Genomic DNA, 64356 nt, shown 5'->3' on the forward strand with positions numbered 1-64356 from the left:
TTCTGCTCTGAGCCCACAAGACTCAGATAGTGAATACTCCAACCAGGAATAGAGGGTCTCTGTCTCTGGCCAGGTAGAGAAAATGGGCAACCAGGTTTACTGGACAGTTTGAATTTGACAGCCTGGCACATGCAATCCACAGAAGTAGAAGGCTTTGGTGGACATTGATGCACAATACACCCTAACATCATCAGATTCCAAGGGAGCAGAACTTATCTGGATTTCTGGAGTGATCTAGACTGGGAATGTCAGGGTGAGTTATCTGTAGCTTGGTGAGTCTATCAGGACATCTAGGGAAAGTTGCAACACATAGACGGACTCAAGATCAAGGGACGAATCTGACCACAGGAGCTATGGCACAGGTGGTAAATGGCAGTTCAATGAAGGGCAGACAGAGTAATTCAGAAAGATGGACAAGAGGAGCATCAGGCAACTCAGCACCGAAGCCTTCTTTCCCTAACTAATTTCCACGCTAGAATTTTATTTCCTTCATCTGCACACAGAATCTACAGATTGAGATTTCAGAAGCATGAGATGTTGATAGAGGATTTCGGCTTCTCAGTACTACAGGATTACAAAGAACAAGTAATAGCTTCTGCTAATACAAGACAGCATGGTTCCATTGACTGCAGCCACCTCATTGACTCAGACAAGTCTTAATCAAATACATCACACATTTTATTTCAGTCTTCTATTTTTCCTTCCCACTGGGGTCTCAATGTTATTCAAGACTCTGACAAGGATGAAAATCAATATAATGTCAACCACAGCTTCAAAGTCAGTGTGTCCACAGCCCATATTCCATCTAAATTTAATTTTGTAAGATTTATCTGGGCCTGATGTAAACAAATTAATCATGCAGAGCACTGACCTATCCTACCCCAGGCTCCTGTGCCCCACCTTGCATGTTTATTTGAAAGGTAATCTAATTTGCTCCAAATGTACTTATCTAGCTGGAAAGCAAACTATGATGGGTACCTCAGAAGGAAGAAAGGTTTCCAGAATGCATGGCTCAGTGAATCCCTTTGTCTAAGGAATATAGAATCTATTTTATTATTGTTGTTGATCTGCACTGGAATTGTTCGCCGGCTCCCCGCTCTTTGTCTCAATATATTTCTGGAGCACAGTTAAGCTCCTAAGCTCCAGTCTGTTTAAAACTGAGTAGAATGCACCAACCCTTTTCCTCAGGGTTTTCCATAAAGACCTTAAGCAACTATGGAGACCTGCTGGTAACAACCCACTGCCTGCAAGGTACCTTTGGCAAATGAGAGTGAAATCCTGACAGATGTTTGCTAGCATAGTGCTGAAGTACAACAGCCCACTGAGCAGCCAGCAGTGGTATAGCCCAGCTTCGTAACACAGAAGAGTCAGAGCATGACACATTACCCTGAGTAGCAATAGGAGAAGAGACACTGTGGAGGTCTCATGTTCCTAAATATATACAATCCCAACCAGTGCTGAAATTATTAGAGAACAATCCTATGATTAATAGCAACTTTCTTCTAGACATCAGCTGTCTTCTGTCCCACTCCAGGCTGTTGGGCCTTGCTCACCTTTGCCTCCCAAGCCGTATCTTGCATTTTGGCTTTGTTTCAGCAATGTGGTGAGGGAAGGATCAGAGCCACTTCTGCTTCCCATGCAACACTCCCCTCTTATTCCATGAGGTGTAGGAGAATAGGGCTGAGATCAGGTGTGTGCAGGTGTACATTGGGGCAGGGACGGCAGATGGATGGTCCCAACCAGGCAGAGGATGAGCTGGAAAAGGATGAGGGACTTGTGCTGAACTCAAGAGATGTGGCCTCTTTGTATCATGGCAAATTCCACAGGTCAGGTCCCAGCAGAGATTTTACAATGGATGAAGGCAATCTTCTTCAAAGTTCCCATCTGGCCTCATTCACCCAAGGCTCAGTGGTGCTGCAAGACTTGGTGGTGGCATGATGTTTCCTTTTTCCAGTTTCAGGACTGGAGTGGAGTCCTGAAGGACTCATGGACACAAGCATCACCAATCACGGCTACCAAAGCTCCCTGTCTCCTTGACTAACCCTTTCCATGCTGGCACATTTAGTAGTTGGACTGTTACAAAGCTACTGAAATGACCAGAAAGAGTGCCAGAGGCACTGTCTATGAAAACACAATACTGGAACTATGTTTTAGCAGAGAATGTGATGCCTCCAGAATTCAACAAAAGCTGTGTGACCAGTATCTGACCACCAGGGACTGATAAAATGCTGACAGCAGAGAATGGGCTGACAAGGGCTGGATTCTGCCTGACATCCATGGAAATAAAACTATATGAGGCCTCTGTCCATTAGCCCCAGCTTTGACAGGGGCACAACTTAAGGCATGTAAACAACCACCTGGACACTTCTACCATTTTAAACTTCTTCTTCTCCTATACTCTGTTCTGTTTGTAGAGATTAAATAGTATCTTGCTTTGCTATAGCTGTCTGTACTGTGTTTGACACAGGTCACAGACCCCAGAAAAGGTTTGCACGGGCTGAATTCAGGGTCCTGTGCTCACTAACATGGCCAGTATAGAGGTTGCCATAGCCCTGGCCTCTTCTAGGGTGGGAGCCTCAGAAACATGCAGAAACAAGACACCAGACAGAAAGGGAATTCAGTACTCAACATCCCTGAAAATCCAGCAGCAGATTACATTTTTAAATGTAGTTCAGAGGATACCTAGCTTTGATTATCTTTGGCTCACTTACAGTCAAGAAAGGAACTTGCTAGTGATTCAGTGGGAAAATCAGCCCTCGGCTGGGAAAGATCTCAAAGAAAACAGGGAGAAAACAGGAGGTATGTGTGCTCATTGTTTGCAGAAGGAGTGGACTCTAAGATACACAGCCCTTTCCAGCCCCATATTCCAATGACTGGATAGCTCCATCACCATCGACAATACTAAAATTTTGGTCTGTATCCTGAAGTCAGCAGGGACCTCCCATGAAGGATGCCAGAAAGTCAATAATATGTTCTGCATGAAAAACAGGGACAGAAGGTTGAAAAATCAGTCATATTGTCTCATTATTTTCCCTCTTTCCAACCACCTCATGGGTTTCAACACTGTCAAAAATTGGAGATTGTAAGGTAAAACATACGCAGGTATTCTTCCCAAGAATGCCAAGGCAGTGGAAGGATTAAAAAAAAAGGTTTATTTTAGATGCAAGGACCACTTTTTTACAGTGCAGCTCATCGGACCTTCAGGGGCAAAAGGCAATACCCCTCCTCCTCTAAGGCTTTTTGTATCTTCTCTCTCTCCTTCCCCACTCTCTCTGGCCCAAGAAGGCCTTGTACACATCTGCAAATATGTTATCTCTCTGCATACCAGAGAGCAAGGCTGAAAACTTCTCTTGCTATACAGAGGTGGGAGGAAAGCATTGAAACTGCCTTTGAGAAGGAGCCACTACCTCAGAAGAAAGGTTTCCTAGCAAATGAGTTCTAACTTTCCGTTATATATTCTTCCAGAAGTATATCTATTCCTACAGGGATCTACATCCACTTGCTGTCCCTGTTTTCACCTGCTTGAGAGGAGGTCTTCTACCATACAGCATCTTTGCAGAGTATGACTACATGAAATAATCCCTGCTGCAGCCCTCATCCAGACACCTGGACTGACAATATAGACATGTGTGACTTGTGTGCATGCTAAAGCTGCAGGATGGCCGGCTGAGGGCATAGCAATAGCTATCCTCCACCGTGTTTGTACAAATGACAATAAATAAAACAGAGAGGAAGGGTGAGCTGATCAAAACAGACAGTCCTATCCTCCGCCCGTCTGGCTGTAGGCTGCTGCCCTCCTACGGCAAGCTGGGGCAGTCATTCTGAACTCCAGATCAGCTCTCTGTATTACTAAAATGGACCGAGCTCAGCGGTTGGTTCCGGCTGACAGAAATTGCAGCTTCCAAACACCCAGTTTGCCATTTTGTTGTCTGTCTGAAGTAGAAAATCAGCACCCTGGGGCACTCAACCTCTCTGTCCTGCCAGGGAAGCCTTTGTGGAGGGAAAGGACTGTGGGCTGCTCAAGAAGCAATTGCCATCCTGAGCCTGCGTGTGCCACTGTTGGTGTTGAACAATATGTCCCTGCAGAGAGGGTGCAGATCTGCGGCTCTTCTCCCTTAGCGACACCTTTTGGTTGCTATCGTTGGGTTTTTTTCTAGTATCTGTATCTTGGCAACACAGCAGCTGCTGACTCATGGGCCCACGAGATCTTCATGAAGTTCAACGAGTCCAAGTACAAGGTGCTGCACCTGGGTGGGAACAATCCCAGGCACGAGTACAGAGTGGGAGAGGAACTCAACGAGAGCAGCCGTATGGTGAAGGACTTGGGGGTTCTCATGGATAAAAAGCTGGACATGACCCAGCAACATGCGCTCAGCCCAGGCAGCCAACTGGGCTGCAACAAGAGCAGCATGGGCAGCAGGTCAAGGGAGGGGATTCTGCCCCTCTACGCTGCTCTCACCTGGAGTGCTGCATCCAGCTTTGGGGGCCTTGGAAACACATGGACCTGCTGGAGCAAGTCAAGAGGAGGGCACAAAGATGGTGAGAGGACTGGAGCATCTCTGCTATGGAGACAAACTGGGAGAGTTGGGGGCATTCCACCTGGAGAAGGGGTAGGGGGAACCTCACTGCAGCCCTACAGCACCTTAAGGTCGCCTATAAAAAGGAAGGAGAAGGACATTTTATACCAGCATATAGTGACAATACAAAAGGCAATGGTTCTAAACTGAAAGAAGGTAGGTTTAGATGAGATATTAGGAAGAAATTCTTCATTGTGAGTGTGGTAAGGCACTGACACAGGTTGCCCAGAGAAGCTGTGCATGCCCCATCCCTGGAATTGCTCAAGGCCAGGTTGGATGGGGCTTTCAGCAACTTGGTCTATTGGAAGATGTCCCTTCCCATGGCAAAAGGAGGTGGAACCAGATGATCTTTAAGGTCACCCCCCCGCGCACCCAACATGCCCGCGCGGTGACGCCACCTGAGGGCGGACACGGCGGCGCCGCTCCTCCCGCCCGCGTGGGGGCGCTGCCGCGCGGCTGTGGACTACAGTGCCCAGCATGCCCCGCGGCCTGGCCGGAAGTGGCGGCGGAAGCGGTGGGTGGGGGCGCCATGAGGGGTGGCGGGAATGGTGCCGCGATCCGCGCCTTGGCCGGCCTGCTCCACGTCCCCGTCCCGATCCCGATCCCAGCACGGCTGCCCCCAGCTCCTCGCAGAGGTGAGAGGCGCCGCAGCGCCGTGCTCGGCCCGCTGGCAGCCCCCACGCACGGGGGCAGCCCCCGCGCTCTGTGAAAAAGAATGCTTGGAATTGTTTTTCATTATTTGTAGTATTCAGTGCATCTTAACTCTAAATACAGACATTAATTCGGGTGCTGTGGCTGGTTTAGTTAGAGCCAGTTCTTTAGAGCGCACGTAAGGTAGCGCATGACTTGATTTATCTGGTAGTGGCACAATGTAACTTCCCTGTTGTTTAAGTGGTATAAAGCTTTTCAGTAGATAAGGTTCAGAACAAAGTTTTGTTCAAGGCAGGCAGCGAGCAGTGTGTAAGGTTCGAATAAGCATGGATTTAGAAGTAAAAGGGCTGCTTAGAGAACAAAGAATCTATTAGAATACAATCTGTAATATTCAAACCCCACAAAGATAAGGTGCAGAGAAAGATATGCTTGAAATAGAAATAGAAGTGGTGAAACATTTTCTGGGAAGGCACTCACATAATAAATAGAGAGGATCTTTAATATCCATTTGTAAGATATTAGGTGCAGGGATCATATAGCTTTGTTGCCTAGTTACTTTCCTGATGAACCAATAGACCCATTCTGAAAGTTACACCTGCAGAGATTTCTAAAAAATAAAAAAATCTGTAGCTTTATCTTCACATCCTCGCTGGAAAGGATAGTGATAGAAGAAAATGTAAAAAGAAAGCGATTGAGGAATTCTTTGAAAATGAGAGATTTAGATTGGATATTAGGAAGAAATTCTTTGCTGTGAGGGTGGTGAGACGCTGGCACAGGTTGCCTAGAGAAAGTTGTGGATGCCCCATCCCTGGAAGTGTTCAAGGCCAGGTTGGATGGGGCTCTGAGCAACCTGGTCTAGTGGAAGGTGTCTCTGCCCATGGCAGGGGGTTGGAATTAGATGGTCTTTAAGGCCCCTTCCAACCCAAGCCATTCCATGATAAAATAAAAATCTGTTGAAATTAAGGCTCAGCAGTTTAAATAAAATAGCAATGAATGCCTAATTGCATTAACTTACTGAATGTTTTAAAAATAAGAAAATTATTTAAGGGATGTTTCCCAAATATTGTAAAACAGTTGGCTGTGGTGGGTTCATTTCTGTTGTCTCAGGATGCTTGTCCATTGCACAGTTACACGGACACACTTATCATTGATATACGAGTCCTAGTTGGTATAGATTTCCTGTGGAAAAGGGACTGATGGTTTCTGGTGTGTGCTGTAACCCAGCCTTTTGTTGCAACATCCATGCAGCTTTTCCATGATGAAATAAGTTAAAATTAGTGTATTGCATGATAAACCAATCAAGTTAAGTTTTAGACATGTTTTGTTACTTCCAGGTTTTGCTGCCACGTTCATTAGGAAGTCGTATGATGTCAGAAGAGTTGATATCACTCCCCTGGAGCAGAGGAAGGTAACTTTTGATACCCATGCTTTAGTGCAGGATCTGGAAAGCCATGGTAAGTGATATCTGATTAGTAATTCAAAGGAAAACTTTTAGTTTTAAATACTGTAACTTTGAGTGCTATCAGTTTCCCCAGAGTACCGGTACTCAGTGGTATAAAATATTTGGCAGCCTGTCTAGGAGACTGGTGAAGGAGAAGCTCACCTGAGGATCTGATACATTACATTCACCTCATTACATTTGCCTCGTTAGGCAAGTTTATATGGTGTCTTCCAGCTGAGGAACATAATTCAGTTAACAAATGTAAAGTAAATAACAGTTAAAGACTGTTTTAGAGCAAAAAGGAAGCTTTAATAGCAGTTCCTGCTATGTGCCTGCTAATAGTAATTTAAGGGTTTTTTTCTAACTAGAAATATTCTCAGCAGCATAGTGCTGTGATACATTCTTAATGCCTGCGCTTTCATGTGGTGAGTGTGACTGGCTGAAGTTAGGTGAAAGGTCTGTCTAGCCCTGGGTTCTCTCTCCTGACAGCAGCTGAGAGTCAGTGCCTGCAGAGAAGTGTTAAAACAGGGTAGATATCTGTGACACATCCCCTTTTACTTTCTAAGCCTCCAGTTGCTGTCACCCTGGAATTTGGGTCAGGTGTGAGTTTTAGTAACCTTTGCTGGAAGTCTTCTCACAAGCTTATTCAGTCCCTGAGCCACTGTAAACTGATTAGTACCCAAAACATTCTTTCTCATGGAATTTCAGGCATCCACTCCTTTTGTTTATGCAGAATCTGGCTTCTGTGAGGTGAATTTGCTGCCCACTCAGCTCTTTTGTGGGAAAAGGAAGTGAACATTTGATTTTCCATGTCACTCATGATTATGCAAACTTCTGTCATATTCCCCCATCGTTCTTTTTCAAACAGAAGAATCCTAGCTTATTGCATTTTTCCTTGAGCAATAGCTTTTCCATATTTTTGATCATTCTCAATGTCCTTAACATTAATAATTTTGACTTCTATCACATTTCATTTCACAGGGGAGGGAACGGAGCTGCTGGCATTACTTGACAATTGAATGTCCTGTAGATTTGAACAGTGATGTAAAGTTGCATCTGTTTTATTCTCTGTTCCTTTTCTTAGTAATTCATAAGAGTTTGGTTTGCTTTATTGGTCCTTACTAAGCCTTGAGCTGGTGTCTTCATCAGACTAGCAACCATCTTTTAAAATCCTAAGTGACAGTAGCAACTTAATACAATTGGAGGTTGGAACTTCATACAATTGGAGGTTGGGATTTTTTTCCATTATTTGGGTCTAATAATAATATGCGTTAATAGTTAAAAGACTAATAATAGTCCACTGTTTATTTTTTTCATGCCTGTCAGACTTGACAGCCTGCAGTTCCCTACATCTCCCTAGAACTGCTTTTAAAAACTGGCATTGTTATTTCCCAGTCCATGGGTAACCAAGGTAGGCTAGGAAATATCCTCCTCCCAGGACTGTTTCAGCTACTTCTTCATCACGTTCCTATGGGACTTGTGGGGTGAGGTCTATCTGGTGCTGGTTGTTACTCAGTTTAATTTGTTCCATAACTTTACAAATATTTTAGTACCACAGTGGCAGAGCTCTATAGGTGAAACCCGTACACACCACAAAAGCAAGAAAGCATTTTAGTTTTTCCCAAGGTTGCTGCAGACAGTTTTCAGGCTCCATTCTCTTGCTTATAGGAATTTTTCCACATTTTCTAAACATCCATGCAACACGAACAGTTCCTGCTATAGAGGAAGAGTGAAATAAGGAATTGGCAAAAGCCTAAGTAACCCTGAAGATTCAGAGGAACTGAAGCAATACTATCACGCCTCTTAGTGGAAGGAAGCTGTCATAAAGCATGCATAGCTTCTTTAGTCATGTAAACCAATGGTGCAGCTTGACAGTACCAGTGTTTTAGAAGGGAGCAGTGGTATAGTTCTCTAAATAATTTGCCTTGAAAGTCTTTTTCAACAAAATGTTAATTGAACCCATTTTTTAAAATGGGCCAGTTGAAACACATCAGTGAGATTGCTGGAAATAAATCTTCAGGGCAAAAGCTCTCAGCACTTGACCAGATGAGAGCAATTTTTTTATTTATTCTTTTTTTACTGTTCACATCATACAGTACTTCAAAATTGCACCAAGCTATGGACAAAGTGTAATTTTTATCATCAGAAAGCAAAAGTCCCGGTTTGAGTTCATTGTACAAGTGATGGATGCAGCAGTTTTAAAATCAGTTTTGCTTGTCTTCATATCTGTGCAGAACAATTCCAATACATGCAGAATTACCTGTTATTACTCTGTAGGATGCATGCTTTGTAGCTCAAGGTAAATTTGGCTTTAACAGAATCTGTGGCAGTTCATTATGAAGTAAAGTTTTGCTGAATTATTTTTACAATGCATGAACAGTTAAACCTTTAACAGATATTTGATCTTTCTGTCAGCTGCATCTATAGACTTTTAGTATATTAAAAGTTAACATGCTTCAGATTTTTGCAGTCTGTGTTTTTTCTAGTTAAAAGTCACAGGGACCGGCTCCTGGCTGTCAGTTTTCAGGAACTGTGTGAATTCCCATGTGCCACTGTAGTTAGGTATGGCATTTGAGTGTCCCAGGTTGTCGTGTAGCTCTTGCTCTTCATCCAGATTTTTGATAGCACCTTAACTTGTCACACTTCTGTTGTCCTCTAGGCTTTGGGAAGGAGCAGGCGGAGACCATCGTGTCGGCACTAATAACCCTGTCAAACGTTAGCTTGGACACTGTCTATAAGGACATGGTCACGCAGGCTCAGCAGGTGAAAACCAATCTGTGGTGTGGAGCTGTAATGGCTCATACTTGCATCTTTAAAGCACAAGTGAGCAGCTCTTGTTAGTACTATAAAGACCTCACTGTGCCAGGTTTTCCTAATTTTCACTTGGGATTTTAAATGATAGTTAAATGCCCTGACCTAGCTTCTGCTGAAGTCTGGCTGCTTTGTTGAACACAATGTTGGTTTTACAATTCCTGGGAAAACTTCAGTTGCATTTACACCGAGGAGCCTCATCCCATCTTGAAGTATTCAGTCTCAACACTGACTACACTGTTAAAATCAGTGTTTCTGCCTGACACAATTCCATGCAAATTATATCTGGGTTACTGACTTTCTTTTCATATAATAGGATTTCCAAAAAGAAAGGTTTCCATTTTGAAGGAAAAAAAAATAAAGAGAAATTCTTGTCTTCTGAGATTTAGAGGAAGAAAAAAATTTAAACAACTTTTATTAGAAATAAATGCCAGTAAGATAAAAATCTGTTGGAAGAAAGGCTCAGCAGTTTAAATAAAATAGCAGTGAATGCCTAATTGCATTAAGTAATTGAAGAAGAATGGCACATGATTTCAGCTTGCACAGCCTTCCCGAGTAAATATTAACGCCATCACTGTGCATCAGAGCTTTGTTATCCCACACAGATGTCTACCCTACAAGAAAAACTAAGTTCTTTTTATTTTGTCAGTTTGCTAAAGCAAAACTTCACCACCTCTACTGTCAGCAGGAAAGCCAGCCATGCTACTTAACTGACCTGCTGCCTCCAGGTATGTCCACAGACATGGACTTGAATACCTCAGTGAAGGAAACACCCCAGTGCTTTGCTGGAATGCAGACCAAGGTGCTGACCTGGCCAGCACAAATAAAACAGGCCAGCACAGGTTTATACCAACAGCTGAGTCACGCAGAGCCCACCCGCTGTCCCCAAGGGCACGTGACACAGCACAGACTACATCCAGGTGGCTAAAACCTCTGCCTCCTAAATCAAGGTGGCTCTGTCCCCCCCATCTGGTGGGACAGTCCTGGCCCTGTAAACTGTGCCTAGGTCAGGGAGGCAGAGCTGCCACAGGTCAAAACCAAACCACACTCCAGTGGCTGTGGCCAACCATGCTGCTGAAGTTTTCCCAGGAGTTGGAACAATTTCATTGTGTTCAATGAAGTAGTCAGACTTCAGTGGAAGTTTGGTCAGGGCATATTTTAATGAATTTAGTTCTATGTAAGCTATGAGAAATACTGTTGGCTTGTAGTCTGAGTGAGAGCTTTTTATTTTGCTGGCTCTCAGCTTTAAAAGACGAATCCCACAGTGATATGTCATTGTCATTATGACATTTCCATAAATAATAGGGTAACTTCCTTATGGTGACTGAAGGAGTATTATTGCTTTCAAGATTCTAAAGTACTGCATTTCTTCCTTTATTTTCTGGAGGTTTTTTTCCTCTATAGTTTATAAATAGCAGTTGATTTCTGAACTTGTTAGGTCAAACCTCACAAAGACTTTTTTCAGTGCTTTTTTAGCAGTGTTTTTACCTGTGTCTGACTTTACTGCTGAGAGGATGGTGTGATACTTGTATCAGTAAGACCTGGGCTTTTGATCAGTTTGTGGGCAAGCAGTTGAAGTGCTTCTTAGGAACAGCATTAAAACCAAAAATTAATATTTCTGAGGCTACTGAACATTCACTGAAAATGGAAGAGACTGAAGGACTAACTTGTAGTTTCAGGTATATTTCATTTCATAACTACTTGGACTAATACTTCGGGCCTTTTTTCTTAAATTCAAAGTTGGTGCATTAAAGCAACAGAAAGAGAACAAAATGTAAACCTCTTGAGTCTTCCAAACAAATTGCAACTATAAAATTCTGTTTCTGTCGCTTCCTTGTTGGAGAGACTCCCCACTTTTGTGCTTTGGAGTAACTAATTTCATAATTTCAGACCTAAAAATCTTTCCTTTACTTGCCAGAAAGTGTGCAACATAATCAGTGGCATATTTTATTGTTCCAAAGGAAATAACTTTACAGCAGATAATGGCACATTTGGACTCCATTCGAAAAGATATGGTCATCCTGGAGAAAAGTGAATTTGCAAACTTGAGAGCCGAGAATGAGGTACTAATATATATTTTTCATTCAGCAGTTTAATTCCAATATACATTGGGGCTTGCATGTTGTACATTTTTGTGGAACAAAGTATGAATGTAAAAATAATTCTAGGTACTTCCATCAGAGTTGAAAAGTTTATAGATTACAACTTCTGAGATCACATAAAAATATATTTCACATAAGACTTGCTCAGGTTTTCTGTAAAGAAAAAATTCGACAGATCTTACAATCATCTTCTGTAATTTTATTTAAAGGTAATTCTGGTAGTTTGTGGCCATGAAACATATACTGCAGGGAGAGGAGTCAGCCGTTTCTTTGCAACAATTTAATTAAGCTGGTAATTGAGATACGTTTTGCTTTTACTTGATGGCATGTTCGTATTTTTCTGCTGTCTTTAGTCTCTGAATAACAAGATCATCATTTTTAGAAAATGATCTCTTTATTTTGAGGAAAATTGCCAGCAGATGATATGTGGCTGTACAATTGAACACCTTATTGAGGATATTTAATCAAGAAAAAATTGCCCCATTGGGAGAAAAATTAGGGAAGAATAATTGCATGCATGCAGTGGTAACACTTACACGACTGATTAATTTGGTTAGCAGCTTCCTGAATTTGTAAAATCTTTCTTTTTTTCTCTCCTCTGCACTTAGAAAATGAAAATTGAATTAGATCAAGTTAAACAGCAGCTAATGGTAAGTAAATAGCAAGTACCTACATGCCCCTATTAGGGAAAGTAAATAGTTATTTTCATACTCTTTATTTTTTTAAAGAATGAAACTGGTAAAATCCGAGCTGACAGCAAGCTAGACATAAACCTGGAGAGGAGCAGGGTGACAGATATGGTAAGCTGGTCTGTGAAGATGCCCTTATCAGTTCTGTGTCATGTTTCTGTTACTACAGTTATAATTTACCTTTCATCCACAGTTTACAGATCAGGAGAGGAAACTGATGGAAGCAACTACAGAGTTTCATAAAAAAGTAAGTACTGAGTAAAGCTGATTTATAGTCAGCAGGATACAGTTACACATTGCATTTTATGTACAAACTTTCGTGGAAGTTAATAGATTTTTGGATGTGGTTAAAGAAGGGGCTGGACTGTATCACTCACGGCTGTTGCAGATGTTTTTTGCCTTAGAGATGAACACCAGTCAGCAGAGGGAGGCATGCAAGCCTTTTCCCTTGCTTCCCAAGTCCCTTGTTGCTGGCTGTTACAAGTGGGATGTGTGCTGTCATGCTGCCCTTCCCAGTGTTAACTGATGAGCTGTACAAGAGGGATGGTCCAGGTGCCTGCAGCCAAGCATTTCAAGGGCTGGAAGTCCTCAAAAGCTGCTAGATGGCACCAAAGTCTAAGAGGCTGAAGAGGGACTTGTCCCATCTTCAGCATCTCCTTCCTTTTTGGGATATGGCTTGTGAATGCTTAAACCTTTGTTTTTCAGAAATGTAGGAATAATGTTCTGTGTGCTGTAGAATGTCTCCTTTAGGATGCACTGGCATATCAGACAAAAGTCTGTATCATGAGGGTGGTGAGGCACTGGCAGAGGTTGCCCAGAGAGGTTGTGGATGCCCCATCCCTGGAGGCATTCAAGGCCAGGCTGGATGGGGCTCTGAGCAACCTTGGTCCAGTGGAAAGTGTCCCTGCCCATGGCAGGGGAGTTGGAACTAGATGGTCTTTAAGGCCCCTTCCAACCCAAATCATTCTGTGATTCTGCGATCATCAGAGTTTTCTTGCTTTCTGTCACTTCAGTATTCTTCCTGGATTGTATTAAATGGTTTTCTGAGTCTTCTAAGGTCTCTTAGTAGTTAGTAATGTTTTACTTCAGTGATAGGCTGGAAATTAATTTCTTGTTTCTAGTAGCATAGTATTTTAGTGCAGCTTTGCAAAGCTGAAAGGGTTAAACACCATTGTCATTATATGCTATCTTTTAATGTTTCAGGATTCAAGTACCAATAGCGTTATCTCAGAAATCAGTAATAAAATTGACACTGAAATAGCTTCCTTAAAAACACTCATGGAATCGAATAAACTTGATACGATACGTTATCTGGCAGGTACGTGATAGGCAAGGAGGTGAGTGCCGGCACTGTATCTTGGATGTAAAACATTTTATTCAGGAGTATATGCTGAAAGAAGTCAGCAGTAGGAGCAGACAGCTGGGATTGCAGGGGGAGATTTCCCCCCAGCTGGATAAAGTGTGACACAGAACACAGAAGAGGTGGGAGCATGCCACACTAGGACTAGGATTGTGCCCAGAACTGGGATTAGGAGGAATACGGACATGATCTAAAAAAAAATAAAAAAAAAAAAGGCTTAAATACCTTATCCATCTGACAGTACCTCAGCTTGCTGCAGCAGCCACTGACATGGCAGAGTTGCTACAGAAGTTCTCCTGAGGTCATTTGGGTTACCCTGAAAGTTTGCTGTCATTCGGGACTGCTCTGAGAGTGACCAGTTCTGCTTCCCATTCAGTCTCCACAGACATACAGCTCAGTGTGACAGCACTTGTACTTTCCCCTGCCAAGCAGAACAAATCTCAGTCTGATTTGAGATTGTCTTCTCAATATATACATAAAACCAGTGAAGTTTTTATTGTGTTGGAGCTGGATAAAAAGAGAGTAATGCAGTATATTTGGAAGCAAGAATAAATTCAAAGGGAAATGTAATTAGCTTTATTCTAACACTAATTGAAACAGCAGCATAACAAATCCAAAAGACAGCTTGTCAGGGGTGCTGCCAGGATATCCTGGTGTTGTGTCAGATACCTGTATCGTCAGTTCACTGTCGTTTGGTTCAGTGGCAAATCATTATAACCACATCTAATGCAAGACCTGATACAGCATCTCCTGTAATACAGCTTCCAGTAGTAAAAGTTCCTGTAGCCTGTGGTGCACCAAGTATCCAGTATAGCTGTTCGGATGTGTCCCTGAAAACATGCTTCCTTAGGCTGCTGAATTCAGCCCCCATCTCACCACCACAGTGCTGCTGTGCAGGGTATGACATCTAAGGCAAGCCACTGTCTTCTCAAATTGCTCTGTCACACCTGCAGCAATTCATGGAGTTTAAGAGGCTCTGCTCTAGTGTTGCTACCATTTTCTTCCATCTGTTTGCAACTAATTTCCTGTATGTATAAAGTGATACACTTCAGCATTCAGCTAATTATTTCCTTTCTTTGGGTTTGTTTTTTTTTAACAGCTTCAGTGTTCACTTGCCTGGCAATAGCACTGGGATTTTACAGGTTCTGGAAGTAGATCTGAATGGAATGACTGCATCTAATACAGACAGAGAAAAGGCCACCCAGGCCAACAGTAGTTCGATGATCATGTTTGCACTGTGGATAACCTTGGTACCTTTTTGATTTGATATTCTTACTGTATAAGAAAAATGTTTTCTGAATATGTAACACTAAAGATCAAAATAATTGGGGGGAAGTAGCCAAATAGTAATTTTGTTGTCTCTTGTTCAGTAATGTATTAATTTCAAAGTATTTCTTATTCTATACCACTAAGTGTTTCCTGATATTTTTTATAATTAAATTTGGTTTTCCAACTTTCTCACTCTCAGCTCCTCTTAAAATGGAAATATTAAACATTTTATAGGACCTTGAAATGCAAATACAATTCTTAAATTAGTGTTCCCAGTATGGGGATACTAATACCAGATTACAATACATCTACTCTGATCCAAGTATATTAATCTTAAACATAGCTTCTGGATTTTTGTCTTCAGTCTGTTCCTCTCTTTTCTGATGGATTGAAGCCTGGCCCTTTGGGGTTTTTATCTACATACATAAAAACGCACTCCAAGGCCTTTATTGAAGAACCCCTTTTTCTTGAAAACTAGTTTACATAAAGTTAAAATCTTATGTACAACTAAAATGTCTCCATAGATTTATTTTCTTTAGTATCTCTTGCAATGTCCGTAACCCCAGAAGTCGGTAGAATGGGGGAACTTCTCTGTCTTTGTCTTTCCAAGGGGAAATGCCACTACTCTGAGCAACCATGTACAGCCCTGGGGCAGATAAGTACTCTTAATTTCTCCCTTTCAGGTAGTGCAGAGTATTTCTAATGAACCCAGACATATTTTCTGGGCACACTAACATGGAAATACTCAGCATCTCAGTGGTGCCGGTGTGGTGGTGGTGGTAGTGGTGGTGGTGATCCTCCTCCCATCTCCACACTCCTCAGGATTGTTCTGTAATCCTGACACACTGACTTTCCTAACCCATCTGCCTTCTGCAAGGACTTGGAAACTTTTGTTGTAGAGATGCAACATAGCAGGTGGATGCCTTCAAAACTGAAGCAGTCACATCTCAAGTACAAATGCATATGCTTGGTTTGATTCTTGTAGTAAAATAATAGTTTTTAAAGTCCTTCTGGATTAACTTCGAAATAAGAATGGGCCCTTTATGGGCTAAGGACTATGTGGTAGTGAGTAGTGGCAATTTTTTTTATTGAGGTTTTATTCTGTTTACAGTTGAACTTGCTGGTATTCTGCTAATTCTTATATTCTATGCATTAAATTATTTATTATCTTCATTCAAGAAAATAAAATTAATTTCTTATATTTGCCGTCTGACTATCTGAGTGTTCCTACATTAACATTTAGCACCAGTGGTGAGGTAGGAAAGAGCTCATCTATTGCAGCTTCTCACCATCATCATCTCACACACCCTGAAGTGAGCTCTTGAGACTGAATTTCTACTCTTTAGCTCTGATACAAGGCTTATGCTGTTAGTCAGTGTGCCTCTCCTTCAGTGTGCACAGAAAAACACTGATTTTTATTTTCCAGTACCTCTGAAATTCTCAGAGATTGTTTTCTTTGGTACTTAAGGAGAGGACATATCAGGACTTGAGCACTAAAAAAAATAATCTCAAAATGAGGCTTCCAAAGGGAAAATAACTTCACAACAGCACACAGATGAGAGAAAAAATTTTATAGGTGTAGTAATTAAATGTTTTCTAGATATAGAGGAGAGGTCAGGGTTGCCATTTCTAACCACAACGTGCCCCATAACCTAGTAAACTCTTCAGCCCTGAGCTAGAGGCCTGCTGCTGCAGTTCATCTGGCACCTCACAAAGGAGTCACTTCCTGGCTCCTTTAAGAATGACTTGAAGATGAAAATCAAGGTGCCTGGCACCTGTCTGCAGCTGAGAGGTAATTCTCCCAGAGACTGTATTCTGCTTCCACACTGAAGGTCCCATCTGAATATTCCAGGAGGTGATGTGCACTTTTTCCTTTCTAAGGTCACAGTACAGAACAGACCAGGAGACAGAGGTACTTCTCTCCGAATTATGAGGGCCTATGACATTGCTGCTGTTAACTGTTGAAATGTCAATTGCAAAGCTGTTGCTAAACTACATTTGCTGCTGCTGCTGCACCAGAGAACTAGAGAACTAAAACCATAGTTCAGTGAAAGGCAGAGAACCACAACTCATTTGTGCAGCTGGGCCATGCAAACTTTGCATTGTGTGGAATATTGCCTTTCTACCTTTGCAGTCTCCTGCCCCTCCTTGGAGGGTCGTTCCTCAGCGTTCCTCAGCGTAGCCTCACAAACACTCCTCCTGGGCTGCAGGCTGGCTGCTTCTTTATTTTCTTTTTGTCTTTGCAAGACTTGGCAATTGTCTCAGCTTCCTGAAACAAAGGATATTCAGCCATTAAACAGCAATCACTGGAAGGGTTTAAAATCTATGACTGTGAGTAAGGACAGAACACTGTGTTCAAACTGAAGCTGGGGGCAGAGCATAGTCCCAGGGCATGGGATGGCAGCACAGCAGTGTAAGTGGAAGGCCCCTTGGCTGTAGCAGTCACTCAGAGCAGTTCTTGAAAATAAACCTGCCTTGGTAGTTGTCTCCAGTCCCAGCCAGTAAATCCAAAGCTCAGCTAGACTTTTTCAGACTGTTGTGGATAAAAACAACTACAGCCACACTTCCACCCTAGGAATGGGGCACTCTGTGCCATAGTTATTCTATATTTTTAAACCTGCCAGGGAAGTATAATGAATCATGTCTTAAAGCAAGCTGTTATTAGCCTGGGGTCAGATGATGACAACAGAAGGACTAAAATTCTTGGGATGAAAATTCCTGTGCTTTTTCATGAACCCTAATAATCTGCTTAAAAAGCTATTTTCTATGACTCACTCCCTCTGGACCAGTGAATATTGAAATACAGTGGTTACACTGCACAGCTGCCCACAGGGGAATGGATATGGCTCCATCTCACAAGAGCAGATGTTGGGCTGCTTAGAACATTCCTCCAGAGTGGGTATTCTTGACTCCTCTAGTCAGACGAAGGACTTAAAATCTGAGTTGCCCATGTTGCCAGTGACGAGTCGTTGCCTGACTTTTATCCTGGATATAACAGAGCCATACAAACAGTTACATAGACAAGGCAGTGCAATGGCCAGGGAAGTTAAGTGGAGCTCCAAGAACAGCCCTGCCACGTGCCTTTTCCACTGGCATCTTTTCCTAAGAACCAACAGTGTTACTGCACACCAGTCCCCACACCCATAGGGTAAGGAATATAGGTGCTTCATCCAAGGCTGACAACTTGACTGGATGACAAAAACCTGACAAACAGGATTTTGATTGTCAAATCAATTTTCGAGAGTTATATTGGGCAGCAAAAGGTCTGAAATGCCAGCTCACCTGTCCCCAAAAATGAGCATGTGAACTTCTGATCTATCCTCAAGATTTCATTTTTTGAAAAGCTACAGTTTTTCTGCCTTTGCCTGCTAAGCCAACCAATAATTCATATCTGTGTGTATATTCTTTGCTGTGAGAGGGCTGGATAATTGGGATGATAGCAGATGGCATACAAGAACACTCTCTGCAATCAGCCACTGCACACATCAATAAAGTCCTGTACTACAGGAGGACAATAAAGTCCTCCATCAACTCACTTCCCAGTCTGGTGTAAAAGAGAGAAAAGCAAACCTGTTTTGAAGGAGTTTTGAAGCAAAAGAAATATCCTAAAGTATAAGCTGCAATTGCTACAAAACCCGCCAGCCAGGGGGTGGGAGCTGACACAGCAGGTTGACACCTAATGCGAGCAGCCAAAAAGCTGACCTGGTTAGAAGGGGAAAATTACCAGGAAAAAAAACACCAGCTGAAAAATGCTGACAAAGAAAATATCTGCCAGCTAGGGAATTGTGAGGCTGAGAACCAGAAGCATCCTTGAAAAGTGCAGCTGGCCTCTTTGAAGTACAGCTGCGGTACCTAGAATTCAGAGCCATACCAAGATACCACCAAGAAGTGCAAAAACAAGAGACTGTAGGAGCAATTGACTGAAAAGGTGGAAAATACTCTGGGAAATAAAAAATGGTCTGAAATAATAGAAAACTCATCATCTACTGGCTATACAAGCTATGTAGGTGAAAAGTAAAAAATTAGAAATGGAAACATCAGCATCTATTGGTGGCTTACAGTGGTGGTGTCCTCTTCCCTCTTACGCCTCTATGATATAAAAAGGCCTTAATATTCAATTCAAAATGGAGCCTCTCTGTCTGAGAACTTCCCGTGCCACATGTACTTTTCCTTTCCTAAACAGACTGAATTCTCTGCACAAACTTTCTATGAGATCCTGGACTCTCACTCAGGATGCCTGGCTGATTCCAGACTCTGTGACATAGATCATCTTTGAAGTGAGACTGTTATTTTCTTTGTCCCCCTTTGGGGACCCATGGTTATGATCTCTCAACTCACAGGCTCACCCTTTAGGTGATGACACCTCTCCTGAGGCAGCAGGCCAGTCGCAGGTACCAGGTACCAGCCAAGAGGAACTGCCAGTCACTGTATATGCATGTAGAAGTACTCAGGGATCAGTACACTCCTTTTACTATTATGCAGAATATTATTGGTGCTTCTCTGCCAGGGTACAAAGAGAAACTGAGAAGCAGAGATACTGTTAGAACAGACAAAGGCTCCTGCTCACTTCCATGTCCTAAGCTAAAAGCTGCTAGCACATTTTTCTCTAGTATTTCCTAGCACCATGCCTAGGAATCTTAGAAGGAACAACATGCACAAGCTACAGGCAGTAGCTTCTGTCCCACGCACTGGGGGAGTGTGGCACTCACCATGGGGACAGCAGGGGGGATGCAGGTTTTCTCCAGGCTCTCCCTAAGGTGGCTTATCTCAGCACGGTAGTCATCCAGCTGGCTCTCCAGCTTCTCCCGCCTGACTCGCTCATACTCCAGCTGGGCCTCCAGCTCCCTCACAGCCCTGTCAAAAGCAAAGGAGACAAGCAGAGCATGAACTACATCCAAACCTGCCCTGGCCGCTCCACGTGGTACTGTGCCTTTGCCAGGGAGCAGGTTAGTCACGAAGAAAGCAGTGCAGTACTCTTCACACCAGCTGTGCTCCTGGCTCCAGACCCTTTGTAACAACTGTATAAACAGCAGCTTTTCCATCTCCGCTGCCAGCTGTGCTCAGCGCAATTTGACCACGAGATGGAGACGTCTACCCACACACCGAGCCTGGGGCTCCTGCAGCCTGTGACCGGGTCCATCTCCAGCTGTGGGAGAGGAAGAAGTGCCCAAGGAGCAGCTAAGTTATTATGAAACAGAGAAAAAGCATAAGGCTGGGATTCTGGAAGGGTCATGCAAGCTGTTATTTGAGTATTCCTCATTCGTGCCTAAGCCAACCAGTAGGAAGGATGTAGCAGCACCAGATGTAAACGAAAAAGCTGCCCCTGACCCCTACTCAAGGGAAACTGATGCACTGGTTCACACACAATTGCACAAGATCTCACTGGTCACATCCACAACAGCTCCTAATTACTTGAGATTCCGCAAACTGTTTAGCTGAGACATGATTCACATATATTCTAACAGCAGTTGACCTCAGCAACTGAGTCATCTGGAATTGAGCCGGCTCTTTTCTAAATCAGGATGAATCAGCAAAGATGGAAGATCGGTAAAAGGAAAAGGGAGACATCTGTCCTGTGGATTCAAACAGCATGGCAAAAAAGCTGTCATCAAGAGCTAAGGCATTTCCTGGAGAGAAGAACTCCTGACTCATGGGCTCAAACCAGCCTTAAAGACACTGCAAGAGTGGCCTGTGCTCAGTGTTCAGGGGACAGCCAACTTCTTGCACACTTCAAATTAAAGAGGCACAGCTCCAAAACTCTGTGGTACACACATGGTGGCAATTTTTTCCATGCAATGCAGCCTGGTTAAAGCACTGTGCAGTGGTTCACACAAGGCCTCTTACAGCCAGAAAACATGGACTAGAGCAGAAATCTTCAAAATCTGTTACAGTGGCCTTCCCAAGTAGCAACTCCTGCTTTTAATCAAGCAAAATGGTGTTGTCATTAAATATTTGTAAGTAATAGGTTTTCTGGCCTATGTTAGAAGCATCTTGGTGTTTACCCACAGATAGGTACCCTGAGAAGGGTAGGTAGGTATGCTGAGAAGCACTATTTCCATTTGAAAAGGATAGTTTGGGGCTAGGTATGCTTTCCAGCCTCCACAGGTGAGAAAGACTCTTCAGAGCCTCACAGTTTTTCTAGTTTAGCCATCCATGCCACAGAAAGCAATGACCCTTATAGAGCCCCATCAGAGCCCTCTAATAGGCACTGTTCTATCCAAAATGAACACTAATGTATGCCTTTAGTCAACAGTGACTTTTCCATCATTAAAAACAGATTTCTCTAACATAGGTATCAACACCTCAGCTAGTCACCCTCCTCCTTTGAAGCCAGGAGAGACACTCCTAGAAGTGATGAATCATACCTGAAATACGTGTCTAATTATGCCCTGAAAGTGCCTACATCTCTCCAAGAAGTCTAAAAAGGAGCTCAAGGTCACTAACTCAGATGCAGGTATCTGTTAGCTATAGCAGACATATCAAGTTAACAAAGACGGACTTTCAGCCTAGGCTGAGTCAAAGGGTGACCTGGAACCAAAAGAAATCCTGTCCTCAGTTTCTTGGCTCAGATATGTCTGTAAAACAAACTACTTAATGGCAATTTGTGACACCTATTACATGCTCCAGATCTACACAGACTGGTAAGTCTGCTGCCTTCGTGACGGCATACAAGCCCTCTGGACAAGTCTCCTCTCAGTAACCAAAAAAAGACAGTGATTTGGGGTGGTCCAAACACATTACGGAGGTGGTTATCTACAGAGACTGAGATCTGTGGGTAGCCAAATCTTTGACAGGTAGAGGTGAAGACAGGCCTGTCTTTGGATGCTGCATTATTCTTTAGGCTCTAAATCTTTGATAGACAGAAGGACTTTTCTTTGAAATGTAGACAGTCTGTCCATCAAATCACCTGACCAGTCTAACAGAACCCTTTGATTTAAAGGAGACACTGAGAATTAGACAGACATTATGAATAGTTCTTCATGGGCAAGGGCAGGTTTGCTTATAGTTTGGGTTTTTTTCTGTGGTCTGGATACAAGTTAATGCTTTCCTGAGCATAGAAATATATTACCCTTGACACAGAAATGTAGCAGGTCACTGAATAATCTCTGCTGTATATGCACTTCCATGCAAGCCATGCTAAGACTAATGCCTTTTTTCAGGTTTATTAAAGTGCATACACATCTTTGGCATCCTCAGTGGAAACAAAACAGCCAGGACTTATCAGACCTACTGCACATACACTGCAGGAAAACCTGAAAGCCAAATAGATGATCTTGCCCAAGAAGTGTAGACCTATCAAGCACTTCTGTTGAGCTGGTGGTAGAAGTTTAGAAACGGTCAGACGAATTGCTGCAGCCCATTTCTTTTTGACCTGGTTAAAGTTGGCAACTGGAAAAGACAGACTGGGCAAAGCAAATTTGAGTGTATGTCAGCCTTAAAAAAGGCTTTAAAATGGGCTCCATGAAGTTAAACATTAGGAGGGCAAAATGTCCTTACTTCTCAGCTTTCCTTTCTTCTCTTTTCATCTTCCTCTCCTCTTCAGTTATCCCTCCCAGCTGTCTGTAGTTGCTGTAGGCAATTTCTAGAAGTTGCTGAAGTTCTTGAATCTTGTGATAGGCCCTTACTGTAAGACAGAGTTCTCCAGGTAGGTAAAATGCATGGACAAGGCAGTCATGATGGAATCCAATAGTCTGAAAAACAGTCTCATAAACACAGAGCAGAAATCACACTGCTCAGCAAATACTGAGCTACAGCTGACACCCACACTGCAAAGAGATCTCAAAAACAAGTAGCAATCCAATACAGTTTCACCAACATGGATTAAAATGGTGTAACAATTATGTTCTGATTGCCCCCCGCTACGCTTTCTAATTTTCCACAATTTGTTTGAATGCTCAGTGGTACAGATATCCTGTCAACTATCACATCTTACAACAGAAAGGTCCCAGCAGTTAGCAGGAACTGTGCAACTATGACTATAATGTCTTTATATCAACTTTTTCAAACAAGGAATGATGGGAATACAGTGCTTACTCCGTGCATTCCTTTTCTCTGCTTTATCCAGGGTTAAATCTTCTTTGCTATCTGTACTCCCTTCCACACCATGTCTTTCAAAAAACTTTATGTTGTTTGCATCTAGTTCTTCATCACTAGAGTTACTGTCTCCAGTTCTTGGTATCAGAAGTTCCACAGCTGCCAGATGGGCACATCTGCACAGAGAACAGTTAAACCAACACTGAAATACGCCCATCATCCGGAAAAACACGTGTGACAGAAACTCTCTGAAACTGTCCATGTTCCCATTTATCAGAGGGGTTTCAGGATTAAAGGAAGCACTGGTACACACACTATGAGCAGCTATCTATCTGCTTTTTGTAATATTCTTATAGTGTGAGCTCTGCCTCAATGGAATCTTATGGCAATGACTCCTACATCAGAGGTATCTTTTTCCTTTGCAGGATTTCTTAATTGAATCTCAACAGAAACTGCATTATTTTTATTAATGCAAAAATCAGCTGGCCTCCACTACTTCTCAATTACTTTGTACGACAAACTGTGACCAGACTGGCTCACAACTCTCCTTTTTCAGATCAGCTGGTTTTCCTTTTTTTGTCTGACCTTGCTGAAAAGAAAATTAAAATAAAATAAGGAAAAAGTAAAACCTTTCATAGCTACAATACAGCTTTGCTTAGCACTCAGAGCTGGAATTCATGGGCCTGATCTGTTCTTTCTCCATCACTGAAAATCAGGATTAATTCCAACAAAGCTGACATGATATTGATATACAAATAGTAAGTAAATAAATGTCAGAGCTACAGGATATGTACTGCTACCTCTTGGCTACATCCTTTGGAGTCTCTCCAGCATCATTTGTAATGTCACAGTCAGCTCCCATTTCAATCAACCACTGTAAGCAATGGATATGCCCCTGTTCAGCAGCTAAAGGAAGGAAGGTGCACACAAGTAAGTTATATACAACTGTAGGGTTTCAAACCTAAAACGTCCTCCTCTTGTCATTCTTTGACATGCCAGAGGTTGGGTTCTCTAAGACACCACAGGGGAGATACTATTTCAAGAGAAGCCTATGTGTCAAGATGCTCAAATCACATGGGTACACACAGTTTCAGGGAAGCGTGGTTTGGTGACTCTTTCTAGTTCCAGAAATGTACTGGCAGCTCTTCCTGGACACAAGTTAAATTAAACTTGCCCAGTTCCATGTGTTGAGCATGAGACACACAAATCACTGCTGCCTCACACTCTCTTGCCTGTGTGTCCTAGTTCGGCAGCCAAGTGCTGTCACCTCTCCCTGGCTTTAGGCTCCCATGTACCAGACACAGCTGGTTGCCCCAGCCTGTGGTGTGCAAAGCTGTCTCATGGAGGAGAGAAGTAGGGCTTTGTGCTGGAGCTGTAGGTGCATCATTTCTTAGGGCAGACACTCAAGACAACACTTCTCAGCAGCAGCCTCACATGCCAGTCATATGATCTGGCATGGCCACTGCTCATACCAGGTGGTGCCAGGAACGATGTCTTACATATGGAAGATGATATTTGGCAAGTCTAGTTGAAACTGTACACTATTTTTCTCAAGGAAGAGTAAATTCATTTCTTGATAGCACTCCCTTTTGGATATTTGTTATATTTGTTTTCTTACTGAGATAGGGAAATGAAATTACAATATCAGGATGTAAAGTCTGGGGATGAAACAATTGTAGGTTAGCACCATTCCAAGAAAAGAAAGTAGGAAAAAATGCAGAAAACATTTTAAAATCACTACATAACTTTTTTTAATGAGAACTTCAATTATGTTTTTTAAAATTCTATCATTGTATCTAGTCAAAAACAAATGTGGGAAAAAGGGGTAAAAGCATATTACAAAAATGCCTCCCTGTTTGTTTCCTCTCCCATTTTTCTCTTTCAGACATTACTATGAAACCCCAAACACAAGAGGATTATTTTTTCTGTAGTGCTAGCACTCCACTACATGTCAGGGTGTTAGATACCCGAAATTTACCTTCCTTCACAGCACCCTACCAAATGACTTTGTTGTGATTTTTATAAAACATCCCCATTTTGTTGTGATTTTTACAAAACATCCCCCCAGTACTGCTATGTTCAGTAAATAAAGGCCCAGGCCACAATACAGACCATTCTTATACCTGATCAGACAGACATTTCTAAAACCCACATTTTGCCTGATTAAAAAAAAAAAAGAAAGGCTAAAGAAAGAATCCCAATATTTAGTTTTCCTTTTAGATGTTGATACCTCTCTATTATAAACTCTTTTTCCTTGACTACAGCTTGGTGATTTTGTCTTTAAGTGACACCTACACACAAATACATCACCAGATATCTTTTTTGGGGTTGCACTTCTGAGCTCTCACAAATGAGATGCTGTTTTTCATGAAGTTTATCTGATGAGCAGCCACTTGAAAAACAAAGTAAACACGTCAGCAACAAACAGTAACAAGCTGAAACACAGATCGTAATTACTGACCTTTGTGCATGAGAGTGTATCCCTTATCATCCCGCTCATTGATATTGATTACTCCACTTCTCACTAATCTTCTAAGCACTAACAAGTCCCCTTTGAAAGCAGCGTCATGAGCTGGGAAAGCTAAAACTGAAAATGAAATGCACATGTTTCCAAACAGATGCCAGTAATTCTACTAAACATGTTGGTATTTGTCTCTCACAGCTGGCCACTCTCATAGCAACTTATGTATGGATGCTTTGTATTTAAGGAGGCTAGTGCACCTTAATTGGCAAAATGCAGCTGTGTAACTAGCAGCGTTCACCACAGACTTGACTAAACATGTCTTGGTTATGACTACAGGCACCTCACACAGTTAAGAAATTAATTTCATAGACCTGAAGTAACAAGTATAGCTTTATTTTACGATTGAGATTGTACTACTGGTGGTAACTGGAGTAATTTGCCTGGTTTGAATTCCAAATATATAAACTATTTTATTTCTCATACTCATACAGACAATTTGATTTTTCTAGTTATCTTTTATAGACAGGGACTACAGACAATATACTTTTATGCACAATGAAAAAAGACTAGCAGATAAGGACAGTAAGTTCCCAGAAGTAGAGAGGTGAAGGTACAGTTGTCATATCCATGTTCTGCTGAGGGGTCTCCTTACAGACCTTGCCACATTTGCATCCTTTGGCTGTTCTGACTACCATAGTTAGCAAATAACCTTCATTTCAGTGGGACATTTTCAGGCTAAGTTGCTATTCAATGCAAGTAAGAGATTTTGTGCAGACAGATCTGCAAACTAATTAAAATTATACAGTTTTTCTGGATCTTTGCTGGAGTCTAAAAAGAACGTGGGCAACTTGGTATTCATAGTGCAACACAGCGTGATCACGGATAAACCTAAGACATCTGTAAAATCATACTGCATATCCCAGCCTTTAGCTACCAGTAAATGTAGTAAGCATTAAAAAGAAGTTCTTCCTTATACTGATAATTAAAATGTTATACGTCTGCTCACACAAGTTTTCAGAATCAAGCATTTCTATGGAATTATTTATAGTGCCTATTTTAACTGTATCTTGATCCATACTCACCTTCCTGTGCCTCTGGATGCTCCCCCTCTTTTTCCATACCATCAATATATTGCAGAATATTATCTTTAAAGAACTGTTCAGCCAAGTCCCTTGGAGTCTCTCCTTGGTCATTCCTGGCTTTCAGCGTGTGTGTGACACTGGCCATTTTCCCAACCAAGAACTTAAAGCAATGCAAGTGTCCTTCCACTGCTGCCAGGTGGGCTACAGCACAAGGTGAAACAAAGTGTATTAGAGCAGAGCCCTGCTGTCCATGGAGAAAGCAGTGCTCTCACCACTGGTTAGATCTGGATCATCCACCAGGGCTTGAGCCATCCAGCACTGCACAACAAGTAAGAGCAGCCTCAGTTCAATAGGGCATGTTCAGCTCCTATCCAGGACAGAGATGAGCTCTATGCAAAGGAGGTAGAAGAAAGGTGTCAAGGATAGGATCTGCAAAGGAGATTCCCTGGCAGAGCTGACTCTAGGAAACAAAACAACACTCCCAACAGACCACTGGGCACTAGTTAAGAGAGTGCACTGCTGGGGTCTCATCTTCCCCATGAACACAAATCTCAGTCTTCAGCAGCTGTCTGACCTCGCTGTCCTGGGATACCCAAAAGGAGCAACAGCAAGCAGTGTCCTTGATGAGGTGTTAAGGCCATTTCTGCTTTAGGCCCACCTCTACTGTGCCACCACAAACAAGTTGCATCACACCCTCAGTCACCCCAACTACAAAAGGAGGACACTGACAAGCACTTTGCTGGGTAAAGTATTCAAAGGTACATTCCTCACCTGACCTTCAGGCTATGAAGAGGTTTAGTTATTTATTACTACTAGAGTGCTGGGCCTATAAGAAAGCAAGATGTACCAAACACAAGCTGATTATTTTGAAATGAGTAATTATTCTCTAGTCCCATTAATGGGAAGAACTTGCCAAATAATGCTTATTATGTGTTCTCCATGACAATGCTCTGTAAAAGCTGGCTAATGTTCTAGAGGCCAAAGGATTAGTTTGTCTCCAGGTAAGAATCCCACTATCTTCATAGTCAATCAACAATGTACCCAGGATCTAGAAAAACCATGTCACTTCATTTGGGTTACACACAATTCTCTATAGCAAACCATTCACAGCTTCCCAGAGCGTAATTGCTCTAAAAGGTGATGGATATTGGTTTTACAGCAAGATGACAATACTTTGATACAGATGATTGCTCAAAATCTGAGCTTAATTGAAATTAGAGCCATTTTTCCCACTGTCTGAATTTTATTCAGTGAGTGAGTTACTCAGGGAGAAGGGAAAAGAAGAGGTACCATGCTAAAGGTAAGTACTGATTAATAGTCAGCTACTGAAAAACTGACTCAACCCTTATGAATCCATTTTCAGATACCTAAAATCTCCAGGATAAAACTTCACCTCTTGGAATTAAACTTTTTTATCAGATGTTTGTCCTGTGCAGAAAGCAATCAAAAAAGTTCAACGTTTTCTGCAAAGATGGCAAGGGGAAAATAGATTAAAGAGTTGTGCTCTGTTCAAGTCTTTTTGCACAGTTTCAGTGGAATGCTGTGGAATACACATAAAGGAACTTTTCATAGGTGGCTTAACCTGCGTGTGTCTTAGTAGCCAGTACCCAACATGTAACTGTGCCATCCCATCCTCAGTCATGCTGAGCACCTGCAGTTGAGACTAAAGTCAAAGGGTACTGTGATGTTAACACAGTAACATCAAAACATGCAGCTTAGTGCCAAGCCCTTTGAAAAACCTTGTCTCAGGCATCACAAACAGGCAGTGGTTAGTTGGTGTTGGTATCACAACTTCTCTGTGTTTTATCTTGCCTTTCATTAAGTCAGTCTAACGCTACTCACCCTTCTCAAAGCCACAAGTGAAAAAAGAGTGCGAAAAATATTTATAATATGTTTGACTAGTGAGCAATAAAAGAAATATGGATGTGGCCCAAAAATTAATACAGAGAGAAAATGAAATGTTGAATTAATAATCACAGCCCATTCTGTACATTGAATGAACCACAAGATTTTTTTTCTTCCAAAAAATTAGCATGCAAATTAGCAAAGGCAATAAGACCCTCTGCTGTAACACACACATGCAAAAAGTGCGGCCAGTTTTTAAGTTTTAGATGTCCAGCACTGCAACCTCAGAAAATTTCTTTCAGTATTCTCTTAGGAAAAATTATAGCACTGTTCAGCTAATCTTGAAGCCGAAGTGTGCAAAGATAATCTAAGTTCACTTCGCTGTTACACAAGCTGAGGCAAAGCTGGTCTGTACAGTGTATCAGTTCTACTAATCTTTTAGGAGCCATGTTCCAAAGCTTTTTCTTTCCTTTGGATGACAATATGATCAAATGAAACAGAACAAAGGCTGGAAGATCAAGCTTCTGTAGGATGTCAAAATACAACATAACCAATTCTCTACTAACCAGTATATACAGAGCATTGAAGTAGAACTGGGCTGGCCTCTGCTATATCTCCACAGAAGTCTGTTATGGGAGAAGTGTTTCCAAATGCAAATAAAGCTGCCTTCTACACTGCCACCAGGGTGCCTAACATCATGACCCCTTCCTGCTAATGCACCAGATCTCCTGCCGAGATGCAGGAGCCTCATATCTTCTAAGGAGACCTAGGTTTGCAAAACAGAACATAGCTCTCCATTTCCTAGGTAAGTAGCTCTTAATAGAGGGTAAAGGATTTTAAGAAGGGATTTAAAACGAGAACTCCGTACAAGTTATAGAGGAAAAAAATATGGTCTTTGCAACAAATAATATGACAAACCATAAGAAGGAAAATGCTAAAAGGGAAAGGATGCAATGAGAACCCAAGACAGGAACAATACCATTCAGCTTACAGAGGATATTGAGGCAGTGGCATGGTAGGCAGAGGGACACTGGAGAAACTATGAAGAGCAAGGAATAAACACTGCCCACTTTTTTGTGCCAAAACGAATATGCTCATGATTATGAAAAGAGAACATGCTACAGACAATACAGAAAGATCAGTATTCCACAAATCAAGATGAACGAACACACAATCTGATCACAGTGGCACAGCCGTTAAAGCCTGGCACAAATTCAAAAACTAGCACTTAGCAGCTGAAACTGCCTCCTGCTGCACCCACCCATCTCCTGTGACCTCCACTGGCACACCTGCTCCATCACACACATAGGAGATGCTGCACTATGCAGTGCTCTCAATCAGGCTCATCCTGCTCCCTACTCCAGCACCCATGAGCTCTGATCCTTGCCAGCAGCAGCAAGAGGTGAATGGGATACTGTTAACAACAGAACTATACTTTGGATTTAATAAATCCTCCCATCATGAGAAAAATGGACTATCTATGCTAACTGCATGGAATCAAATAGCAAATGTTGCTGCTGTGCATTACTTGAAATTTGCTCAATTATCACAAAACACAACAGCTACAAACCAAAGGCTTAAAAATGTATGATTTATCCTGATATACCTGGAAGGTTTCCATTGTTATCCACATCATCGATACATGCTCCCCATCGAACAAGAAGCTGCAAGCACCCCAAACGACCATGAAAAGCAGCATAATGAACAGGTTTCCAGTCATTCCTGTCTGAAACATTTACATTCTAAAATGAAAGCAGCAGGTTAATTCATTCACTTCTGAATCTTAGACACAAGAGAAATTTTATATATAGTAATCGGCTATTCATTGTGTTATATTATTTAAATCAAATAATATTTTTCAAAGTTCATACCATATATGCAGTTCCCATTCCAAGACTTTTCACACTTTTACTTAACACACTTATAAAGGGTGCATTTTTAGACACATTTTAGTATCATAATGACCTGTAGTGGTCATTACTCTGTAAATATGCAACTGGATTTTTTTCTTTTTTTTTTTTAAGTTTATGTCTCCTTTACTATAGAAGATTTGTACAACTGCAAAAAATGACCACCACCCCAGCACCTGATCTATATTTAATGACATCCTCAGTGGAATGTGATTTACTTACATTATTGATTCTCTCTAGATTTTTGAAACATTTTCCTAAATGTATATTACAATTTAAAAAATAGAAATTTACCCTAAAAATAAATAAATTCACCAACAGTAATTAATGTACAGTCTTAAATCTCAGTTTAAGCTAGGGGCAGTTTTGTTTGGGAAAAGCTACCAGCCTGTCTCTGCACTAGGGCACTGCAGGTAGAAGTGTCTCACCGCTCCACTTCTCAGTATGGTCTGCAAGGTGTAGGACTGCCCGTGGGCTGCAGCCAAGTGTGCCGGCGTGCACCCACGGTCATCCTGAGCTTCTGTGTTTGCTCCATTCATTAATAAAGCCTAAAAGAAATGCAAAGCAGAAGTTCACTTCACAAGCTGAAAAAGCAAACACTGCCTAGATGAACAGGTTACAATGATCAGCAGGATAACTCTGGGTTGACCTCAAGGTCCTGGCACTGCACAAAATAATCTGTTTCTACAGACAGTGCAAATGAGTGCAGTGGTTTTAAAATGAGTGACTTCATCCCAGATGCCAAGACACCAAGATGAGCTAGCTACTCATAGCTCCCTTAGGAGCTTCTTCAACTGATCTGCATAATGACTTTGTCCAAAATTAAGGTCTGCCCTACATACTTTTGCTTGAGAGTGAATATTTACACATACCTGCATGCAGGCATCCTGCCCTCGGATGGCCGCAAGGTGAGCCGCTGTCCACCCTCTGACAGTCACATGAGTCGTGTCAGCTCCATGCCAGAGCAACCAGTGAAGGCACTGCTCAACCAAAACCAAAGCAGCTTTTATTAAGCTGTTCATACCATGTATCTGAGGCACATTTTAACTAGAATTTATCTGTCGATGTGACATTTCAAAACAGTACTGGAATACTTCACTATGAAATGAGATCCCAGAGCATGCCTTAGCCAGATATTTGGGCATTAGAAACTTACAGGTAAGTTATACTTTCCAGGTTTCACCCAAGGGTACAAAATGTGCAAATAACCTACTAAATCAGACCCTAGCATTGATTTTACAGTATGGCTTCTTAATTTTACTCTTTCAGATTTAAAATGTAATCTGTGAGAATATTCACATGGCGTGAGGTAAAAGCAATGGAAAAAACAATGCAAACATCCTCACATGAATTCCAGCTAAAATTGCTCGTAGGCAAAATACCATGAACTAAATTCAAAACCTCATTTAATTTATTAGGCTACTTAGGTCTATGTAATCCCATCTCTCTTCTCACTCTTCCATGGCCTAGTTTTGTTTTATTCCCTTCTTCCAGCAGATACTATTGCTTGCAATGGAAAGCTTTATGGACTATCCAGAGACAGCTAGAGGGACAGTTAAAACTTTTTATTATATATTATTATAATTTATTATCTTGTTTCAGGCCATACTTCAGCTCTGGTTCCTCCACTATTTCTACCAAGGAGCTTAGAAACAAATAGAAGACAGATAATTGAAAAAAGTCTAATATATCAATTGCAAAGTAGAAGAGTCAAATGAAAAATGACAGAATTTACAGAGGCAGAAAAGGGTGGATAAGCAATCCAGTTTTGGGGCTGACAAAATGATGATTATCATTTTCTTGACAGTTTCTCTACATGGCAGAAGTAGCACTGCACTTATTACTTCTTGAGTTTAGCAAGAACTTTACATGCTTTTCTTCAGGACATGAATGGCCTTGTTGCTTCAAGGTTAGATTGCTATGAAGACTGAATAAGAAGGCTACAAGAAGAAAAGCAATGTTGTGTTGAATACAGCAGTTCAACCTTTCTGGAAGTTCAAAACATTCATGCAAGCACCTGCTGATTTCTTCATCGTTATTCAACATTTTAATTTATTAAAATAGAATGTTTTAAGACTACTTCTATAGAGAACGAGGCATGGGACATCGGTAAACAGAATGAACATGTTTTCATGTCACTTTTTATCTGTTTCAATCACCTTCAGAACATTTTACACATTCTGTAGGATTTTCCAGGTCTCTCAAGAGAAGAGGAAAACACAACAGGGACAAAAGGAGGTCATGAGTCTGGAAGGGAGGCCATAAGGCACATTTTGATGAGTAAGAAAATCAATGATTTAGTAAAATCTGACAAAGTTGATTAGGTGAAATGTCTGGGGCTTCAGAAGAAAAAAAAAAAGAAAGAAAAGAAAATCTAAAATGCTGTAGTTCTGCTCTAGGTGAATATATTTAATGAGAAAAGCAGCCAGAGATTATTGATTCAGTTTGACTCAAGATAGCAATGTTGTGTCCAGCCTCTCCCAAAGAAGGAAATATGAACATACAAAAACCTGGCTGTGACTAAACACCAATGTAATGTTTTACCTCCAGACTTCCGGAGTGGGCAGCACAGTGCAAGGGTGTGAATTTGTGGACAACATCCACCTCATTAACACCAGCTCCACTTTTAATCATCAATGCAAGCTGTTCTACATCACCAGCTTTCACTGCTTCATGCACACTAGTATAATTTTGCTTCTTCTCGACAACTAGTGAGGAACAATAAAAGGGCATTAGTCAGTTGCTTAAATCAGCAACATATAAGAGATACATAACAAGTGATGAATCAAAGAAACATCCGTGTGATAGCTTCACAAAACCAGCTAAAATGTCCAGAGTAACATATGATTGAGATTCATATCAGTGGAACTCCTAAGTCACTGCTGTTCATCAGGAACAAAACAATATGCCAAAACCTGAGACACGCATGGCCCTTCAGCCCCAGTAAAGGGCCCAGGAGTAAAACCCAGTAGAAAGATGACAAGAAGCACAGGAAGAGCAGGAAGTGGAGATACTCCATGTTAGCAAGTGCCAGAGCAGGTTCACCCCAAAACTGTCTCTCTTCTTAAACTGTGGGTGGCCATCACAAACTCTTTCATTAATCACATTTACAAATATAACACCAGGAAGGCTTCTCACTTGGGCAAACAAGCTCTCAGCCATCACTTCCCAGGTGCTCCACATGCTGCTGCCAGCTGCCTAAGGACTTAGCACAGCATGGCATATCACACTGGAGGGCACCAGAGCCTTCACCAAGTGAGCATACCATGTAACTGCTCTTGACTGAGCTACACAGATCATCTTCAGGATAAACTGACGTCAAAATTAAAGGCAGTTCTTTGTACAATATGCTAGTCATCCTGTGTTGCTCTCTTGATAGAATTACAGCATTGTTCTGTCACAGCTCACTTTTCAGCAGTCTGATATTTTGCTCCCACCAAAGTCAATAACATTTTCAGTGACCTCAATGGCACAGAATGAAACTCTAAATGTAGAAGCATAGGGTAAAAAAAAATATTCTGTCACCAGGCCATGGAATCAAATAACCTATGTCCTCCCTTCAGGCTTTTCCACTGATTAACTACATGACTGGAAACAATGGGAGTTACATATCCAAATCCCCTGGCAACATCTTGATATCTTGACAAAACTTGTAAATAGAAATATGAGATGTAAGTGGATCTAATGGCTGAGGGGACTAGCTTCAGACAGCCAGGCATGAAAGGAAGGTAAACCAATTAGTATTCACCTTCTACAGTAGTCATTATTCCAGTACCAAAATGTACTAACACTGTTTGATTAGGTTTCACGCTGTTAGAAGTCCTGAAGAGGTGGGCTACTGTTTTGCAAGTCAAGCAAGCATAAAACTGTAGGTCTTAAGTTATTAAGTGTCTCAGCTTCTCCACCTGTGGAGAAGAAATGGTAGAAGTAGACTGTTACACAATTTGAGGTAAAAAATATTAAATAATATAAATGTGATATTGCATGAACATGTTTGTAATATATGTAAAAAAGCACTAAAAGCAGCCTGTGCAGTTTACCAGTGCCTATTTTCACGTGCTCTGTAGTGTGATAGTAGTGCTCAGGCAGATTTGGGTTTGTAACAGAGAGGAAAGAATGGCTGAAGCTGTTTCAGTACTCCAGGCTGACAGGAACACACCCTGTGTGTGCTATAACACACCATCAATCTTGTGAGTGCGTGTAACTCCACTTCCACCTCCCCTGCTCCCCAGGCTGCATCACTGCTTCGCTTAGAAACTGTGACTCCATCCTGCAAAATACTGTTTGAACAAAGAGCAGCAGCACAGAAACACAGAATAGGTTAGGCTGGAAGGGGCTTTGGGAGGTCATCTAGTTCATGTTTCTGAATAATATTTAAGAATGTTTTGTAGTTTGAGTTGTTTGGTTTGGGTTTTTTGTTGTTTGGTGGGTTTGGGTTTTTTTTAAGAAACAGTATCACCAGGATATAATTTTCCCATAAGGGAGAAATTTCTCATTATAACAAGTGAGGGTTAGAGATTGCAGCCCAATTATACAACTTTAAATCACAGGCAGATCTGGCCGATTGCACTACTTGGCAAAGTACTACTGTGTTTAACACAATGTTACAGTGCAGCAACTTCAAGATCTTTTTTTTTTCCCTTTTTTGTTTTTTGTCCAGAAGAAAGCAAACAACAAGGCCCACTAGCAGAAGAAATACTGTCTCCCCTCCCCCTCTGGAGACCTGCAGCTGCATGGAGACAGATGCCCAGGGGGGATGGCTGCATGGCTGCCTGACACAAGACAAAGGCAGCAGCCCTGGGTCTGAAGTTCAATAAACAGCTGTTAACATCAGTTCTGTAAAAAAATACAGATTTTCAAAGTGAAGGGCAGGCCCCACAATTTTAGTACAATTTCTATTAAAAAAAAAAAAAAAAAAGAAGGTATGAAAGGTATCAAACACTGGACGTCCTAGGAGAAAACTTTGTGGAAAAAATTAACTAAGGATTTTGAGATCAGTACCTACCCAAAATTCAATTAAAGAGATTAAGGGAAGAAGAACATGGTACAGAACAGGGGAAAGAGGCACTGTTCGGTGTTGCGACGCTCCCGTAACACACAAAGACAATCCCGCACAGCTCGCCTTTGGCAGCAAGCTCCAGGGCCGCGGGAGCCGCCAGCCCAGCCCGGCCCGGCAGGCCGGCCCGGCCAGCCAGCCAGTCGCCCGGGGGCAGGGCGGGCGAGCCCGGGCGGCCAGCGCCGCTCCCGCCTTTCCCCGCGCGTCTGGTGGATATCGGAGCATCCTCGGCATAAGGGGTGTGTGTCTCGGCGGAGTCTGTGCCACAGACCGGGGACGCCGGGAACCCGAGCCGGAGGGAGCGCGGCGGCGGACCGAGCCCGTCCCACCCCGAGCCATTCGCGGGGCGCCGCCTCGCCGGGCAAGCGAAAGGGGAAGGAGGAGGCGCGGGCGGAGCAGTCTCACCAGCCAGAGGGGGGCACAGCGGCCCCTCGCCGCACAAGTCCCTCCTCCTCCTCCCCGTTGCTAATGGGCAACCGCGTGAGCTTCCCCCTGGCTCGCCTTCCCTTTCCTTCCCGCGGGAGGAAAATGGCGGCGGTGCGGGAGAGGGGCGGGTGCCGGGCCGCGGTGCGGCGGACAGGGAGCAGGACGGGTCCCGCCGTGCGAGCTGCACCGCAGCTGGCTGTGCATGGCTGTAGCCGCAGAATGGTGGCTTTTTGCACCTCTAGGCAGCCCTGGGCTAGTGCCTTCATGGCATTCCCCAGGGAGAAGGGTAACAAGTACCAGTTCTCATCTCTGAACCTCCCAGTGATACATTGACCGCGACGTATTTAACCCGTGCTCTCCCCGCTGCACGATCAGTCTCCAGTCAAGTTGTATCTTTAATCCCCTTTACTTTTTTCCCAACAATGACAGAAGGTGCCCAGAAGGAAGCTGGGTTCCTTTGATGAGACAGAAAGGACCCTGCATTTCCAGAGTTCTGCTAGGAGGCAATATGAGCCCAGTCAGATTTACAGGTGTGCAGTGATAACTACATGGACCAAGGGAGGTACACTTAGAGCCTAATTATCCTCGTCATTAGAGTTGTCATAAAGCCTCTTGCTGCAACGTATAGGTCTCTTTTTGTTTACTCTCTAGTAGACAGAATAATTTTTCCCTTTTTCTAACGGCCTTGTACATAGTTAAAGACATCACGTCTTTGCTCAGTCTCCTCCAAACTTCAACTGGTGTGATTGAGAAGTTTACAGTATTCCAGGACATAAAGCATCATTTTGGCCAGTGGGCCAGGCTACAACCCTGCTCCAGGAAGAACTTCCAACACTGAGTAACTTCCCCACAGCACAGCCAGCAGCCAGACACACCACCCTAAGGACTGACATAACCCTGATCTATCATGTACTTTTGTTCCTCTAGACTATCTCTAATTGCATAGCACTTTTAAGGCTGGTATCTAGAACAGGGCACACTCACTACAACTACAACCTTAATACAAGAGTCAAAGTATTATTTACATCTTAAAAACTGCTTGAAGCCTGGGTGTGAACACGGGAAGAAGTTTTTGCAGCCAATAACATCACCTGCACTGCTGGTTATTTCTGACTCCAAAGTAACCCTACTGCAAGAGTAACACACTAGGAATTGAGTAACACACTAGGAATTGTGACACTGCTCTCTTACTTTTAGTACTTCTGCCTTGCTCCCAGCAGCTTTAAAAATATGCACTATACATAGCAGAGTGAATGGAACAAATACATACTGTCCTAAAACACACAACTACGATTATTTCCAATCCCACAAATGTACCAGCCAATGGACCCATTATTGAAAGAAAGAGACTCACACTCAAATCTATGCTTAATTTTATTTATAACATTTAAGAAATATTAACATCTCAGGATATCTGGTTTACCATCTAAGTCCAGTCATAATAAGCAACAAAAAAGAAAACGTTAACCATGTTTCAAATGAGCATTCTTACATTCATTCCCCCCTGTAACGTAAAGAAAAGTGTTCAGCTTTCTTAAATTTATGTGTTTGACTAATGGAAAAAAAATCATTAAAAATGTCTTAACTACCAGGCATCCTGGTTTGTTAATTTTTTTTGTTGGCACTTGTGTTCACCACAATCAAGCACTCCAGTTGGTTTATTAAATTGTCCCTTTCTACCCAGAACTGTCTTTTTGTGACTTTTTTAAATTATTATTGTTATTATTTTGATGACGTTGTAATTGTTTTTTTAAACATCTGGATATGTAAGTTTGTTCAAATAAGTTTAAAAAGACAAGAAATCCAGGCTTGTCTGTCTGAGAAACTCCTTCCCTTGATAACCCACCTAATCAGATAACTGAAGGAAGAGACTTGCTTTCGTTTTTTTGAATATTAAGCAAAAATTCATTTTAATTAATTTTAAACTGAAAAAAGTACAGAAACACACTCTTCATTTGATGGTGTGCATAAACATCACACTCCATATATAGCAAAAATATCTTTTATTTATAATTTACATTTCAACAAATGAAAATTTTACATTTTTACATATACCATTAAATTTTCACGCATCTACAGAACTTTCACACAATGACACCTGAAACTGTGCAGGCAGTAAGAAATTTCAAATACAAAAATGTATTTATTAACCAAACAGTACCTGAGGCCCTGCCTCAGTTGGACATTTTTATTCATATAAAAAGTATTTGTCTTCCAGAATTAATACAGCAGCTCTTCTGTTAAAAAAAAAAATCATACCTCAGTTTATTTAAACAGATTCCTCAGGTTCTGTTTTTATATCTGTAGATGTGGGTGTGCTCTCTTCTGCACAGACAGGTGGGGTGTCATCAGGTTCTTCTTTGATTTTAGGTGAGTCACAGGACTCTTCTGTTTCTTGTTTAACAATGTTCAACATTATATTTAGTGGATTTTCTGAAGGAGTCTTGCTGGGAGATGGTGTGCAATCGAATGACGATGTCTGCAAAGTTAAAGTAGTGTCAGCACATTAAAATGACAATTTTTAGCTTTTCATCCCTTTTGCCCTTTTTCAAAATGCAAACATGTTGATGGACAGGCACTCAAAAGCCAAACTTCTGCCTTACTGAGTTCCTAAAAACCAAATTTATATTTTGAATGGCATTGCTTTTTTTCCAATTCCTTTGAAAAGTTACCACCAAGCAGTGATGAAATGCTTAACACGTTACCATGAACTGTTCCCTTCTATGTGCCCTCAGGGCAACTGTAATTCCCAAAGCATTAAAAACATCACACACACCAACACCCAGCTACTTGATTTTTACAAATTCCTAAGATTACACATGTTACTCAACAATAAATCCATCAAACCATGGCTTTGCTTTGTGGCACACAAGCTGTCATGGTACCTCACAAGCAAAAATGCATCTTAGCTAATTCTGTATTATAAACTTGCCACACCCAAGGCCTCCAAGTCTTAGGCAAGAGAAATGGGCAGTACACTGAACACCTGTGCTCCCTGCAAAGTCAGAGATCAAGCAAACAAACTGAAAGCAAAATGCTTCAGAAAGTATGAAGAAGGATTCACTTACATTTTGATAATCTTCGTAACAAGATGGATGGTAAATCTGAAAAAAAAATTGTTATATCTTTAAATACATAAAAATAAATTATAGCAGTACCAGTGGTAATGAATAGAACACTGTCAATTACACATTAATACACAATTCATCTAGAAAAACTACGGTCTGAGCAGGCCAAGTATGATGTTAAATATACCTGGGAAAAGATTTTGTGATGTTTATTTAGGAAAAGTTATCATACTGCCTGGTAAGTGCTGTGAATTAAAGAAGCCTGGTTGAGTACTGGGAATTATTTGTGTACAGCTGCATACAGAAATATCTGAACCAATACCTATAACCATACATAAAGACATCCATTTTTCCTTTAGCTCTGCAGGATAAGGGAAGGCTAGTGAGCCCATACTAACAATACCAGGACTAGTGAGCCCATACCAGGACTTCAGGCACTTCTGAAGGCTGAGATATTTATGTACTTCAAAGCCAGGAAAACTACGATGGCAATCCTTCAGAAGAAAAAGAGCACTTGACCCGCCTTTCTTTTTAACCTATATTTCTTTGGATTTTTTTACTATAAATTAGTATCATATGTAAATAAGATCAGATTACCTTTTCATCTACTCTGATAGCATTCTTCAGGTGCCACTCTTCCTCTTCCTCATCCCAATACTGTTCAAATTGTTCTTGGCAAATTTCACAGCTCTGAAAAATTATTGGAGTAGCAGAGATAAAATGAAGTTATTGCAACTTACCGAACATGTGAACTTCAAGAACCTAGTAAGAGTCAAATAAGGCTCCTTTTTAATTAAGATAAATACATTAAGATTAGAACATAATCTTTCCTCCACACTTTAAAGATCACTTAAGAAAACCTTAATTAAAAATTGAGTATGTTTTGCAGACAGAGGAACGATCACCATCTGGCCCTGAATACTCTTGTCACTTGAGAAAGGTAAGCTTTGCCCTTTTAGCCAGAAGTCTGCAAAGCACTTTGTAACAATCTAATGCTGTGTTATTGTCATGTAAGACAATACACTACAGAGATTTAATTCATTTTATTTACGGCATTATCTTCTCTCTTCCCCTTAATCTGCAATTCAGGTCAAAAAAGGCAGAACTTTTAGATGAAGTACTAACATTTTTAGTACTTCTTAAAAAATAATCAACTTGGAGAACAAAGCACAAAACGTACCTTTTAAAATTAAAACAAAGGCCTTCATGGCTTGAAAGCTAGTTTCTTAGAGACTCAGCATGTAAAACTGAATCACAATTTTAACAGCATTTGTATTTGATTAGTACACCAATTCATCTACCAAAATAGAGCCAAAAAGCTCTACTGGTTACTTTATTATTGCGGTATTTCTTTCTCCTAATGCCCATCTTCTACCGAAGAAGGAACTTCTGCGTAAAAGTATCAAGACCCCAGTAAATCCAGTAATTATTTGAATGATGAAGGACCATCAAAGGAAAAATCACTTGCTCTACTTATTCTTACCATGGAAACATTCAGCAAATTAACATGCTTTACCTGTTTCAGTTTTGCCAAAACCACAGAATGCCAATGGGTGTAGATTTATTTTTAACTACAGGTGATTTATAATACTATCTGCCCACGGAAGCAACCATTACATACACAAATACATGACCTATGGAGTGGCTGCACAAAAGCCCAAGAACAAGATTTCAGTCTACATACAGTAAGAAGAATGCAGTACATCCCTCTGAAGAACCAGATGACTCTTGGTATCAGAACTGATAAAGGCAAGCTGAAACTTACCTCGACCGCTCCAGCTGGTCCAGCAGGGACACTCTGAAACTCCTTCTCTTTTGCAGCTTCTTGTGTCTTCAACACAACCTCTTCATGAGCTTTTTCAAAGAACTGGCTTTTAGCACGCTCCTCTAGATCTGCAATTTCTTCAAATTCAATCCAGTCCTAAGGAAAAAGTTTTCATTCACACTCAGACACCTCGAAGTATCATATTTAATCAATCTTATTTCGTTAAAACTGAAATGCTCCTAAACATGCGGCATTAGCACAGTGCACCCTTTCTGACAATGCTACACTTTAAAAAAGCTTTTTCCAAAAAATCCACTCCCCTTTGAATTCCATTCCGTTCTCAGTGGAATGAAAACAGTGCGCTAAACAGCTTCAAACTGTTCATTGTTCATCATAAAACTGCCTTTTGTATTCTGACAGGCATTTGCGGACTACTTGAAGTATCTAAGACATGATTGTTTACCACAGGCCAACTCCTGCGATGACGTAAATTTCAGCTGCAACCCTACACCACATACAAAGTAAAACATTGCAGCCTGTAATTTATCAACAGGAATACTGCATTACTTACTGTTAAACTGTAGTACCATCTCCTGTGTGTAATTTTCCTGCTAACATCTTTTTCTGTCCTATTCTGGCGATAATGCCAATCCAAATGATCTGCATAAACATCTGTCTGTGACGTAGTGAATCTCATTCCACATGAGTAACACTGAATTCCAGTGTACAGTCGATTTATAACACTATCATAACGCCTACAAAAAAAGAGATAAAAAAGGGTCTTAACATTTCTTTAAAAAGAGAAAGGTAAGAAGTTTCTCAGTAAGTTGCTTCGTCTACAACAGTAAGGAGAAAGCATGAATCTACTGCAAGGTTAAAGTACACAATATGACTACATTCTTCCTGAATTTCATAGCACCATCAACTTAAACATTCAAAAAATGAAAAATGGGCTCTTATTAACAATTCAAGAGAAACACGTTAATGTTGTGTTTCATGCCTACTAGCTTTTCTAAGCTAATGGTGCAGAAATAGTAATGCCTGCATTTGGTTCGGCTTTACAAGCTACCACAAAAGTGGTAAAATTAGAATCATAGAATGGTTTGGGTTGGAAGGGACCTAAAAGATCATCTAACTCCAAGCTCCCCCTGCCATGGGCATGTACACCTTCCACTAGACCAGACTGCTCAGGGCCCCAACCAACATAGCCTTAAGCATTTCCAGGGATGAAGCAACCACTGCTTCTCTGGGCAATCTATTCCACGATCTCACCACCCTCTCAGTAAAGAATTTCTTCCTAATATCTACTGTAAATCTGTTCTCCTTCAGCTTAAGGCCATTCCCCTTGTCCTATCACTACACGCCCTTTTGAAAAGTCCCTCTCCAGCTTTTCTTGTAGCCCCCTTTAGGTACTAAAGGCTGCAAAAAGGTCTTCCCAGAGCCTTCTCTTCTCCAGGCTGAACAACCCCAACTCTCTCAGCCTGTCTTCATAGCAAAGGTGCTCCAGCCCTCTTATCATCTTGGTGGCCTTCCTCTGGGCTTGCTCACAATAGGTCCATGTCCTTATCCAGGGACCCCAGAGCTGGATGCAGCACTCCACGTGGGCTCTCACCAGAGTAGAGCAGAAGATTAGAATCCCCTCCCTGACCTCCTTGTTACACATCTTTAGATGCAGCCCAAGATACGGGCTTCAATACATATAACCTGAAGTAACAACATGCACCTTTATGTAAAGGTAAGTTTTCCCATGTTAATTTTCCCTCTTCTTCCTTTTTTAAAATTTTACGAGGCTGACATCAAACAATGAAGGTCCGCTTAATCACAAAGTAACAGATAATCTTTTAAAAGCTTTCAACTGTCTTGGATTAACTATCTAGATACTGCCATGTTGTTATTCTTACTGTTAACTAATTCTACTATACGTACTGTCTAAGTTCTTCAACTATGAAGTTAGTGAGGTCTGGAACGTTTTGATCTTCATTCTGATCATCATCTTCTTCTTCAGCAGTTGGCTGGGCTGATGTTTCATTCGCTTCTAGAAAGCATAAAGATATTATTTTATCAAAACTTCTGTACATCATTAGAAAAAAATTATGTGCTCCAGAAAGTTATTTTTATTCAAATACTAATAAATACAATCTGACTATGTTAAAGCACAGGTGTGCAACAGCTAAGTCAGTCATCTTCTAACATTATTTTAAAAAAGCATAGAAGAAACCAAGTCAGAGTTTCAATTTAGGAAAACAGTATTTCACCTCAGTCTTTGGCACTCAAATTCAGTCTTCAGAGACAGAGAAATATTTCAGAAGCTGAAAAGAACCTGATTATAATCAAGAACAAGTTACTAAGGCACAGCACCAAAGACAAAACTGACTGGTCTATATAGCTGAAGTGTACAAATTAAACAAGATACTACATATTTACTCCATCACATGTATTAAATTCCTTCCCAAAAATAAAGTTCAGCTTAAAAAAACCCACAGGAGTTCACAATATAATTTTGTATACTCATATTTACACTTGAGCTGGATAAACTGAATAGTTAGAACATAATGAATCTACATACGTGCTGAAGTGGAATCAGTTTTTGATAATTTGAGGATCCCTGTTTTCAGCAGTTTAGCAAACAATTCATTGACATCGACCTGTCCCAGATGGTTATCGGGATATGAATGTGGAAGGGCTCCTGGGGAAAAACACCAACGTTCAAGGAGGCAAAAGGTTAGCATCAGAAATTGACTTCACTTTCATCAGAGTATTTCACAACACAATTCTCCTGTTGCCATAATTTCTTCCATTTTTTTTTAAATTGTTTATCAACTCCCTTTGCTTTATGTGTAGCATTTGGCAAATTTTTTCCCTTGCAACAGCTTCCTTTATAATCTGTTCTGAAGTGCTGTCTAAGCTGGTTATCCATACACAGATATCTACTGGCCAGTGTTTATTAAAATGCAATATTGTCCTCATTTTATGCTTAAATATTTCACCAAAATTAATCTACTTCATCACCTAGTTTAACCATTTATGACGTTTTAGAAGCTTTTCATTACTAACCACACATACACTGGTAATGTTTGCACACCCTGGTAAATGCAGCCAGACCTACACAGACTGGTGCCTTCCAGAAAAATAGACCAAAAATGTGGGGGGGGTTTTCAGCAGAACTATATAGCAAAACCACATGGTTAATGAAAACTAACAAAAGCCTTCAATGTTTGAGAGAAGTCCCTTAAGAGATGAAGGTGCTACAGAAATCACACCTACAGCCACCAAGAGGAGGCTTTTCTTAGCCCGCACAGACCTAGCACAGCAGGACACCACCAAACAGAACAATTCAAAAGAAATATAAGGAATTATAGTTACACACCTGCAGGATTCTGGACAAAACTTCCAGGATTTGGCAAATACTGCTGACCTTGGCCATAAGGTCCTGGTTGAGCAGACATGAGAGAAACCTGTGAAAGTAAACATGTAAGTATTCTTTGTACAATAATGCAATTATAACCTTACTTTTTACATTTTATTATTAGCTTCTACATTTTTCTCAATAATTTTACATATATTAAACTCCTTCAGGAGTGAACTGTGTCAGTTTGGTATTGAAAGGTCCACAAACTACTACATAATATTTCCCACATTTTCATTTTCCACTAGGAAAATTTCAGAACCTCTCCTCATTTTGCCTAACATTGCAACCCCACCCCCCCCACACCTTTTCTTCTACTTACTGAGCCTTCGATCACATTTTCAAAAATGGCATTTCCTTTTAAACTGCTCCATTTCACCAAAACTCAAAGAAATTCAAGGAACCAGTAAATGTCTAATAACATGCCATGATTAATTCTCATCTAAGAACTGAACCAGCATCCACTAAAAACACACATCTTGAAAGCAAGATTTTTCAGCAAATGAGCTACAGTACACTTTAGATAGAAAAAGTTTTCATAACACACTTGTAATAAAAACGTTCGGGTTTTTTTTCCCTAATTGTCTGTTTTCTCCACTTATGAACTGTTTAGAATTTTACCCCATTAAGAGTTCTGCAGGACATTACCTGCTTTTGTACAATCAATTAACTCTTAATCTTTAATTTTTATCCCCCAAATGAAAAAATCCTCTTTAAAATCTCTACACTACTGAAAGAAATTACATCCTGTTCACCAATGTAAAGTATCATTTTCCCCTCTTGAAGAGAGCACTTCCAACAGGCAACAGCAAAGACAACTGAACTGATGAAGTAAGCTGGTACTGAGATAATTTTAAAAGACAACAATGAAGTTGAACAAAAATGTTCAACAATGGCTTTATCTCTCTCAATTCTCCCAAATTACAGGTATTTATTTAATAAACTGGCTTGTCAACAGTACTAACAGCTGCAAAAAGACAATAGAATTATTTTGGTCCATTCTGATTTCACACCTCTTAGAAAAATTAATCATGTATATTCACTAACATTATCTTTCATGCTTTATATAGAATTCACTTTTATTGAAGTCTAATGAAAACACCAAAGGCCTCCAATTACCTGGTTTTGTTTTCATGTCAAAATGAAATATGATAATTTCACTGTCATATTCTGAACTACAAAGTGATTGCAAACATCCATTATTTTGTTTAGTTCTTAAAAAAATATTCTTAAAACATAGCAATGCATGTCCTTCTTAAATTATCTAATGACTTTTTTACCTTGATAATGGCTTCCAGCCTGCCAGCTCTTCAGAAAAATAACCAATTTTTAGAGGAAGAAAAACTGCTAATTGTCTACACAAAAGTACTTCTGCAAGCAAACTATTTAATGCAATCAGTTCTTACCTGATTACTTCCCATTGGCATATTATTGAAATTTCCATATTGAGGACCTTGAAGACCTTTTTCATCGAAGTAATGTCCAGCTGCTCTCAGTGGGAAGTTCTGTGCTCCTGGGCCAGCTGGCCCATTGAAATTTGGTCCAGGTGAGCCATCAAATATATCAGGTCTCTGGAACTGCATTCCATGAGTTGGTCCATTGTAGCCCTGGCCAGGATGTTCAACAAATGGACCACCTTGTCCATATGGTGACATTTCTAGTCTTGAGGCAGGATGGTTGGCTACATTTTCAAAACGTGCACCTTGAAGGCCAAGGGGCAAGTCAAATCTAGAGGCTGGCTGGTGAGGTCCATCAAATCTTTGAGGTATGGCTGTTTCAAATCTTGCTTGTGCCTGTTGACCAGGTCCCAATCTTGGACCAGGTTGTCCATGAATTCCATCAAATCTTTGTAGGAGAGACAGCTGTCCAGGCTGACCATCAAATCCAGCTGCATGACAGCCATCAAATCTTGGACCGGCCCGACCCAGAGGACCATCAAATCGAAGTCCACCAGCTCCCTGGTGCACCGGTCCATCGATCAACCTAGGACCTAGACCTGGCTGACCATGTGGTCCTTCCAATCTCAGCCCACCACCTGATGGCCCATGTGGCCCCTCAAATCTGAGCCCACCACCTGATGGTCCATGTGGCCCCATAGGCTGACCATGTGGACCCTCAAATCTGAGGCCACCTCCAGGTTGTCCATGGGGCCCCAATGGCTGCAAATGTGGCCCATCAAACCTGAGGCCACCCCCTGGTTGACCATGAGGCCCCAAGGGCTGACCATGGGGTCCCTCAAACCTGAGAGCACCCCCTGGCTGACCCCGAGGCCCCATAGGTTGACCATGAGGTCCCTCAAACCTGAGACCACCTGAAGGCTGACCACGGGGACCCTCAAACCTCAGACCAACTCCAGATCCTTCAAATCTAGGACCACCTACAGGCTGCCCTGCAGGCCCCTCGAACCGCAAAGGCCCAAGAGGTCCCTCAAACCTCAGTGGACCTCCTCCACCAACCTGTCCTGGGGGTCCTTCAAACCTCAGGGCCCCTGCCAGCTGCCCCGGTGGCCCATCAAATCTTAGGGTTCCAGCTCCTCCTGCTCCTGCCAGTGGTCCATCAAACTGAGATGCACCTGCTCCCACCAAAGGCCCCTCAAATCTCATAGCAGCCTGTCCAGGTGGCCCATCAATTCTGGAACCTGAACCAGCAGCAGGACCATCAACAAAAGGACTTCCTTGTCCATCTACTCCAACCCTTGCAGCAGCTGGTCTAGGTGAGCCATCAAACAGAGGTCTGTCTTCCATTAGTGCACTTATCCTTTGCTTTGCTTCAATACCTCCAAATCTAGATCCTGGACTGTCTGGAAATGGTGCTTTCTCTGGATCTTCATACCTAGCTCTTTTGAAACGTTCACTGAATGGTGATCTTGGTTCCTCTCGAACACCTAAAATAACCCAGAACAAGTCAGATAGCCACGCACTAAAATGTTGCCAATTACTTAACAAATACAAAATAAAGCAAAATCACATACCAGCTTGCCCAAGAAGCTGTCTTTCTTCACGATTATCAAACCTGCAGAGTGCATCCCCATCAATTTTCTGGAACTCTGTTGTGCCTTTCCCCTGTTGCCTGAGAGCATCTCTAAATTCATCTGATTCTGCCCAGCTGTCATAAGGATCGGAACCTCTTGCTCCTTTAGTAGCACGCTGTTCTTCAAGTCTTCGTCGACTCTCAAGTGGTGACAGGTTATCAGCAAAAGGCCTCGTAGTGCCACTTACAGGAGAGTGTCTCCTTGATCGTTCTGCAAATGGTTCTTTTCTGTCAAACTGTACTCCACGCTTGGCTTTTGCTTGCTCACATTCTATTCCAGAAAGCAATGCATCAGGTACATGATAATCCAAAATATCTTCAGGATCCAACAGATCAAGCCTTGACAGTGAATGCTGAACTTGTGTCCTTTTTAGTTTAGCTTTATGTTCATAGTATGTTAATTCTGCATCTGATAGAAGAGGTTTCTTTTTCAAACCACATTTTTCCTCTGTAGGGCTATCCCAGACATTACATCTGTGCTTTCCTTCCTGATATTGGAACAGCTGTCGAATCTGATGAGCTACCACGAGGAACTCATCTTGTGTTATTTCACCAGATGTTAAGCTGTCATTGGCCTATAACATAAAGTTAAAGTTTAGACTTCCAAAAAGAGAAGAAAAGAAAACCATATTTGGGATACTTCTACGCACCTTCTTAAGTAACTCTCTCTTGCTTGCAGATGTCAATTCTTTCGGAATCTGTAAATTGGCATCCACACTTAAACGGTGCTGCTGCTTTGGTGCTCGGGGTGATAAAATTCCTTTAGCAGCAGGCCAGTTTTCCCTGTGTCTTTGGTGAGGGGATTTACCAAGTGCTTGGTGTTCATCATTCTGCTGTGAGCTGAAAGAAAGAATGCAAAATACAGATTATGTCTTTATTCAGAACATAACTGTTACATTCCTACTAGAACTGATCATGGCAAAACATCACTATGGCCTCAGAATCTAAGTATGCATCATTTCCAGATTTCACCAGCAGAAACAAGTTAAACTTATCAATTTTAACAATCTGAACACTGCCTCCCAAAGCCAACTATACTGAAGCCAACGGGAGAATTTCCACTGACTTCACACAGAAGTTGTTTAAAAGACAGTAACTTACTTTTTATTTTCTTCCCAACCAGATTTCCACCTCTTGCCTGATTTGGATCCTTGCCAGTTTTCTGCATTCTCCTTTGGATCTGGAGAAGCTTTTGTAGAATGCTGGGTGGCTGTTTCTTGGGGTCTTTCCTCTTGGGCTTTCTTCACTCTCCTTGGATCTCGCACCTCTTGTTTAACATTTCTCTTATTAGAACTTCTTTCATCTCTTGCTGCTTGTGCGCCTTCTTCAACATGAGACTGCTTAGTGCCTATCTGACGTATCTTGCCAATTTTAGGAGTTGATGAAGTAGGAGATAAACTCCTAAGTCTTCTTTTAGGTGATCTCCTCTCTCTTCTTTTTGGAGAATGTGTAGATGGTGACCGTGCCTTAGGGGAGCGTGATCGTGACCTTTTTCTACTACTTGATCTTCCCTGTTTTCCACCCTGTTTTTCTGACTCCTCTGTAGTTATGTCTTGTTTCTGAACTGCACCATTAATCACTTTATTTCTGCTCCCCACTGGTCTATGTTCACATATTTTATGCTCCTCTTTTTCCTTTTTCTCTGTACTTCTCCTCTTTTCTTTGACCTCCTCCTCTTTGCCCTCCGACTTATCCTGAAGATGTCTTTTCAGTCTTGGATCCCGCTTACTAATGTCAGACACTTTACTGCTTTCACATTCCTGGCTTTTACTGTCTTTAGTATCAGGTAGCTTATTTTTCAAAGGGGATGGTGACTTAGATTTTGCTTTAGACTGGTCAAGTTCTTTCTTCTGTGTTTTTTCACTTGCTCTCGATTTTTCTGACTTTGTAGAGTTCTGTTTTTCACCCTGTGTTGTTTTGTTTGCCTTGGTATCAGACTGGCTGGTCACATTCGGTGAAAATTCTTTCCTATGAGATTGATCTTTAGTATGTGAAGAATGCTGACCCATCCTATTAAGTCGAGGATCCCTGTTTACTATTTTAATATCATGAAGTGGAGGACTTGGGGATGGTTTGTTTTTTTCAGATTGCACAGCAGTCTGATGAGGCGGTTTAACTGTCATATGAGGTGTGGGAGACATATGTTGCTTGGAAGGTGCTGGAACTGAAGCTATAGTAGATGATCCCTGCTGAACACTAAGAGATACAGCCTGAAATTGGAAAAAATCCATCATTAATATGCATGCCACAACTCCTACCCAGAGGTGCTCATATTCTGCCTCAAATACAAAACTGCAATAGCAATGTCTTGAAAGTTATGAGATCCAGCCATTTAAATGAAAATGACCCATTAACTGCTAATTAATGGATCATTATTATTCTACATTAAATCACAGTCATAGAATATGCCGAGTTGAAAGGGTCTCATCAGGATCCAGCTCCTGGCCCTGCAAAGGAAACCCCAAGAATCACACCACGTGCCTCAGTGTTGTCCAAACGCTTCTCAAACTCAGACAGGCTTGGTGCTATGACCACTTCCCTGTGGAGCCTGTTCCAGTGCTCAGGCACCCTTTGGTGAAAAAAACCTGTTCCCGATATCTAACTTAAAACTCCCCTAAGTTAGCTTCATGCCATTTCCTTGAGTCCTGTCACCGGTCATGAGTGAAGATATCGCGCCAAAGAGAAAGCATTAAAGCATTAAAATAATGCAGTATCATTACAAAAGATCAAATTCAAATATAATGCAAGATCAGTACTACAAAATCAATATTGCAAAATATGCAACTTAGGCACACATTCTAATTACAGCATTGGCTTTTCTACATAAACCACATGCTCTAGGCAACTCAGCTGCCAAGTATCCCTATTTTCAGACTTCTACACTTCAAACATGCTTTATTTTGGTATTGTCAACTGTCAACATAGCAAGACTTTCAACTAAGAATGTAAAACAATACAGCTTTAACCACTGTCTCTATACGGCAGCATTAAACCAACCTGACCTAGTGAGGAAACTGACTTTATTTACAACAGGCTCTCTTGTTCTTTAAGAATAAATATATTTGAGAAAGCCAGGCTTGCTGTGAGACACAAGAAGAGGTGGAAGATGAGGACCACAGTCATCATTTTGAAGAGAAGTTAAAAACAAAACGAGGAATTTCACTTTTTTTTTTTACCTGTAATTTTTAAGGGTTTTAGGAAACAAAAACAGTTCAGGAACCCCAGATTCCCCTGCACTGCTCTTAGTAGTCCCAAAACAGCCACACTTGCCTAATATGAGGAAAAAACAATATGCTGTACTTAACAGTACAGTCAAGTACTGTCCAAAAGAAACTGAGACCCAACTATGAAAGTTTCAACTATCCTACTCACCAACTGTGCTTTAGTCTGTTCCAGCTCCAGCTCTAGTTTTTTTTGCTGAAGTTCTAACAACTGCTTTTGCTTTGCAAGCAATTGCTGCCTGATCAGTTGCTCCTGTGTCAAATTCTTTTGTATTTCAGGAACAGCTGGAGGAGTAGAGGCACCAGAAGTGACAGCAGAGGTAGGTGCAGTAGATTCCTCTGGCTAAAAACAGAATTTAAAAAGTTACATTTAAAACCCTGATGGAATCAACTAAACCCATCTTCTTTCAGTGTTATGATCTGGGACTTAGTTTGTATAGCAGTTATAATTCGCAGTTTTTTGCCCCACGACAATTTGCCTGCTGTGACAGGTGTACATCACTTAACATAAATTCATCAATGTTCCAAAACCTAGAATACAATTTTGAAATACAAAAAATAAACCCTTCAAATATTCTGAATTCATAAATTTCTCTTACCTGTCTACAAAGGCCAGACACTTAATTCTTAATATACTAAACTGTCAAAAAGCAGTATACAAACAATGAAAACCACATGTATTACCATCTGTTCTTACAGCAGGCAGAAAAACTTACCGATTTATTTAAAAACTTAGGATTCACATGGATGCTAGAAGTATTCACATTTGGGGGCAGAGGTTTAATTGGCCAGGCAGGATCTAATGAGTTGACTCTGACATCAAGTGCATATAGTTTCTTCAAAGGAAAAATATCATCCCATGTGGAGCGTAATTTAAATAAACTTTTCCTAGTATTTTCATCCACCTAAAACAATAAAACAATTCTATGGCTTGTTAAGTTAATATAGAACAATTTCTTTAACTTTTCTGTAGAACTTAAGATTTCATTAATTTCCTATTTTTATCAGCAGTTTGCCATTTTAACATATTGAACTTGCTACACAGAATTTATAATCAGTGCAGATCATACATCTCTACCAATGGGATCAGTAACAGACGCTCAAATGTGGAATTGTTGTTTCAAGGCCATTTGAAGGTTTTATTGTATTACCATTCTCTGAGAATTTTCTTTTCCATTAGCAAAATTCTCATTTTACTGGCCCAATTTCTGTGGAAAAAAAATACAGCAACAAAATATTGAAAGGCAATAGCCTTTTGAGACATTACATTATTCAAGTGTTTGTGCTGAATGGAGTATGACAATGACAAACAAATCAAGAAAAAACAAACTCTGAAGAGAAAAGGTGTTTTACTCAGCTGTTTAGTCACTGAAGGATTTTTTTTAATAAATGCAATAAAAGGGGTATTAGCTCAAATGAAGTTAATTATTATTTCTGTTCGACTGCAAAATTAGACCCATCTGTGAGTCACAGACGAAGCATACTTGTAGGACCAGAGGCCCATTTTATCTCTTCACAAACAACTAGGTTTGGATCATCTCATGACAGTTAATTGACAAATTTACAGTAAAGCAAAATTTAGGTAATCTCATAACTTGAGTAGTTCAATAAACAATAAATGAAAAACATTAGAGGACAAATGTCAAAATCCCAATTCAATCATTTAAGTATTGCCTATGTAGGTGATTTTTGCTGAAGTTTTATTCTTAAGATGTTACAGCAAGACGTAGAATAGTCTGGAAAGTTTGGAGATTCTTCTAGGGAAGAGCAGGAACTTCAATAAAAATAATTAATACTTAGCAATTGAAGTATGCCTGTATACAATTATCAATAAGAGTACGAAGTTCACTGCAAAAAGGTGCAGAAATGACTGAGCACAAAGTTTCTGACCTCGTCAAGCGTCTAAAGATACCTTAGTGACCATTTACTGATAAAACGAAATTTCTAAAAATATCTGTGCTGGAATTCTACTCACACCTTTTAACACGAACAACTAAGCTATTAAAAATGACTGCCACTTTACACATTCATTTAGTACACATTAAATAGCTCTAGTTAGCTTAATAGAGTGTTAACATATAAAACTCTGAAGATTAGTTATGATCCAGGGCGTCACTCAGCTGCAACATTAAACGCAACTCAGGATAAGAGCATTTACAATTTAACTGAAAAAACAAGTAAATCTACCTATCTACTCTAAACAAAGGAGTTTATATGTCTTCTACAGTAATGGCAACAATCTATTCCTTACTTTATCATGCACTTTATATCTGAAAATCATATATAAAGCATACTGGGATCTCAGATCCTTGCTGATATGTAACGATAAATATGCAAAAGCTCCATTCATCTCACTCGTATGAGATGCCACTTTCTTATAACATACAAGAAACCACAGAAGTCAACCCTTCTTTTCTGATCCAGCTTAAACCCATTCAAGTCCAGCCTTTCAAAATTTGGACTTTGATTTGAGTTTCTCACAGAGGAATACGCACAATTACTTCACTGGGTTTAGAGATTAAGAGCCAAAATTAAAAGATATGGCAGTAGCTTTCAGTGTTGAATGAAATTAAAACACCTATTTATAATATAATATAGTCATGCATTCTAAGACCCTTTCCCCCCCACACTCCCAGCATTTTTTTCAGATGAATAAGAACCAGGTGTCAGTACTACTTCAGTTTAAGCACTCATCCTGCACAATGTGAATTATGTAAATCAGACAAATCTAACTATAGGAGAGAGAAGCTTTGAGAAATCCACAACAAACTGATTCTCAGTCTATTCCTGGCATAAAGACTATTAACTATCTTAAAAATAAACCAACAATTCATAATTAATTGGTCTATACATTACAAAAAGTCCATCCAGGTAAGCAATTGATAACCAAAATACTGCTAGTAAAATCTTGCCTGGATAGGAAAATTACAGATGTTTATAAACCAAATTAAGTAATACTTTGCATCTTTCAGCTTACGTGTAATTTACATGCTTGACAGCAAAAAGAAGCATTCATAGTATACAGTACTGAGATTTATAAAAACCAATCAAATTTAGTTTACCACCCAAGAAAACCCAAACCTGAAAGCATGTATTTATTTTACCAGGAACAAGCTTTGCTTAGAATACAGTACTTTTCTGAAAATGTATATACCTTTTCAAATACACAAATAAATGTTGCAACTAGGTTTTTAGTAAATGCAGTGAGATACTCTCTTCCCACATTCTTGACAATGGAATCCATAAGGTACATAACGGGGAGCTTCTCTGACGCAGGAGCCTGGAGTAATAAGAAGAAACTGAGAAGTTTAGTACAACAAAAACATATTTTAACCTTTTCAAATAAAGGGATTACCAATCCCAGAAATACACACCTCTCTTTCTGGTTGCCACTATAAACACCAAGGGATTTGGTGGGATTTTTTGTTTATACAAAAATTTAATCTGAAAAAGGGACACTCAGTTCAAAGTATAATGCAGTGGGTCAATTACAAAAAAAAAAAAAGGAACACCTTAGGTTATTTTGTTTGCATGACAAAGCCTTGGAAAAAGGAAAAAAAATAGAGGAAAAAAGCAGCCCCCAAGACAGTATTGCCACTACTGTACCGAGTGTAACCTTCCACTTGAGAAAGTAACTAAGCAGGAAACCACCGTTAGCACTTCAAGGAACTTCTAAAAAATTGTTTTTAATTAAAACCTCCTGGATGTGTTTTTCTGGATTTCAAAGAACACAAATTAGACTTCCGGCAAATAGCCCAAATTAGTGAACTTTTGTAGCTGTAGAGTATACGTAGAGCATCACAGCCTTTTCTTAAGCTACACGCAGAATAGGTTGCAACTATTTCACTGTAATCCAAATGGACAGAGCAAGGAGTCCCATTCTCTCTCGGCACTTGCAGGTGGTGACACAGGTTCAGATTTCCAGAATGCATGCAAAGATGCACTCAGAATAGAGTTCAAAATCCAGGAAAAACTCGATCATGTAGTCGACCAGGTAAGTGCACAGACTAGGTCTGGAACTGCAATCACCATTTCCACAGACGGGAGTCTTCAAACTCTGGACACGTCTTTGTTACAAGAGGAGGCTCACTTTTTGTTGCTGGGGTTTGGTTGGGTTTTTTTTAAATCCTTTTTCAAAACTCAAAGCAAGTTTGTGCAATAGAAGTGTGGTGACCCTGGACTGCTACAGCCACTTCTAATGTACAGAAAGCTCTACTGGACCAATAAAGTGATTTTAATGCCTACCAGTGGCTTTCACAATGCAGAAGGCACAGCAAAGTTCCAGAAAACATCAGTAAGTACGCAGGCTTGCTGAAGAGGACAACATGGACAACACAAGCTGTGTGTGTTCACCATGATCCCCTTAGAAGAGCATCCACTTGTAATTCTCTAAGTCCCATTCACCATCCAGTAAGGATAAAACCAGAACAGCTTCACATACTGCTCATTTTAAACAGGATAGGCTACTAGGTTAATTAACAACACCTTACTCCGCAGCCCCATTATCCAGACAATTGTGTAGAAGAGCACTGTTTTAGATTTAATTCCTTCCCTTTTGCGTGGTTCACAGAAGGGTACCCACTCAACAAGATTTTACGCAGGCAAATCACAGTGTTTCCTCACTCTTAGAGGTGTATTATTTACCATAACCTGAAACTTATTATTGAAGAGGGCAGAACTCCTTGTTAATTGGGGGACAGAGGGGGTGCACTACCTTTGAGCAGATTGAAAAAAAGGTAGAAAGAGGCAGGTGGTGCCTTTCATACATATAACAACAGAAAAATCAGCAAAGTTAGGTAAAACTAAGTGCAGCACATTGAAAGCCAATCTTACATTATGACATAATACTGATCTGTAAACAACCTAATATGCAAGTGTTAGAAAAAAGGCATTGCTCTAGTCTCAGAAATCAAAGACTGTGGGTCTGGAGCTATTTAAAATGTCTGTGGAATACTGGTTTCTTCTTTGAAGTAGTCTGCACAATGGCACATTAAAAACACTACTCCAGTTCCAAATGCCTTCCTTTATGAAAAAATGACAGCGAACCATTTCTGACTTTTAGTCAGCTATGTTAGAGACACAAAGAGCTGTTTCAGAAGTACCTATGCCTGATGGCTACTCACACGGTATTTTATATTCTTCCATTTCACCCATGTATGGGAGTAGCTCATAGTACTCAGCTGAGCTCCAAGTTTGAGATGCTGGGGAACCATTAGTAGCAAAAGCACTATAAAAAAGTTTAACTGCCCCTTTCATCCTACTTCAGACAGTTAAAAGCAATTATACACAGAAGCACCATAATCTACTAACGAAGCCTACTTCAAACTATGGCGCAGATTTAAAAGCTTAGCAGTGTCCCCTGCTCCAAATGTAAGCTATTCAGGCGTCAACATCATAAGAACTGTGACTTAAATATGGCTGGAATATTTAAGTCTTCTCTTCTGGAAATGGTTATTATGTCAAGGTATCTAGCATGTATTTCAACAGCTACAAAAGGGAATCCCAGACTGGAAAGCATTTTGTTTTAAGGAGGTCTATGCAATACCCTCTAACAAGACAGATCCCACAGGACACTAATCAAAAGGCAGGGAGGTGCCGCATAATCACCAGAACACAGAAGAACACTAACTCTGAGCTCATCAGCATAATATTAAAGACTTCATTATAAAACTCCCACTGTCCCTTCAAATAACGTAGGAAAGCTATTGTTGGAAATGTGTGGCTCTTTTTTATTAGTTTCCTAAAAGATTTCAAGTTTAAAATAATATCTGGCAATTGAACCCCGAGTCACAAGCTTGTGCAAAAATTTGTTTAAAAAAAAAAAAAAAACTTTGTATACAAAATGGGTCTTGGAAACAAATTCTGCACTATACAGTGGTAAATAAAAAGACAAATGCATATTTCACACTTTTTATTTACAAATTTTATAATACCAGTCACACATTTCAGAACCATTTATTTAATTGTAAAGCAGACCACTCAAGTTTTACACTAAACAAACTGTCTCCAGGCAACACTTTTTAAAAAGTGGCTTAGTAAAGGAGATCACTTTCCCAGAAACAACTAAAAACTTGCCTTGAATAAGCTACAGTCACAAACAGTAACTAGGCAAAACTAACCATTGATACAGGTTTTAAGACATCTTTTTAAAAAACCCCCACACTTCAGGGCAGGTTCTAAATCACCCAGAAATAAAAAAAAAAAAAAAATGACAGCATTGTTATTCACCACAAATCATTTTATACACATCCACTGCCCTTTAGGAGATATAATGGTGAGAGCTATTAGATTATGAGGTCACCTCCCCAAGGAATGGCAAAACTCAGCCACTGGCAGCATTTAAAACTAGACTGGAAGAGGTCTGTGGCATACTAAAAAGACATCCTGCGTTGATAGAAAGACAGATTAAGTAACTTAGGAGATCCTTCCCTCCCCCATCATTAGGTAGTACAATTCTCACCATTATAAACCACGATTTAAAGCCAAAGGAAAAAAGCCTTTTAACACCTGAGATCAGAGGGAGCAAGGGAAACAACGAGGGAGGGGTGACTGGCACCATGGGGGATTGAAAGAAGAACCCTTTTCTTACAAAATGCTCATTAGAAAGGTGCTGTAAACCCCTATCCATGTGTAGTGGCTGACTGATGTCAGCAACTGCCTGGGCTGGGCTCAGAGGGAGCCTCCTCTTTCCCTTTTTATATCATGTGCCTTTCAGACGCCATGTTAGGATCCTACAGGCTGCTGCAGTTTCTACAGTCAGGGACAATTTCTTCTTCCCCATCCTCAACCAATAAACTTCTCTAGCCAAAATATATTAAATATGCACACAACACTAATGTTACTGGGGCACATATCATCTGAAAGCCAAAGAGATTATCCCAAGCCCTCAGAATTGTCTCTAATCAGCCAGAGCAAAACAGCCCCACCACCACTTCTCTATCCGGAGAAGATGGCCCACAAACTTTTCTATACGATAAGGATGCCCCCCACCCCCCAATTAATCTCTCACAGGGACCGCACTGGGTAAATGGCCTTAACTGATACTTAAAGGTCACTATATTTAGCCCTTCAGAAATGGACAATTTGCGTTCTATAAACTTAATGTTATTTCCCTTTAAACTACCCCCCCAAGAAAAACCCAACCCTCCACGAGACCTCCCGACTCAGGCCCTCTCTAATGATTGCAACATTCACCTACTGTCCAAATCGCCTATATCCAAGGGTTTAGACACCAGATTCGGACCCCGAATCCTGACTCCATATAGGGGGAAAGCCCAGCTCCAAGGGCGCGGAGGTACAGCTGCCCAGTCACTGCTGGGCCGCCATGTTGTGCCTGCTATTTACACGGGGCTCACACCGCGAGCCACGCTCCCCTCATCTCGCAGCTTCTCCTAGGATGAGTCCCAAACCCCTCCCTAATCCCAAAGGGTGGTGTGGGGGCTGCTCCCCTCCCTCGAGTCCCCTGCTCCCTATGCAATGGGGCAGTAGAAGCAGCAGCCTTAAGTTTAGCCATGGAATAAGGAGCCCTCCCCGCTCCCGGCCGCCTCGCCCCGTACACCCTGATCCCATCTGGGAGAGGCTTCCTTCTTCCGCCTGCTCCCCCCACGGCGACCCCTGCCTCCTGGACCCATCGGAGCCCCCGACACCCTCCAGCTCTGTCCAAATCCTCTCCCTACTCGCCCCCTCACTACCAGGACCCTCCCCGGCACTACCTTCTGAGCCCCCCTCGCCGCCCCAGCCCAGCCATACCCACCCCGTCGCCGGCCTCCTCACCCCGCCCGGCCTCCAACCGAGCTTCTCCCTTTCTCTCTCGCTCCATTTCCCGGCCCTCGGGCCCTCTTGCCCACCCCTGGCTCCGCTGTGTCCCCCTGTCCTCCTCGCCCCCCTCTGCCGCTGACCTCCCCTAGGCCGCCCTATCCCGCTGCCCCGGCCGGTCCCCCCAGCAGTATAGGTAGGAGTAGTAGTCGGTGGAATATAAAAACCTTGGCGATTTGCGCCTCGATCAGGGAGACGATGTCCTTGGCGAAGGGCACGTTCTCCTCGGCCAGGATGGTCAGCATGTTGATGTGCGGCTTGCTGTTGAACGTCAGGTCCTCCAGCGACGACTGGTAGTCGCGGCACGCGTCCTCCCGGGCCTCGCTGCTGCCAGCGCTGCTCTCCGGGGCCGACATGCTGCTCGGACCAGACCCGACCCACCGACCGACAGCCCCCTCCCCGCGATTCCCCGCCGCCGAGCGATGCCGATGCCGCCCCCCCGCCGCTGCCGCCGCTGGGGCTCTCTTACCGCATCTTCCGCGCCGCGACTCCGCTGGCTGCGCTGCTGGTGCCGCCGCTCCTCCGGCCGCCGCCGGCTCAGTCTCGGCGCTCACAAAATGGCGGCGGCGGGCACGGCTCGCGAAAACCGCTTCCCCGCAGCCGTTCCGTCATGTGAAATTGTGCTCGGGAGAGAGGCCAGGGCCTTGGAGGGCCCCTTTTGTTCGCCGGTCGCGCCCTGATTGGCTAGCGCCCCGCCTGCGCGGCTCGCCATTGGCTCGCCCGTCAGCACAGCGGTCTCCGATTGGCTGGCACCGCCCTTCCTCCCCACTGACGGGCTCCTGCGCTCTGGTCCCGCTCTCGCACTCGCGTCCCGACCCGCCATTGGCGGGGCGTCTCGGCCCCGCCGCTCCCGTCCCGCCCTGCCTCTTCCTCCCGCCTTCCTGTGCCGCCCTCAGAGCTGCTTGGTGCTCCCGGCGCAGTCCCGCCTCCCTGGCCAGCACGGCCCGGCCCGCCGATGGCTCAGCCTCCGTAAAGCTCTCCTCGCCCAAGCGGCCGCTTCCAGGGACAAGGTTTTGTTTATTGGATGGGAAGTGACAGGACTAGGAGTAGTGGCTGTGAACTAAAACACAGAGAGTTTCACCTCAACATGAGGAGGAACTTTTTCACGTTGAGGGTGGTAGAGCATTGGGCTGCCCATGGAGGTCGTGGAGTCTCCCTCTCTGGAGACATTCCAAACCCACCTGGACACTTTCTGTGTCACCTGCTCTAGGTGACCCTGCCTTGGCAGAGGTGTTGGACTAGATGATCTCCGGAGGTCTTTTCCAACCCGAACTATTCTGTTTCTGTAATGCGTCCGCCTCAGCAAGCGTCCCGGCCCTCCCTGTTTTTCTGATGCCCTTTCTGTCTTCCACCTTTTAAGTAGTCCCCCCTCGCACCAGTGTTTCAAGGTCTAAACAGAGCCAGGAGCCACAGGAGTGAGCTACTAATAGGGGAGAACTAGAGAGAAAAGTAACAAAACTTGCCCTTCCTTAGTCATGAGATTTGCCCAAAGGTATCTCTTTTAAGTGAACTTGCTTGCAAAGCGTTTTCAGGTATAGCCATTCCTTCCTCCCCCCGTTGCATATTCCTTAGCGACTGTGGGGAATTGTCAGCATTTGAAAGCAGGCAGTGGGTGAATGCTTCATTAAAATACACTGAAAAACACATGATGAGATTATGTTAAAGTGTAAATTACATATATATGTGGATATCCATATATATTCTGCAAATGTAGTGGAAAGATAGCAAAACCGAAAACCTGACCAGCTTCTGGTAAAAGCTGCTGTTTGTCATTTTATCCAGCTGCTAATATATTTTAGTTTCTGTCTTCATGTTTGTATCCCCTTTCTGAGAAACAGGGAAGGCGGGGACACGAAATGCAAAAACAGCCTGTTGAATTGCATATTCATGTTTGTTCCTGTAAGCCTTGAAACACTGTACTTTGAACACACCACCTTTACAGTGTGTCACCACAAGATAAGAAAATAAAACTGAAGTTTCTGTGTCTGGCTGACCAAAGCTGGAACTGCAAGGCCTCTTCTCAGCATAAATATTAGCAGCTATTTGAAGACCCCCTGTCCATTAATAATATTAATTATGTACTAGGAATCAAGCCATAATGTACATCCAGTTTATTTAGCCAAAACAGTACATACTGTTCTGCTCCTAGGGGAAAAACGTGGGGGTGGGGAATTGTTTCTCCTCCTCAAACCACTGTGTTTGTAAGTTAGAATGCTCATTTGTACTAATTACAGGAGCAAACCCAACAATATAAGCAAAACTGCCTTGATGAAGATGTCATGTGGTCCAAGGCCACCCTCAAAATCAGATTTGCTGTTTACCGATCAGGAAAGGACTGATGTGATGCAAAACAGTTTGCTACCCTCCAGAACACAGTCTTCCTGAGGCTGAGTACACCCAGTGTCCCTGAGCAGATCTAGTGTTTTAGTGTATTATTAGTTTGTCTTTACTAGTCTCCATGTGAAGCCAGTGGTACCTCAGCAAGGTCTACAGGTTGTTAGCAAGAAGTAGCCCGTGAGGTCTCCATGCTGATGAGTTGTGGGAATGCTCTGTGCTCTAAGCAATTTTTGAAACAACTCATTAGGAGTTGTACAGAAATGCCCATTGAGTCTGTCCTTGGGCACTCTAATGAAAAGTTGTTTATTATTACAGGACTTGTGTTGTACCAGCAATGTGTGCAGAGTGTGAGTTTATCTATGCCAGCGTAAGCATGCCTCGTACATGTGTTCTTGAAACCACCTCCTAGCAAAAGAAGAGCTTTGCTGAAAGCATCACTTAAAAATGCTTCTGGTACAGCTGTGTCCCATTGCTTCTTACAGCTTCTTACAGCAGTCCCATTGCTTCTGACATAGCTGTCAGATAAAGTTTGGATATTTGGGGTTTGGTTTGTGGGTTGGTTTTTTTTTTAATAGATGCAGCTACGGGTTTTGCTGGTATAAAGCCCACTAAAAAGCCTCCAGACCAGACCCACGTATAGCCCACATGACTTGAGCATCACCAGCAATTGGTAATTAAAGATGTTTTGCTGAATAGTCATGGAATTATAGTACTATATAACAAAATATATCAAGGAAAGATACCTTTCAAGGTTTTATTACATTCCAAAACATCTGCAGTTGAAAATACTCATACTTCTGTTTATGCTTGAGATTATTTTTCTTGGGAACTTTCATAAAATTACTTTAAGCTGCTTTATAGCTAAGCAAGGATAGAAAAAGGAAAGGATCTCTAGGCACCCAGAAATGTTCTTGCTACTTTTCATTCTGGAAAAATAAAAAAAAAAACCTAATTGAAAATGCATCTTTTTTGTCATGTTAGGAAAAGGAAAACACAGACACTAAAGAAACAAACACAGTGTAGATTTTTAAATATTGGTTTAATGAGATGTAAATTACCCCTCTGTATATGAGCTGAAGTCCTTTGTTCTCCAGCCAAGATTCTCTTAAGGAAGTAGACAGTGTTTCTCAGTGGGCCTCCCAAGGGGTGGAAAGCTTTATACTCTCGTCAAGCCTTCAAAGCAACTCCACTGTCATCAGCCTCACACACTTCAGTAGCTGATTTGTAGAACAGCCTTAACTAGAAAGTTTGCCAATATAGTTACAGTAGAAGACCTGGTAAACCCTCCTAGAGGCATGATCCAATTTAAATTGCTTTTCTAACTGTCTATTGCTTATACCAGAACTGCAAAGGATGTTTTGCCATTGAAACTACACCTGTGGATTTTTGACAGCCAGCATAGCTGTATTGATTGGTGAATGTTGTTTCAGTCCTGGTATTGCTAAATCAGCAAAACTTTTAAGGATAAATCAAGCCTCCATCGTCTGCCGGCCAGATTATTCCTTGTCTAGGTTACACAGGTCTCACACAGCTTCCCTCACTTTTATTCACCTTTAGAGTTGTACCTTGGTGACCTCTGAACTAGTAACCACAAGCCTTTTATAACAGGATTATCTCCTGTTTAGAGCTAAGCATCTAGGTTGCTCTGAATGTGAAGAGCCTAGTTTTCTTCATAAGGTCAAAATGCAGGAAATGCTGGAGTTGCAGATTTGTGGAAGCACAAAAAATTTCAGCTTGTTTTTCCAGTATCTGATGGTGAATAGAGATGAATTGGAGATGCTTGATGAAGGAACCATCTACTAACATTTCAGTACTTTAAAAATTCTGGATATTGTAACTTTTCTAATATAGATAGGGTTTCACAATGTGAGAAAATTCTCTTCTATCAATTTATAGAAACGGCAAAAAAACTTTCGCAGGACAAGGAAACTTACAGAAAAGGATCCTTTATTTGCAGCGCTGGGTGCAGTCCCAAGCCGCCCGCCTGGAAAAGCACCCCCTCCCCGAGCCCGTGTCTTTCTTATACTCTTCAGTTACCCAATATCTTGAATATTCAGCAGGTAACAAGTATTTTACCTTAAAAGGGTACTTTTCAAACTGGCGGGTGGGTGTCACCCTCCCACCTGATTGGCTCCTCACTTGATTGGTCCCACCTGATTGGATCAGGGCATACCCCCTGTACAGCTTGATTGATTGGTGACGTACCCCTCTGTACATGTACAGGGGGACCCCCCTGTACAAAAAGACACGTGGCTGATATTGTATCCTACCTCGGCCGCAATATTCCCTTGGTGTACAGCCCTGACGGGGCCTTTCACCTTACAATCTTCGCGAGACGCCTGAAATAAAATTAAATGGGAGGTAAGAAGGAAGTCCCAACACCCCGTTTCCCACTTACATAACTTTACTTATAATAAAACCAGATTATTTTATTTCTCATAACAACCTCAGAAATTCTCAAGGTGTGATAAATACATTTAGTAAAGGATCATTTGCTCAGTTGATAATTAGGAAAATTCAAATACTGACATACTGAAAAATGTTTAGTATGTCTAGACAAATGTACTAACCTATATTGCCCTTCAAAGCTTTGCAAGATAGTCCTGACATCTTGTAATCTCTGTAACATTTTCATTATGATGGGTTCATCTTTACAGTAAGGCTCAAACAGCGATGAGCCAAGATCAAAGGCTGAGAATAGATAGGAAAGGAACTGTTGAGTCTACATGTTCCTGCCTTGGTCAATCTACACTAAATACTGTGGGGAAAAATAAAAAAGGCAGTGTCCTAGTTACAGGGGCCAGGACCAGTTTATCACTATGTGGTTATAACCAAAACTGTGTATTCTACACCCTCTATGTCATTTCTGATGGACTGTTAATAATGGATCGTTTGCAGCAGCTGCCCAGGGCACACCTGACACCTCAGCTTACAAGCTGGGTGTTAAAAACTCTGTGAGAAGTGTTTCTTTATTTTCACACCAATGACTCAGCTGTGATGACTCCCCTCCAGGGAGGCGTGAGCACCTTCGCACTCAGCCTGAGGGGGCAACTCTGCTTATGGGCCACAAAAGACTGGCATAATAGGCAGCTGCAATGACCTAGTCTATCAAAGATTCCCAAATATCCCATGACTCACAGAGTTAAATCACCTATTGTGAAACTGCCAGCCCTGGAGGAAGTACTGGACATTCCCACCTGAACCCAACCAGATATAATCTTGGAGTTTTGGGAATTCCAGTACCACTCGTCGGATCCAGAGGAGGACCAGAACTTCAGCAGGACTACAGCCATCATCCAGAGCAACAGGTTTTTCTTTCCTTTTACTTTGCACCCAAGGGAGCCATGTGGTGCTCAGCACAGGGGCTAAGGAAGACTATTCTGTTCTTGTCCCGGGGTGCTGGGTTATACATCTGTCTTTGTGGGTTAAAACCAGTTTTCTCTGTATCACTGTATTTATTGTAATCTTTTTAGTAAATTGTAACTGACTTAAAATCTCTCTTGAGTTGGGTTCATTTCTCCTGCTGGTTTACTTTTAAACCAGCACAGGCAGATTTCAGAAACATTATGGATAGTGTTATCAAACCTAGCATTTGGTATGTGGATATAGCACCCAAAGATGTGACAGTGAGCTTTTGTGAACCACATCCTTATTTATATTGATTCTAAAGAACCGGGTTACCAGTAAGAGCCTGACTGCAGCAGTGTCCTGGTTCTAAAGACTTGCTGAGTTCCCATGAAGATTTGCGTAATCTTTTGAAACCTCATGTTGTCACAGCTAAATTGTTATGGGTACCTGGGTTGACATGCTACCAGCTCACCTTCTGAAATGACATCTTGGTGGGTCTTGGGAGACTGGAGGACTCAAAACCCAGATAATATTTTATTCTGGCACTTCTGTGTCGTTCTCAGCTACCCAGACAGATATTTATTACCATTCTCTGCTAGCTGTGACTGGATGACATTTTGCTGGGCAAGGTTCTGGGTTGCTACAGAAA

General features: G+C 41.7%; 3 protein-coding genes across 7 annotated transcripts; 1 reads left to right on the forward strand and 2 right to left on the reverse strand.

Moving 5' to 3' along the window:
* The first annotated feature begins 5106 nt into the window (after window positions 1-5106).
* On the forward strand, window positions 5107-16106 carry CCDC90B (coiled-coil domain containing 90B). Of its 3 annotated transcripts, none has more exons than XM_018071137.1 (9): window positions 5107-5212; window positions 6563-6682; window positions 9329-9492; window positions 11442-11543; window positions 12191-12232; window positions 12311-12382; window positions 12465-12518; window positions 13475-13589; window positions 14731-16106. In XM_018071137.1, exons 1-9 carry the CDS (start codon window positions 5107-5109, stop codon window positions 14784-14786), a joined length of 831 nt encoding a protein of 276 aa, XP_017926626.1. In that variant the 3' UTR covers window positions 14787-16106. The 3 variants fall into 3 exon arrangements, with proteins under 3 accessions (XP_017926626.1, XP_017926627.1, XP_017926628.1); XM_018071138.1 differs by having other exon boundaries at window positions 9329-9432; XM_018071139.1 differs by lacking the exons at window positions 5107-5212; window positions 6563-6682 and adding an exon at window positions 8097-9231.
* Window positions 16107-16889: 783 nt separating this feature from the next.
* On the reverse strand, window positions 16890-34156 carry ANKRD42 (ankyrin repeat domain 42). The gene is made up of 12 exons (XM_018071143.2): window positions 33984-34156; window positions 32780-32943; window positions 31108-31215; window positions 30664-30783; window positions 29932-30067; window positions 26481-26681; window positions 25396-25521; window positions 23735-23840; window positions 22935-23110; window positions 22398-22524; window positions 19610-19754; window positions 16890-17169 (listed from the first exon to the last, which is right to left on the reverse strand). Exons 1-12 carry the CDS (start codon window positions 33997-33999, stop codon window positions 17074-17076), a joined length of 1521 nt encoding a protein of 506 aa, XP_017926632.1. The 5' UTR covers window positions 34000-34156; the 3' UTR covers window positions 16890-17073.
* A 2917-nt stretch (window positions 34157-37073) lies between these two features.
* PCF11 (PCF11 cleavage and polyadenylation factor subunit) lies at window positions 37074-58432 on the reverse strand. Of its 3 annotated transcripts, XM_018071146.2 has the most exons (17): window positions 58190-58432; window positions 53362-53487; window positions 50924-51112; window positions 50359-50550; window positions 48088-49196; window positions 47637-47826; window positions 46928-47561; window positions 46241-46840; window positions 45363-46159; window positions 43918-44005; window positions 43117-43236; window positions 42477-42585; window positions 41122-41305; window positions 40551-40706; window positions 39383-39475; window positions 38786-38821; window positions 37074-38196 (listed from the first exon to the last, which is right to left on the reverse strand). In XM_018071146.2, the coding sequence occupies exons 1-17, from the start codon at window positions 58376-58378 to the stop codon at window positions 37987-37989; spliced, it is 5022 nt and encodes a 1673-aa protein (XP_017926635.1). In that variant the 5' UTR covers window positions 58379-58432; the 3' UTR covers window positions 37074-37986. The 3 variants fall into 3 exon arrangements, with proteins under 3 accessions (XP_017926635.1, XP_017926634.1, XP_017926633.1); XM_018071145.2 differs by having other exon boundaries at window positions 42477-42582; window positions 45363-46840; XM_018071144.2 differs by having other exon boundaries at window positions 45363-46840.
* Window positions 58433-64356: the final 5924 nt, after the last annotated feature.

Source organism: Manacus vitellinus, unplaced genomic scaffold (assembly GCF_001715985.3).
Source record: "Manacus vitellinus isolate BGI_N305 unplaced genomic scaffold, ASM171598v3 scaffold_2_pilon, whole genome shotgun sequence".
NCBI classification, from domain to species: Eukaryota; Metazoa; Chordata; class Aves; order Passeriformes; family Pipridae; genus Manacus; species Manacus vitellinus.

What these genes read in the sequence shown, in the direction of transcription:
- CCDC90B (XM_018071137.1), top strand. Translation starts at nt 5,107, where the DNA reads ATGAGGGGTGGCGGGAATGGTGCCGCGATCCGCGCCTTGGCCGGCCTG. An exon ending in CTTGCATCTTTAAAGCACAA is followed by an intron (nt 9,493 to 11,441) that starts GTGAGCAGCTCT and finishes ATTGTTCCAAAG; the next exon opens with GAAATAACTTTACAGCAGAT. An exon ending in CTACAGAGTTTCATAAAAAA is followed by an intron (nt 12,519 to 13,474) that starts GTAAGTACTGAG and finishes TTAATGTTTCAG; the next exon opens with GATTCAAGTACCAATAGCGT.
- ANKRD42 (XM_018071143.2), bottom strand. An exon ending in CCAAAGGATGTAGCCAAGAG is followed by an intron (nt 23,111 to 23,734) that starts GTAGCAGTACAT and finishes TTCTCTGTGCAG; the next exon opens with ATGTGCCCATCTGGCAGCTG. An exon ending in AGAGAAAAGGAATGCACGGA is followed by an intron (nt 22,525 to 22,934) that starts GTAAGCACTGTA and finishes TCTGTCTTACAG; the next exon opens with TAAGGGCCTATCACAAGATT.
- PCF11 (XM_018071144.2), bottom strand. Translation starts at nt 58,378, where the DNA reads ATGTCGGCCCCGGAGAGCAGCGCTGGCAGCAGCGAGGCCCGGGAGGAC. An exon ending in TCGAGGCGCAAATCGCCAAG is followed by an intron (nt 53,488 to 58,189) that starts GTTTTTATATTC and finishes TTATTACTCCAG; the next exon opens with GCTCCTGCGTCAGAGAAGCT. An exon ending in AACAGACTAAAGCACAGTTG is followed by an intron (nt 49,197 to 50,358) that starts GTGAGTAGGATA and finishes TTCCAATTTCAG; the next exon opens with GCTGTATCTCTTAGTGTTCA.